This window comes from Cinclus cinclus, chromosome 5 (genome assembly GCF_963662255.1).
Source record: "Cinclus cinclus chromosome 5, bCinCin1.1, whole genome shotgun sequence".
Taxonomy (NCBI): Eukaryota; Metazoa; Chordata; class Aves; order Passeriformes; family Cinclidae; genus Cinclus; species Cinclus cinclus.
Window position 1 is genome coordinate 41,124,624 of NC_085050.1, and position 60,948 is coordinate 41,185,571.

Sequence of the window (60,948 nt, forward strand, 5' to 3'; positions counted from 1 at the left end):
TCTTGGTTGGTTTTTAGCTGGTAGAGCTCTCCTTTGCTTTTGGTTGGTTTTTAGCTGGTAGAGCTCTCCTTTCCTCTTGGTTGGTTTTTGGCTGGTAGAGCTCTCCTTTGCTTTTGGTTGGTTTTTAGCTAGCTGAGGCAGAGAAGTTCCCCACACTGTGGGTTTTCTTTTTCTTGGAACTGTTTCAGCCTGCTAGGGACCGAAAGCCCTGAAGAGCACCGGGAGCTCACACCTGTGTCCCACCGGGGCTGGGACACGGCATTTCCCAGCAAAGGAGGGACTGAGAACAGACAGAGAGCTGAGCCGCACCCCATGACAAGGACTTTCTGAATTTGCCATCTCTTCAGAACAGCGACAGGTTCTATTGCTTAATAGTATTCATTTATTTTAATGCTTTTGAATACTTAGCTTGTTAAATAAGCAGTTTTTTCCACTTTTCTCCAAGGAAATCTTTTCCTGAACCAGTTGGGGGAGGGGCCACTTGAATCTGCTTTCTAGAGGGACCCCTTGGGGACTTTCCTCCCAGACTTCCCCCAAACCAGGACACTCTCTTAGCTCGTCCTCAAGTTTTGGAATATAACAATCAGTTAACTACAAAATATGCAGACCAAAGATGACAGCTGCTCCATAGAACTAATAAAATTTATAGTCCCATAGCTGCTTTCTTGCCATGTGTCTAGGATCTGTTTAAGCCTAACACTTCAGAAACAATCTAAAAGGCAATTCCTCTATCATGTTTTTATAATCAGTTGCAATTTTTTATGTTTTCTCCTCTTATGTGACCAATAAGGCTCTATATCCCTCTCTGACTACATATTGCTAAATCAGCTCCAGTAAATTCTTTCCTTAACAGGCTCTGCTACACAATATCTTAAGGCTTCTGGATAGTCTCACTTGGTCTGTCGAGAGGACTAATAAAGTTTACTTAGCACTTTGTCAGATTATGATTATTTTTATGTGGGTTGAATGCTACTGCTCTTATATTTAATCATGTCATGTTTGAAGAGCTGCAAGTGAAAAATCCAGTTGTAATCAAGAAACAGTTTTAGCAAATCTTGAATAAACCATTTATACAATTAAAGCAAAAGTGGAAATCAACTCTGGCATTTTAGTTCCTTGCACAGTGGTTTTTATTTTTTAAGAGAAATTATGGTTTCTTAACTTCCCCTAATCCAGAGTACAGCAAGCATGCAAAATGAAATTTACTTTTTGTTTTTATTTTCAGGTTTATTCCACTGCAGACATGAACAAAAGACCAAAACACTGGCACTGGTTTTAGAGGATGGCAGTGCAGGTAGCCATGGTAACAGAGAACTCTGTGTACTCCCTCATAGGTATTTCCTGAATTTGACAGGTGATGTCAACATGCACAAAGTTACTGCTGCCATAGACACATTTTGTCAGTACCAAAGATGGTGAGATGAGTACTGACTCAGCTACAGCCTCCTAAGCAGCCCAGGTGTACCAAAATCGAAGTGCTTTCTTCTTCCAGGATTCACAGTCAGCTGTGCTGATTCTTCTGTGCACTGTCATGTTCAGGCAGAGAGTAATCTGCCCTAGCTTTATTGAAGGCAATAGTTCAACCATGAATGCCAGTATAGAGGAAATAAATTAGACATTTTCTTCCATAACGTGATACCTATGGTACCACTGCAGACCGCTCCCTCACCTCTGAAACTGAAGTGATAAATGTTAAACATTTGGAGACAGTCAAATGAAATATAGTATTTCAATTCAAGTCAAACAATATAAAAGAAATGTGGTGTTTGGATATTTCTGATGAGAAAGGAAAAAAAGACAGAAAAATTAGTCTTTCTGAGCACAATTTCAATGCTGTGTTCTCTGGGTTTCATTAAGAAATATTGCTTTTAATAGGTTAATACTATTTTAAATTATTTTAACTTGCATTGTTTGTGTACCTGACTGAATGGAAATTTATGTGAACATAAATTTGTCTTTGCTTAGACAAAGGTTTTCTTGCATTTTTCCCTCATGCAAAGACTATTTTGCATTTGTCCTTTCTATCACAGAATGGGTGAGGTTGGAAAGGACCTCTGGAGATCATCTAGTCCAACTGTCCTGCTAAAGTACATTCACCAGGTTATACCAGATTGTGTCTAGATGGTGTTTGAGTATCTCCATGGGAGAAGAGTTCACAGCCTCTCTGGGTAGCCTTTTCCAGAGCTGTCACCCTCAAAGGAAAGAATTTTTTCCTCATTTTCAGATGGAACTTCCTGTGTTTCAGTTTGTGATTATCACCCCTTATCCTGTCACTGGGCACCCCTGGAAAGAGTCTGACCCCAGTCTCTGAAACCTGCCCTTAAAGTATTTGTATGCCTTGAGAAGATCCCCTCTTCTTCAACCACCTCTTCTCAAGGCTGAACAGGCCCAGCTCCCACAGCTTTTCCTCCTAAGAGGTGTGCTCCAGTCCCCTCATCCTCTTTGTGATATGGTTAAACTCTCATGGTAAGGCTTTTTCAGTGATCAGTCTGAGGGTGACTCCTTTCCCTTTCTGAGTCCACTTAAAACAACTTTGAGAAGGGGCAGGAAAGAGAAGTGCTGCAAGATTGAACTGTTATACTTAAAAACATCCTGCACTCCAGTAGACTCTAAAACATAAATTCTAAAAATTTGACAAATAGGAATGTTGTTTACCTGATACCAGGTGGTTTCCTGGGGGCACTGTGGAGGAGTTCTCATATTATCTTTGAATGTGGATTTGAAGAAGATCTTCAGGTCAGTCATAGCTGTCAATGTAAACAAAGACCAATTCATTTCAAGGCCAGGGGTATTCTGACATGAGCCGTATACTGATAGAAAATCATATCATAGAAACAGAATACCAGGTTGGAAGATACCACAAGGATAATTTGGACCATCACTTCTTGGCAAATAAAGAATAAGACCTTAAAAACTGCCCTTGAACTTGCAACCCTAAATGAACACTAGCAGATTCAGAATTCCTTTCCCAGACATATTTTCCTGTGTTAAATTTAGTATATAAGCAAATTAAAATAATCATAAAAGTCCCATTTCTTAATGCTTGTGCATATTGTCCATTAGCAATATGAGCAAAGGATCTGCCAATATATTTTTTTCATTTTGCTCTCTGAGGCCTGCTGTGCTATTAGTCAATATAAATAAAAGGTATGAATCACAAGAAAAAATATTTACAATGTACATCATTTAATACGTCTCATTGCCACAAATTGCTATAATGTTTCCCTTGCAGATTTTTAGCAATCACCATGAAATTTTCTACAGATTCATTAAGTAGCTTGTCTCAGACAACTCAGTATGTGTATTCCAGCTAATTGGGTGATACTGTATAATTCTTCTCAAATTCTGTTATCAGTATCCACTAAAGACACAGTAATAGCCTATAATAGATATTATATAGCTATTTAGCTATTATTACCTAAATATTTATTATATTTATTAGCTAATATATATTATTGTATAGCTATTTAGCTATTATTAGCTATTTATATAGCTATAGGCACAGAAATGCACTTGGGGATATTAAAGTGTTCACAAATACATGTATATTACATGGAAGTAAGTAAGTACACTGTTTTCTTCACCCAGTGACTTAAGGTAGGTTGTTGGGGTTTTGTTTTTTTTTTTTTTTAAATCATATTATGGACAAGGTATTTATTCTAAACAATGGTAAATATATTAAGCTGTAGCAGAACTGCAAAAGTTAAAAAAAATAAAATATGAAAGTTCATTTTTATTTTTAGTTATTTGCCAAACTATATCTATGAAGGATTTCAAAAGTTTGACCCTTTGGAGCCCCTTCCATCTACACAAACTTCTAACCCAGTTTTTCAGTTCACAGAAAGCATTTTTCTCTTTTGTTTTATTTGGCTTAAATTTCAATTGGAACTTCTCTTTCCCACAGTGTACTCTCAAATGTCAGATGAGAGAGAGATCAAGCACATTCTGAATGGATGTTGGAGTCAACAGAAAGGTCGGTGACTTTGCTAACTTAGAGTAAGCACCCTCTTCTGTAGTGTATATCCTAATTTATCACCATGGTTTTCAAATTTGAAAATACACTTTTAATGTACCCCCAGGAAGCATGTCCTGGCCAATATGCTAAAGGAGGAGCGTGCACAGCAGCCCTCACCCTCACTGTAGAATGTCCAGCCAGCCCTTGTAGGATAAGATGGAAAGGCACCCTGTACTGCAGCAACTCACATAATCTATTTCTCATCAGCCAAATTGATGTCAAAAACACCAGTAAAATATTCTAAATCTTTGCACTGCCAGTTGAAAACACCTGACCAAAAAAAGCAGGCTTTGCATGGTTCTTTCAACATCATTGTATGTGAAGTTGAGGTTGGTTTATAAAAGAAACTGATGGAAAGTAATGATGTGATTCACTTTTAAAACTTGTAATAAGAGCAGCAAGTAATATGACAGAGTAAAAGACATTATGTTACTTTAGCCAAAGTAGTCTGTTTTGGTCTAATGCAAAGTCATGCATCTCCTAAATAAAAGAAAAAACAGGAAAAGCAAGTTGCAGCTCTCTAAAGGCACCAGAAATCGTGTCTTATATATACCTTCCTGGAAAGAACGATCTGACTGCCTGTTCACTGAACAGCAGTCTTCACTCTTCAGCTGTGAGAGGGTATTCAATCGCACAGTTTCTGTTTTCAAGCATTGCTCTGGATAGCATGTATTTCTAGCACTGCAGCTGCAACATTATTAAATTTGACTTACTTTATCTTTCTCACTGTAACTGTAAATGGGCTTGGACTATCAGCTAGCTGTTAACCTGCAGGAAACACTCTCTGACTTGATCAGTGCTGTATGAATCTACAATACAGAAAATTGATTATGCTTTCACATCAGTATGAACTGTGGCCATGACCTCTTTCATTTTCTTAGCACACAATAACACAAATTCTTGACACATATTGCAACTTATATTCCCCAAGCTGCTTTCAGCCATTCAGCTAAGACTAGAAACGTGGTTCAGTAGTGTAGCTGACAAATTGATGCTCAGGCATAAACACATAAGGTAGAAATCCAGTACTGCAGGGTGATGTGTGCTGTGCTCCAAGAGACATTTTAGTGTGTGTTTACCTTTGAATACAAGTACAACCTCACTATTTTTGTGAGCTGACTCAGATGTTTAATATAATTTATATGTTTACCAAGTTGGCAGAACTGATGCCAGAATACTGTGCACTTTGCAAGGTTGAACCCAAGGGGCCTTTTATCTCAAAAATACAATGATTCCTGATCATACTGCAAAGTCAGCCACTCGTTACAGTTACATGCTAAGTGCCAGTCAGCTGCTGATATAAAATGCATCAAAAAACAGGTAGAATAAAGATTTTCATTGAGACTATTTAATGATTTTTTTTAAAAAATTCTGGGCAGAAGTGCTAAAAAGTTTGAACCAAATTGTAACATTATAAGTTTATAGACTTTCAATGACTTCATACATGCTGACTCCAGTGTAGCCACATGCTTCACTCTCAAAGTAGAATTTGGCTCTATGACAACTTAAAAAAAGAAAAGGCTTTCAAACCAGTTTGTGGATAAATACTTTGTATCAAAGACCTTTGTATTTCAAAAGAAATTAATTGCCACACTTTCTGTTCAGACAATATTTTTTCAAATCTAGAAATCCTTTGGAAAACCAAAAAACCCCACATATTTATATTAAAATGTGGGAGTTTTTTTAGAATAAGAATTCTAACTATTCATGACAAACATAGCTATTTTCAGCTCTAATGATACTTACTGGGCACTTTACTAATTCATCTTTACATTCTGATGGGAGAAAGTCTGTTAATAGATTTGAGACACTATAGCAACTGTTCAAATGCTTTACATATAAAACATGTAGATGGGATGAACTCACCTACATGATTCCATCTGGTTTTAAACTATATTATTTACACTCGTTAGAATGATTATGCACAAGACAATAGCTAAAGGGGGAAATCAGACTACAGGCTTGACCAAAGGCTGATCAACTTTCATGGTTTTAAACGTTACTAACATCCCTGGTATACTTTGGACCTGTTCCAGCCTTTTCCCAAATGGTTCAGTTGACAGTATGAGCCAGGAACCATCTCAGTGTTTAGTGTGCATATGATCACTTTCTGAGGGTAAAAGAGATGTGTGGATATGAGTATGTATGTCTCAAGGCCAGGTAAAATTCCATAGTCCATTAAAAATCACAGACACACAGAATAATTTCAGTGTGAATGGGCTCGTGGTGGTTATCCAGTCCAGACCCTTGCTCAGGATAGGGCTAATTTCAGTTAGACCATTGCCAAAGCCCCCTCTCACTGGAGATTTCAAAATCAAAAAGATTGGAGACCCTGCTGCATCTCTGGACCACATGCTTCAGTGTTTGACCACAGTCACTGTGAAGAGTTTTTCCTTTCACTATCCTGTGTTTGATGACCTTGAAGAAGTTTGTGTCTGTTATCTTGACACTTTTTGCAGTCTGCACTGTGAAGATTCTGGTTCCATCTCCTGTATACACTTCCATGGAAAAATAAAGAAACCAGGACCCTCATAAGCCTCCTCTTCTCCAGACTGAGCAAATTTAGGTCTATCAGCTTTTCACATATGTGCTCCAGCCTGCCAAATGTTCTGCTGTTTTTACACTCCAGTTTTTCAATATCTTTGGAAGCACAAAAATGTGGTTTTCACACTTATTCTTTTTTTTCTTGCAAGCAGGAAAGGCTAACAGTTCCCATGAGATGGTGCTTTGGCAATTCCTCTGCAACATCCCCAGTCTGGGTTTGTGACAAGCAACAGACTTCTTCAGATTACTAGCATGTGAGTAAATGGACTCGTACATAACTGGAGTAGCACATACTCAAGATGATGATCTGTATTGATTTTGCCTACAAAATCAGGTTCAGGACATCCCAGTGCAGTCTTGCTGGCACTAGACTGGAAACTAGAACCCTATAGAAATATTTCCATTGAAGATAATCCAATTGGAATTTTAATATACAAACCCTATCAAGAAAAGAAGTATGCATTAATCCAAGCAGAAATCTTAACTGATGTGGCATTATTCCTCCCAGTATTCAAGCTCCTCCTTTTATACATAACTCTGGCAATTCTAAACTGTATTGCAAATGTGCTGTATAGACAGTCTTCAGCAGAGCAACTGCATTCACTGTGACTAGAGCCTGAAAAACTTCCTTATCCTACCAGATGGCATAGTTTTTACTCCTGACACAGAAATGAACTTATAGCTGGTCTAATACTTTCAAAGAAAAAGCATTTAGCTCCCATTTTAAAGTCTGTTTATCTGTTTTTCAGTGCAGCTATTACTTCTGACAGCCCACTTTATATTAATCCTGACATCTTTGATGGTCTGATGGTCTGTTTTTACATGAAGAAATGGTATTTTTCTGCTATGCTGGCATTTCACATCCCACTGAGTTCAGAACAAAGGTTTTGCTGTGTTGCTTGAATGTTAAGTTTAGAATAAGAGCTGAGAATTTAAGACATGATTGATATGCAGAATCTGCATCAGATTCTTAAAAAAAAAAAAAAGTCCTGTCCTATTAAAATCCACAGTGTTTCCTAGACTGGTGCATTAAAAGATAAATGTACTGCTATCAATAAAATTAACATTGCATGCTAGATAACACTGATGTTAACTGTTTTACAACAATTACAAGAATGGTTATTAGGATTCTTTCTACTTCATCCACACCTGAAGCATGTAATTTTGCGTCAAACAGACAAAATTCAATCTCAGGAGGCAGTAAATACAGGAAACTTGGAAGCTTTCTTTGTACTGTCTTCTAACTCTGCATAGTGTCTTCATGATGGCATCAGAAGATTGTAGGATATGTCTACCTGTTGTACTTATTTGGGATAGAGGACCAGGAGAGATGCAGAACCTGTTTTCTTGGTGTTACTCTAGCCAAGGACAATTCAACACTAGCTGAATTGCCAGTTTAAAGCTCATGCTTAAAAGCTTCTCTGCTCTACAGCGTAATACAAAAGGAATATTATTGTCTTTCTCACAGCATATCTCACTGAGCTATTTTTTAATCCCTTTCCCACAGCTTTGATGGAGTAGTCATAGGGATTTGGTAGGTTTAATTTTATTCCTTTGAAGCTCTGCTTACTTGTTAACTTTTTTTCACTGTAATCAGCTAAGGCAGGTGTTGTGATTCAACTGTAACTATAATTATGGTTCATTTAATTGATACTGAAGCGTGGTCTAGTATCATGTAGCTAGTAGGATCAGCTTTATTCCAGAAACTTATTGCCTTTACCAAAGACAGGAAGTCTAATGGTTTATGTAAAGTGTATAATGTTCCTAAATAGTATTAAAAATCATCCTCAATCAATTTTATGATATTAGTGCAAAATTTACACATGTAAAAATTTACACATGTAAAAAATCTGCATCTCAACAATAACAAACACTGGTGCATCAGCCTTCAAACTACAATTAATTTTTTTTGATCTATTGACTTAGTATTGTGTCACAGCTTAAACAGCAAGTTCATCTTTAAGCAAATGGGACAATGCTAAGTTCAAGCCTCTTATGAAAACTCCTGCATGTTCTGTTTCTTACTGGGCTGTCTCTTATCAATGAGACATATCCGCATACAGCACTTGTAAGCAGATCTGCTGAAAGTAACTATAAACAAACCAGATTGGGCATATTATCCCTCACTTTGTTGTGCAAATTTAATTTTTGGTAGGTTTTTTTTTTCCTTTTTTTTTTTACCCTTTTCAAGATGTTTACTCATATTGCTGGTTTACACCAAGCAGCAGACTGAAAGAGCTATATAAAGATAAAGACTCTATAAAAAGACTCAATGCCAATATTTTTGTAATCTTCTGAGTGGTACCTCTATATTGGTGGTCCAAAAATACATGGCAGGAGTACACCACCCACACTGCAGCACTTCTCATGCACCAGGGTGGGGAACACAGAATTATCCTTTAGTCATTCTGCCCATTTTGAGCAACTGACATTTATGCAGTTGTAAAAAGAGAGAGCTTTCCTCTGCTAAGCAATATTGGATCCTTTAATTAGTTGAAAACAGAGTTCATTTATAACCTGGCCTAAATGGGTGAGATAATTTTCTATACATAAACACATATACACGTATTTATAAACTCTATACATAAATATAAAAAAAAATATTAAACTTCTGTGTGTCTTCCCTGTTTTGCAAGACCAAAGAATTAATGAAGCAACTAACTTACGCAACACTGGGCCTGCAGCACTGCAAAAAGCAAGAGAAACAGTTCCTAAACTTGCAAGTTTATTTTGATTTAATGCTGAGAAATATTGATGAGAAGAATTTTGCCTCCTGTTCTGTCATAAATTACTACGCTAGTTTCCATAGAAAGTTAAATCTTATTTTGGGAGTAAGTACCTTGGCAAAACACATGCACAATCGATTTGTATACATAGATTGTCACACTGTGGATGAACAATAGCAAAACTGAATGTTGTCACTGCAACAGATCCTTCCAGCAACGTTTACTGAATAATGATTTGAATGCACTGCAGCATAAAAAAGGAATGCTGTATGTGTTCTCCTGCTGCACCCAAGAAGGGATATTAAGGCTCAGTTTAATATGGTAAAGACAGGAGGCTGTGATAGAGCAATTTTCCATTCTGATTACAAAAATCATCATTCATAGCCTGCCATTTTTCACTCCTGACAGAAACTTTGCAGAAAGAAGAGATTTTCTGCTTAAATCAAGATGTTTAGAATGCTCCACTCTATTGTTTGAGATAGAGATACTATTTCAGAGAGCCTAGCCCAAAGCTTCCCATATTCTGTAAAAGACTGCAAAAGGGTGATTTCCTTTCTATTCTATTTTGCTCAGTTAGCTTATCCTGCTTTTTTTTTATGAGCTGAAAAAACTTTCAGACAGACACATAAAAATCTAGCCATTCAAACTTAGGTCCTTAAAAATGTATGTATAAACCCTATTTATAGACATATGTATCTACTCTAATGATATACTGTTTCTGAACACTTGAAAAAAATGGAAACAGACTTATATATGTATTTATGGAGTGTGAGAGTCTAAAAACTAAATTTTATCTAGCACACATGATGAAAAAAACTTATAAGTATCATATTCACAAAGCTTTTGATCAACTTGTGCATTGACAGTAACCAAGCCTTATCTTCCAGGTAGTTTCTGAAATGAGTAAATGGAAAGATTTTCAAGAGCTGCAAAGCACTAAAGGACGGGAAGAAAAGAAAACCTCAAAAAGCTACCAAGAGAAACTAAGAGAATATAAAGAAAAACAGAAAGGGCTCAAATTCAGCTAGCAATTCATTAATTCCATATCTCAGTGGTGGGAAATACTCAAATAAGAAATTCAGGCAGTTAATAAAGGAAAGCAGCAACTAAAAGGCTTAGTCCAATGTAATACAACACAGAAATTTACCCTGATTTCTCTCTTATTTTGAAAAGTCTTTCCCCTTAAATAAATTGCAGTATGTATTTTGCAATAAATTTGTTTGTTTAAATTTTAAATGGCATGGAGAATTATTTCTAAAACAAATACATCTTGAGTGGAGATTTTATGGTATTTGTTGATACTTCATGTACTTTATTTCCCAGCTCTCTGAAGTGTGATGAAAGTCAGAAGGCCAAAAATAGGATTTTTTCATAAATTCTTCCATTTCAGTTTTTATCATAAATTTACTGTTCTGCAGTTCCTAGCCTTCCTTCCTCTATTTTATGCAGCTTTATTCAACAAGCCTTGACTTGTACATATATTATACTTAGTTATAACAATTGCTTCCTATAATCAGAGCAAATTAGTTTTGCTGTAATTTGTCTTTTGAATCCATACTTAACTGCTGAACTTTTGTGTGTTAATCCATAGAAAGAAAGCATGAACATTTCTGACAGGTTTTCAGACTGAAACAAACATTGACAAAATAAGCACAACACAATGTGTTCATGATTAATTAGTTTAACCAGGGCCCTTTAATTTCTCATAGACAGAAATCTGAATGAATACAAAGAAAAATTTAATTATAAATATACTTGCAGTTGAGCATAATGATGCCATCAATTTTTTAGCAGACTCCACATTACAGTCCATGGGGGATCTGTTAAAATATTGATAGCAGGATATGGCCTATTAGGCGGGCAGAGATTGTGTTTTATTTCAAACAGAGAATTAATAAAGATTTGTTTCAGGAGGATGTAAGAAGGATAAACAGTAAGGCTTACTTCAGTATGTCACTGGACTACAGAAGGAAATCTGACCTATTGCCTTTTACTGACAATTTAGAGAGAGATGGGGACTACTGATTCGTGATCAGAATCCAAATTTACTGTGAGCTACATATGTTTATGTATATGAGCTACATATGCTTATATACCATTCTAGGAAGGCTAGTAATTTTTTACTACATTGATTGGGTTAAACATCACACAAACAAATGTATACATTTTGCAGCATTTCTATTTGATTCAGTCTTCCCTGTTGCCAGTCTTGATCCAATCTTCTTGCAATTTTCAAAGCTCTGTTTGTTCTTGTGAAGGCATCTTGGTTATCAAACTGCTTATGCTAATTAAACCCACAGTACTCTCTGTCTTAGCTCCCATAGCCTTCTACATTTTACTTTGCCTTCTAGCATGAAGTTTATTCATAGAAAAAAAGAAAGAAAAAAAAACACAACAAAAACCCCCCAGCGTGAACTTAAATATTTATATTACCATATATATTTTCCCCCTCTATAATATAATAAAAACTAGAGCCCCCAGATGAAGCCAAGTACTCAAGGAAGTGAAATGCTTTCATTTTTTTCTTGCTTTTATATCAAACAGGTTTACCAGAATGGCAAAAGATTTTTCCATTGTTCTGAGGGAAGGAAATAAAAACCTCCATTTTTATCTCAACCTCCTTGAAGCCTCACAGAATACATAACAGACACAGACACTAACACAGTATTTCCTATCTTCTGTCCTTTTCTTTCTTCCTTAGAAATAAATACCTTTTATAAATGCTCTCTAGTTAATACTTTGCAATGCACAAAAGAGGAGGAGAATATAACACTGGTGGCAACTTACTCTTTTGAATTTTTATATGATACTCTGTTCTTATTTTTCACTATGTTCCCACATAAAACATTCACTATTCCCCCTAATTCATTTCCTCTACCTGGGAAAGGGAGAGAAACACAAATGTAATGAGGAAGCAGAGGAAAACAGACTGTCGAGCTGGCATAGCTCTTAGGACCCAACAATTCAGACTGACAGTCTCCTATTCATTGTACATCTGCCATCTTGGGGCAGCCAAAACAATCTTCTTGGGAGAAAAAGAAAATTTATTGCCTTCTAGACTTGGATCTTAAAAACTTATGAACAAACCCTTCATCTTCAGGTTTCATAGTTTTAGTAAAGTGGAAGCTTACTTAACTTACTTATTTCAGCAAGCACAGCAATACAGGAAGATACAGAGACAGCCAGCTGACAATGATGACATTTTGGCCAAAGGAAGATTTTGGCTTTTCCTGTTGGCAGGGCAGGGATATCTGTCAGAGCACTGATTAGGGGACTTATAGCTCCCCTTACCCCCCAGAAGGGATAGAAATTTGGAGTGTATGTCCCAGCTGTCAAGCCTGATTTGAAGCTGGAAACAGTTTATGTCAGACACCCTTTGCAAAGGCAATTAGAATTGATAGGTCTTGGAAACACGTGTGGCACCTGTACAAACGGAAAACCAGTTCAAAAATGGTGAAATTATGCTAAATAATTATTAAAATAATTGGATTTGACTGAGCCATCAGAAAAAGGGAAAAGAAGTTTCTTGTTTTCCTTTTCGCCACCTGTTCTGTCCAAGTCTATACTAATACAGAGGTATGATCCTGTTCTCACTGACATTTGTTTCAGCAGGGCGGGAGTTACAACTTTGACTTGTTCAAGCATGGCAAATGAAGAAGCTCCAGCTGACTGCAGCTTTGTACAGAACTGAAACCAGCAGTCTCAGGGTCATCAAGTGCCTGATAGAGCTGTATTAACACTTGGTGCAAGCAGGATGTCCCCTCCTGTTACTAAATAGGTCAAGAAGTCAAGTTTTTTGGGTTTTATTTTCAATATAAGGCTTGACATAATACTTAACCTTTGTTTACACAGAAAGATGTTTATATGGAAAGTTCTTTATATGAAGCTCTAGAGCTTTGCATCAGGGAATATGATGGGGATACTCCTCCAATGTCAGATCATGTTTTGTGGACATGTGGATAGCATGAAAAGGGGATTTTAAGAGTTCCAGCACTGAGACAGGGAATAAGAGATAAGACTACCTGAAGGAGAAAGGGTTAATCTCAGAAATCCTCAACTTCAACTCCTAATAAGATCTATGGAAGTTGGAGATTAATATTTTTTTCTATACTCATCAACATTTTTACAAGCATAAGAATGCATGTTAACCAACATAACAATAAATTAGTAACCAAAAAAAAAAAAAAGATTTGGATGGCACAAATTTGTTTTCACAAATTTGCATATGGAGAATATATCAAATAGCCAAAATAATTAATTTTCAATTTTGCTTTGTAACAAAGCTAATTTCTCTAGCATTTGTAAACTTTTTTCCTTAATATTTAAGGTTAAAAGTAAAAAAAGAGGTATTGAATAAATACAAAGTTATTATCTAAGAGACAATCTTAGACCACCCATCTATCCCAGGAGTAGTGCTATTGAAGTGAATGAAGAATTGGCATCCAGTAGAAATCAAATAGTGAGAGTCGACATTGAATTGTTGCCTTACATCTGCCTTATCTGTGCATTTCATGATTGCCCTTGAAGCTGGCATGTCAGTAGTGTGAAGAAAGTTTTGCACCTCAGCTTTCTACAGTTCTTGCTTTTGGATACAGTGATAATGGTAGCTGAGTATGAAACTAGGCTACTAACATGAGCTTAGTCCATAAGCAGCAGCCTTTTTCATGTATCAGAAATTTCTTTTTTTCCCCAAAAAAGTCAGATGGAAGTAACAAGTGATATGTTATATACACGGTATTTCATGTGCCTGCAATGCCCAGAACAGCTGCCTGAGAGAGATCAATGCAAATGAATGGTCAGTCTTTATTATTTTCAGTATGTAAAGTCATTGCCTGAGCTAAGGCCAGAAAAATGGATGTAAAATTTCTAAGTAAGGACCTAAAGCTGCAGAAATGAAAAAACAGCCAAGGTGAGTGTTTAGAGCATTTAGTTGTGACATGGTTCATCCTGTGCTATAGCTCTCAATACCGACTCCTACACATCACATCAGGAATATTAAAACATTTTGTGTTTACAATTCATTTAATAAAATACTGAGCAGTATCAGCATATACTTCAAATGTGTTTCAAGTAATTCCACTTCATATCGTAAAAACAAGGGTTAATCTACATTAAGGACTGCAGAAATAAAAATATTTCCTTTGAAGTAACAAACAAATTAAGTTTTCTGATATCATCTAGAGACAGGAAAGTTAAATTGCTTTAGACAATGCCTGTCAACCCACTGCATAAAATAAGCTACATTCAATCCTGTGACATATTCCTTTACATAGCAAAAAGCACATTGCAATGTGCCTATTTATTCTCATGCATAAAAGAAATGTAAACATTGCTTTGAGTCTGTGCATATAAGAATAAGACACAGTGAATCACCTTTTGGAAAACAGAATTCATATGGAAAAATTGTTTTACTTGGAACCTGAGACACAATGTGCTGCATGATATTGCAATACATGATACTGTTGTCATGTTGTACCCTACTTCTTTAGCGGAATCAAGGGAGAAGAACATCAGTCCTTCACCCCGATGAGAAGAGAGATGACTGTGAAGATGTGGACTGGAGAAGGAGAAAGTTCCTCTGGTGGGTAGAAGCCTTGAGAGGTCTAAGGCAAGGGAGGGCAGGAGGGAAACAAGGCAGCCAGGGATGAGGCAGTCACAATCAGATGATCAATCCACTGCATTGTAAAAAAAGCAGGATTTGTCCCAAATACACAGCTTATTTTCCTAAACTTCCATGACACAATTGAATGTATTGCCCTAATCATGTTTAAAAAGTAGTTGCCTATGTGCCATTCCCTCAGGAGGTTAGTGATGTAGCTTTTCTAATATGTAAGAAGTTCAGTGACCATAAAACTGTATTAAGCAGACAATTCAAAATATGTCTATCTATGTGTTAAACTACAGCAGGAAGCAAAAAAAATACAATAAATTCCCTTTAACATTGTATCTATATTTAACATATATTTGCTTTCTTGTCTCTGTGAAATTTTATACATAATTTTTCTGCTGGTGATATTTGACAGAGTCAATAGAGGAGATCAAAGAGTAGAACTAAAAATAATCAGAATTATTTCTTCTCCTCTTTCCTTTTCAAACTTCCCATTTTCTGTCAGTTCTTTTTAATGTCTACTTTTTCTGCTTCTAGTAAATCTGTGTCCTTTTAAATTTAGCCAAAACTCTGACAGTTACTCTTTTTTTTTGTTCTGGTATACCAGTGATAATAAAGATTCTACTGGATAAAAATTGCTGTTACTTAACAGAAACCTAAGCTATGACTCACACATTAGGTAATCAGTATTTTCCATAAAACCTAGTATCCTCTATAGGTAAGACACAAAGTTTCTAAATCTCAGAGATCAGCAGGCACATGCCCTATAAACAACACTTACTGCTAAACTTTCAGTGTTTTGTGATTTGATTGTTTTTCTTTCAGCCTGCAATATCGTCAAGATGAATTGCCTGCAAAAAGGCAATATGAATAATTCCAGAAAATTTATCATGCTCTTTAAAATAAATTTCTTGTTGATTTAATACAATAACTATTTGGAATTCAGAGTTCTTATATTAATGCATGGCATACGAAGAGATAATGTATTTGATGGGTACAACAATTGGCTCTTCTCATCCTACAGAAGCTTCAATGAAGAGCTTTGCAGCAGTCTCATTTGGTGAAAGACACTGGGATTGATTTCCTTCACAAACAAACTCTTGAAATGCCACATAAAATTTCATGTTTGTGAATAGACCTGGGAGGAATCCTTGGTATTACTGAGAATTAATAAGTCAGTGCCATGCTTGGACCCAGGGCAGGAAGGTCCATTTGGATGCTTTGAGATTCCTCCAGAAACCAATGAGTAATTTCAGCTGTTGCTTTACAGACCCTCAAAGAGAGGCTGGTACACAACTGCACACCACAGCCTACTCTAGTAACCTGTTTCAGAACTCTCCCATGTATTTCTACAATAGGACACCAACACCTATTTTTCTGATATTAAGAAGAGGCTCTTTTGTATGATAAATAACAAAAACACCTGTGGGACAGCAGCAGTTTATGCATGAAGGTGATTAATAAAACTGAAATAGAATTAAAGCAGATGGAGGAAGACCCCTGCTTAGAATTCCTATGCATATGAGTTGTCTAACCTTGAGATCTTTTTGTTATATTCAGCTCTCTGACAACATTAAGATTAAAAGAAAGGAAGAAGTGCAACAACATTTCATTTTTGGCAACTCTAAAGCTGTGGCTGCTAGGAAAAAAGGATGATTATGGTAAATGTCCACATTTTCAGCTCATTCATGAATGCAGCAAGTAGGTACATGAACATTTATAAGCTGTTATAAATAATCCAGCCAAATGTTATAAATAATCCAAATGGACTTGACCAGAAACTGTATTGTCTATCTGTACATGTGAGTAAAAGAACAAGGACTTGGTGTATGCTATAAAAACAGAAAGAGCAGATTTTGTCAGGCTTTCTCCTGAGTGTAGGTAAGTATTTGGAATATACTATTTAAATGATAATCTGACATGTTTTCATCACACACAAGTTGGAGGCTTGTAGGGTTGCCTAATTCAATCAGATGCAAACTAGGAAAATTCAGAGTAGTAACAAAGAACCAAAAAATGCCACAAGGGAGTACAAATAAAGCATAGACTACCTGGGTAAAAAAGAAGTGGATAAAAATTCTCAAACTGCTTTAGAACATCTTTGGTTTCATCTATTTCAGTATACAATCTGAACCTATCAACACAAAAATCGCTTTTGCAACACAACCAGGTCCAAACATTTCAGACCTGAGCATAAGGTGTGGCCATTCTGTATACCAAAATAAGCAATTTTCTTTAAACAGAACTATCCCTTTTAGAAAGTCCAGAATTTTTCTTTTTATTATTTCGACTAATAGCATTCAATACACAGGCATTTTTAGATTTCAGTACAATGAAACATTTATGGCTTAATTCAATTTGCAATTCAATTCCGTATTAAAAACAGAAAAATTAAAAATTAAATCACTAACAAGGTCATGTTGCTGCAGCTATTCAAACAGATGTAGCATGGCCTCCAGGAGCTGTTATGTTTCGTTCTAAAGCTTACTAAATTAAGCAATTTTTTAGAGAGAAGGGCAGGTAAGCAATTTTTTGAGTCTTTTCTCCCTGATCGTGAAAATTCTTCCTTATTTGGTTGCATGTTGGAAAGGCTTATTAACAAAGTCTATTTTAGTCTTTTCACTGAAAAATCAAACTGAAGGAGACCAGAATAGACAGACCAGGACCATAAAACAATCTTTATCCTTTTTGTATTGTTTTGTTTTATTTTTTCTCTTGGCTTTTGATTGTTTGCTTTGTGGGGTATATTTGTGCTTTTCTTAATCAGGAAAAATAATGAAATACACCTCTTAGATTAAAAAAGTTTTTATAAAGAGAAAATCTTTAACATACAACCTACAAATGATACTAGTTAAGCCACCATACATCTTATTTCAAGGCAAACCCATGTACATGCTTTGTGAGTTTTTGGTTGTTAAGTGTTAAGTACATAATTTGAAAATATTACAAACATATTAAAATGTAATTTAGACTCCACTTTCTTAATATCTTTCCTCCAAAGGAGCTACCTCAAGAAAATCATGTTAAACCTAGTGATAATTAATACATCCTAGGGGAAGTGATGAGACTAACAGGTGCATATGATCTTAAGTGTTTGAGAAGAATGAATGCCTTTTACTCTGCTGGCTGAAGTATATTTTTACTTCAGTTTCAAGGATGCATGATCCAGCTGTGCAAAACTCCTCTATCACAGTGCTCTAACTTTCAAGACCTTTTAAATAAACTGGTTATTATACAAATAGCAAAATCAAAAACCACTTTAGAAGCTTTTTAATTTCTCCACATCAACTTTATGAATATTAGTTTGGACAGAACAAGCCTAGGCAGTGCAGGTACATATTTACTAATGCCTATCTTGCAGCAAGAGGAATGGCAGTTTGGTGTAATCTAGCAGTGGAAATTTTCACAGAACAGCTAATATGTAGGGACTTGGAAATTTGGGGGCAATAGAATAAAATCACTCAATGGTGCTGCTCTTTTATTAAATTCACAATTTTCTTTATTCTTACATATATTCTTATCTTTTGCCAGGTTGCTTTTTTGCTGGCTTTTCAGAAATTGGCTTATTTTCTCTTTTTCTTATTCTGTTTCTAGTCATTGTATTAAGTTGATTTCAGATTTCATTCTTTTGTTGTCTTATTATCATATTTAGTTATTCTAAACTAAGAGCATGCTAATTTTTACTGACTTATTACAAAGGATCTACTCATAGAGTTATTCCAGGGAAAGGTCTACAGAACAAAAGGAGTGTCAGGCTCATTATAGGACAATACATTCTGCAAGGAACTAATTCTTTGTTATGAATACAAGCGAGAGGTGAAGGGATAATGACAAATGTTCACATTTAACATAAAATAGGAGATTTCTGCCAAGATGTGGAAAAAATTACTTCAGGAAGTTTTAGAATGAGGAAAAGTTGGGGGGGGGAGGCAGTGAGAAATCAACATTTTATTTTTTAGGAAATCAGTGTGAAGTATCCTTAATATGTCAAATTCAGGTGATAATACACTTTCATCTACAGTCAATTTTGAGCTAGTTAATATGTGATTGTTCTTACACCACCTATGCTCAGCTGACACAATGCACTAGGCTTCACAAAGATTATTGGTCCTCTTTCCTGGTCTTATTTCATAAGAAGTGCTCTACTTCTGCCATGGAGAGAGGCAGGAGGGGTACTTCCTTTGTTAGTTCTCTGTAAGCCAGTCTATTTCTATCACCACTCAATAAACGTTTTATTCCTTACCAGGGAAGGCAGAAGAGGAAAGAAGAGGAAAGCTACCTGACAGTAGCCTTCACTATTGCCGAGAAGTACAAGGGAAAAAAAAAAAGAAGGAAAAAGGAGGGTGAGGAGAGGGAAAGTACGAAGGAAAAACAAGAAACATCTGTCAGGCAGGAGGAATAAAATATGGGAACTTCCTCCTTGAGTGTAGTTTCCATTTGTTTGAGTGCTCCCAGAGAAGAAAACAAAACTGTCTGCATGTGTATAGTCCTGTAAGAATGGGGTTCCTTCTTTGGTATTTTCCTATTTTTTTTCCTAAAAAGCCCACAAACAAACAAAACCAAAACCAAACAAATTAAAAAAAAATCAAACCAAAAAAACAAAACAAAATCCCAACATGAAAATGACTGATTTTTTTTTCTCCCTATGAATTTTCCCTGTGAACCTGTGAGCTAGGTTTTCATTATCCAGTCATGATTTGTCTGACTAGGTAACTTGAGATTAATGAGGTCACTGTGGCTTAGTACTTATTTGTGTTTATAAATATCAAACAACGCAGTTTAATAGGGTGGTGGGAGGGGAGGGGTAGCAGGCTTTTTTTATGATGAATTAGAAAGCCAACTCCAATCAGTTATTAACAGTATGATAAGCCTATTCAAGATTTCCAGAATTCAGTAGCAACTGCTGAGATCCAGATTCTGATATTGACAATACCTTTGTTCTGTAAGTAGCCCATTTTATTTTAACACTGTGCAAACCATGCTAAGAAGTTGCAAACCAAAATGATCCAGGAATAGAAACTGAAATGAAGGAACCCATGCCTATGGTTAAGTCAGTAAGCATTTGCCATGGTAAGTAATTAGAATAAAAGAGAAATATTTATCTATGCAAACCAACATTTGCAAACAGAGGTCAAACCTATTTTAGTTGCAAATGATGTTCTTGCTTTCCCAGTGATGACAATTCAGTACTGTATTCCATTTTCTTTTGACACAATAGGATTGCCAGAATAGTGTGCCTTTAACTAGTTACAACAGTTCCCCACAAAATCAAGGGTAGATCCAGATGTTTGCATAACAGTATCTAAAAGAGAAACTTCATGAACTTGTTCAAGAATATTTTCATGAGCAATTATTTCTATAGAAAATGGAGAGACTATATGTATAGAAACTAGGATATTAGCATATATTTGTCTTCTCACAGCATCCAAACAAGTAAAAAATGTCTGAAATCCATCATAGTTAACACAACGCACAAACAGAACCTTCAAAACAAAAAGCAAATGAGCAATTTTTATAATTACATAGCTACAAAACTTTATCTAATTTAGAATATCAGAGATGGAAATATTGAATGAGAACTACTTGTATGCACAAAAATTATACTTGATCTTATTTTCAATATTGCTAAAACAGCATATAATTTGAATGCCTCAAATGTGATTTCCAATTTGTGCACAGGTTTTTTTCTTCTCACATAATTTTAATGACTGAATTAAACTCATATTCAGAGACTGTGAAGAAGGTAGCAGAGAAAGTCCACAGCAGTGGACTAGAGTATATAAATCAAACATTTCCCAAAACTGAGCTTATTTATGAAGAAATACCAAAACTTTTGCTAGATTTGAATTCTTAAGCCTACAGGAATCAATTTACTAAAGTGATGAAAAAATGTGCAAAAGGCTAAAATGTGTTGCAGCATACATGCACTCCTAATTCCCTGAGCTTCATGCTCCCTTTTGAAGCACCGTGCAGCTACTTTCCTGCTGCCAACCCGCCTGCCTGCCTGCCTAGGCTTCCTTTAATGGAAATCAAGCCACAGTGGGAAAGAATCCATTTGCAGAGCTCATCCACAACTAAGTCGGGGTGTTGCCAGGCCATGCACCTGCAGCAAGGAACTGAGAAATTAATCAGGATCACATATCATAAGCCAATGTTTAGTACAACACAGGACAAATATTTCATAACAACTCACTCAGGACAGGAAGGATGCCATAACAATTTAAATTAGAGGAGGATGCAAAGATTTTTTTCAACTACCCAAGATGGAACTTGTATTTCATGTTGATAGTTTCCTAAATATGACTTCACAAGTTAAATAATTTTTATCATCTGGCCAAATATCACTGCTTCCTTGCCTAAAAACAGGTATTAATACTTGATCAGTACAAACAAGCATTACACCCATCTTTCAACTATAAATAAAAATGTTGGGAAAGAAAGCAAATCCAGCTGGAAAATGGTTCCACAGAAAGTCTGACTGTCTCTATCTTCCAATGAAAACGAAAATCAAGAATCCTATTTATCTGTCACTGCTGTTACAACTTTTGTAACATCCCTGTTAATCTCCATGGTAATTTACTGTGAGAACTTCACAAAATTGTATTTCTGTACACAAGATACAGACATAATGTTAGAGCACACATAGTAAATCTAACCTGCCCTCCAGGAAACAGCAGTTTACCAAGAAAACTTGCAACAAAAATCGTTTTGATTCTCAGAAAGCTTGTATTCCAAACAGCTTGCTTGCAGGTGTATGAAGTCCATGAAACAAGAAGGAACCTGTGCTGTTATTGATTCGTTGACAAAACTCTTCTTCAAGGCAGACTTGAAACTGTGCAAATCTTTCTTTGTTGAAAATATAGACATTAATTCTGATAAATACTCATATCTAACTGATTATGGCTGAATAAATGTGAGAAAATGGCAGATACTAAAGGGGAGACTTTCAGTAAAAAAGACTGAAGGTAAAACATCTAACATTGGTAGCCTTTTGATATATTTTCAAACAGCATGAGACATGTTCTTAAAGAAGCAATTTATGAGCCTTACGTAAGAGTGATTTTTAACTGAGAGAATTTAACATTGTCCAGAAAGGGACATATTGAGTTAGATGTGAATAAATCACTGAAACCTCTTCTGAATTCGATGTAATTTGGTAAGATGCCTTTAGACACATCAGTGGCAGTATGTCTTTCACAGTGTATATATATATATGTATATATATATATATATATACACATATATATATATACACACACATATACACACATATATATACTATAGATCTAAAGCAAGAACAAGTGAATCAGTAAAGGAATACTAACCAGGTTGCAGAGGTATCAAAACCCCACAATTAATCTCTGGTCAGATGTTTTTTAAACAGTACAAAACTTAATTAACTCTTCAGCTGGCATCACACCTTTTGGTACCTAGATTGATCTTGGAAGGCTCTTAAAAAGGCACAGTGAATGATACAGAGCTTTTCAAGTTTTTCAAATTTTCATCCATCTTCAAACCGAATTCTCATTTCCTATTGTGTAAATCCCAATTTGATTACTAGTTCCATAGATTAGGTGATTGTCACCTTTCTGTGTTGTGCACACCTCCTCTGCACTGGAGTAGAAATGTAATGTGTTTCTCATGGGAGACTCCAAAAAATGCCATTTCAGGGCAATTCTGAAAATGTATCATTACGCAGTGGGGTAGAACTTAGAATTACAAACAAGAAGCATAATGCAAAAAGATAAAAGAAAAGAAAAAAACAAAGCTACAAAGCCAAGCATTATAGCTAAGGCAAGAATGAAGTTTGTCCATGCCTTGTAAGAAGATGCACAGCACAGCCAAATCACCTCTGGGTTCAATAATAAACATAAATGAGCACTACAGCCAAGCAGACTTCTACCTGGAGCACTGCACATTTGCAGGAGTGCTATTTCTGGTGTTAGTCATACATGCAAATAGGATCATTTTAGGCTGCCATAAACACTATATGGTCTGCATTAGGGAGAGCAGCCAGCAGGTGGAGGGAAGTAATGTTTCCCCTCTACTCAGTACCAGTGAAGCACATCTGAATTTCTGGGTCTAAGCCTGGGCTCCCCAGTATGAGGGAGAGATATGGACTTACTGCAGCAATTGCAGCAAAGGGCTGCTAAAATGGTTGAGGGACAGCAGCATCTGATGTACAATGAGAGGAGGAGACAGCTGTGATTGTTCAGACTGAAGAAGGGGAGGCTCCTGGAGATCTTATCCACATGTATAAATATCTAATGGAGGAGAAAAGAAGAGGGAGCAGGACTCTTCGCAGTGGCATCCTGTGTAAAGACAGGAGGATGTGTATTTTGCAAACTGAAATACAGGAAATTCCTTTTAAATCTAGGAAAATAATTTTTTTTTTTTTTTTGCTCTGAGGGTTGTCAAACACTGCAATGTGATGATTAAAGACGTCGTGGAGTCTTCACCCTTGAAGACACTAGAAATTTGGCTGAACACCATGCTGAACAATGTGTTCTAGTTGACTCTGCTGTGAGCAGTGGGGTTAGATTAGCTCAAGCCCAGAGGTTAACTTCCAACCTCATTCTTTCTGCCATTCTGTTATCTGCCAGTATCTCCAGCCCCATAGTGCTGGTGCCAGAAGCCATCCAAGCTGAGCCATCAGCTGCTCAGCACCAGAGCTCTGGGCTGGAACTTTTTGTATTTTCAGAAATTTCAGTTGCCATGGGGGAGATGATACATTTGAGAGGTGCTTCTTTGAAGACATCTGATTTGAGAACTTGAATGCAGCAGATGCCAGTAAATTCCAATTTAGGAGTGCTAATTATGCTCTGAATTATGATGCCCTTATATTTGATTATACATATATCTTAGCACCATTACATATAATGCAATCTTTCCATCTTATTGGTCAAAAAAAGGAACTTTATTTTATAGAATAAAATTAAGAAAATGTTGCCATTTTTAAGTGTGACATAAGTGTTCCTTAATATCACTTAAAAAAAGTGACATCTTTTTGGTATTTGTAGGATCTTGTAGATTTTATGGAACGAATTTATCTAATCTAATTTTGTTTGGAGAACTAACTTTCCAATGACTAAAACGAATAGTGCCTTGTATTAACACTTCAATTAATATAACTTGAAATACTATTTTCTTCTTTCAAATATTCACTCAAAGATCCTATTCATAAGCATGTTCTTCATTTTTATTTGGTGCAAGTTTGCAAGTCATTACTAGTACACACATAGCAATTGTTGTGACAGGGATAAATAGTGGCTTTCCAAAACTATGGGAGACATTTGTGTGCTGATGATTCAGTTCCTCACCAAATGTCCAAATTCACCATTCTTGTCCAGTGTTCGTTTGTCACCCTGGTCACAGCAGGTTTTCACTGCAGTGATCATCATCTCTAAATCTCCATGGCACATCCTGGAATAGGAATTCTCTGTGCAACAGAAGCTCTTACTCCTTTTGGTACAGAAACCTGATAATGGAATTCACTTATATCAGTTGCTCAGAAGCCGTTTCTATTTTTTTTTTCCAGAAACGTCTGGTTGCCTGAGGCAAGAAAAGTGAGACTGAAAAGTAAGAGTTAGGGTAATTTGCAAATGAGGGCAAACATTAGCAGGGCCACACCTTGCCTTAAGACTAATTATTGTTTTTGAAGGCAAGATACTGCAGAAATGCATTATCTATTAATACAGTAATTTTATGAAGTACACAATTCCTATGCTATTTATCACTCAATTAAGTTTCATATTGCTTGTCAATAACTTCAGAAATGGCAACAAATGGGGCTTTGGCAAATTATTTTCAGTTGACTAACCGGAGGCTGAAAGAATTAATCACTTCTTCAACTGACAAATTTCTCTTTTAACATGGCAGGCAGGGACGCATGGTGCAAAGCAGACATATATTCATTAAACCTTCTTTCAGTTCTGACAGGGAGGCAACAAAACATTCACACCTTAAGTTTGATACCCTCTCTTGCATAAAGTTGGTCTGTTTAAAACCACTTGGAGATGTGCTACTTTTGTTTTGGTTGATTTTGGCACTTGCTTCCACACAAGCTTATTAAGATACAACGGTCAGTGGACCACAAGAAATAATAGCCCTCTTCTCTTGCTGTGTAGGTATGACGCTCCTCCAAACTCATCATTCAGCTTACAACAGCTGTTTTTCCTGGTGAAATTTTCTATTTGCTTCCATGTGATTTGATAAGGTAACTGTTCCTACTGTGAGCTAAGTCACTGTTAATTGTCCAATCCCGACAAAATTATTTATTATTCTGGGCTTCCAAAAACTATCACTTGGTTCCATCCAGTGAAAATACCATGAAAATGCTTTGGTAATGATTTAAAATTTGTTGACTTATCATTCTGGTGTTGCGCAAGGATGAAGAGCGTGATTACAGAGCTGGGCAACTCTATAAGGAGTGGTTGATGAATTTGTATTCTAAATTGAAGTTGGCCATCTGATATGATGATGTTGTGTAAACGATTCTTTTTTCCGTGCTTATCTAGAAAGGCGTTTCCCTTCTTTCATTGCTTAGGTATTAGCTTAAATAATAGCACTCCAAGGCTACAGTAAAAAAAAAAAATATATATATATATCACACATTGCACGGAATATCACTAGCAACGAGTAAAATATAAGCCGTGGTAGAGAAAATGAGGAATAAAACAAATATGGCAGCACACGTTTTCACACAGAAGAGTATGTGGAAGGATACTGGTGTGGAAAAGACGTCAGTAACCACAGCGCCTTGCCTCTCCATGACACAGGTTCCTACTCGCGCGGAAGCCGCAGACGGAACCTCCCGGCTGCGCAGACTGACATTTCGTGAAATCTAAACCCGTGGGGGCCACAAGGCAAGGGGGCACTGGCGGGGCGGGGGGTAGCGGGGAGCCCGTGCCCCGCTCGGAGACCCCGACGGTCGGCGCCTCCGGCGATCCCCGCACAGGGCCCGCTCCGCAGCGGCGGCGCTCGGCGGGACGGACAGGACCCGACCCTACCCGGCCCGGCTCCGCTCGGCCCGGCCGGGCCATCGCACCGCCCCCGGCCGCCGCCCCCGCCCCGTCGCCGCCCTGATTGGGCCCGCGGGGAGGCCCCTCCCGCCGGGCCCCGCCGCGCCGCGCCGCGCCCGCTCCCCAAATACACCTTGGCGGCGCCGGGGAGCGGCGGCGGCGCTCGGCCGGGGTTCTTCGGCGGCGCTGCGGCCGCGAGCGCCCCGCGCCATGGTGAGTGACGGAGGAAGGGAGGGAGCGAGCGAGCAGGCGAGCTAAGCGGCGCCCGGGGCGTGGAGAGGGGCACCCTGGACAGCGCTGGGACGGGGCGTCCGGCCGCGATCTCGGGGCGCGGCCGGGGCTGGGGCTCTCTCCGGCCGTGAGGTGATCGGTGCTGAGCCCCGGGAGCGAGCGGGGGGGCGCGGGAAGCCCTCTCCCCTCAGCGCCCCGAGCCCCGTGTGCGCCGTGCCCCCAGCCTGATTGGGGCGTGAGCGAAGCAGGCATCGATTCGGGGCTGGGAGCGCCTGGGGAGCCCGCTGAGGGCTCCAGCCACGAGGTGTACTCCGGCGGCCTTTGTGCATTGCAAGGCTTTCTAAGAATTCGCGAGCTGCTGATGCTCGTCAAGCTAATTAAACCCATTCAGGCTGATGTTAGTGCGTTATGCTTAGGTAAGGTTTCTTATCCAGTTTTCTGAGCAATTTAGATCGTTCCACCTCATGAATTAGGCACAAACCTGGTGTTTCATGGCATACTTGATTCTCAGACAATAACTTCATCTCTACATCTGCTATTGCAATTATTTATTTTTCCTAGAAAGAATAAATGAATCCCCAAATTGTGTTGGATTCATGATGAGTAGCAGTTTTTCAGTTATTTTTTTCCCTCTTCTTTCCCTTTTTTCGAAGACTTTAGGCTCGTAATCCCTTTTCTGAGTGAATAGGTTTTTTTCTGTGCTAAAGATCAGTGACCATTACTAGCCTACGTTTAGTGTTCCTTTTATAAAATCATTGCTCTTTATAGTCATGAGACACTTGGGAAGCTTTTCTCTCATATATAAAGGAGTACTTTTATATGTCTTTTATGCATCTTATATCCTGTCTCAAGCTTGATCTAATGCTGCTTCTAAAATGGCTCTATTTTTAAAGTTGGTCACTTACTCTTTGGCTGTGCTAAGATGGCTTTCTAAGTTCGAAGGATGATTTAACCGGGAAAAAGTCATAAGCAAGGATGCAGTGTGTCTGTAGTGCTGTATTTGGGCTTTTCACTTCCAGTGGACTAACTACAGGTTACACTGTGCTGTGCTGCTGTAGATTGTTCTAAAGAGAGATGGGCAGACATTTGCAATTTGGTATACTAGTAGGAAAACCAGAAGTTTTAATCACTCAGATTTTCCAGTATTAAGTCTGAAGGTTCCGAAAAATTTAACAAAAAGAGTTTTTCATAACAAGTGTAAGAGTTTAAGAGAACAAAGTGTTTTACTGATTGGTAAGTAGTCTAATATTAAAATTTTTCCTAAGATAAAAGTCCCTATGGAGCCACTTCTTTTTCTTGTAGTTAGAATTAAGATGATTTGTTTCCAAACTACAAAAAGTAGTCATAAGGAAACACACTTTAAATCATATAAATGGGTCCTGTAACAGACTATTTTACATAATTAATCAGAGAAGATAAGCAATTCAGGCATCCTGAGAATATGTGCAAATGTGTTATAAATGTTATTTTTGTAGGGAATAGAATTGTAGAGAAGTTTCTTGCTTTGATTGTGTTGCTCTGGGGTGCTACATATGGCCATACATTCTGATGACTATTCTCTTTGCTTTGCCAGTAGCAAGAACCTTAAATGAACCAGGTGATTTTAAGGAAGTATGGGGAGTACTGTAGCAGTCATTTAGAAACTTTGTGCTCCCATTCTCAAAAATGCTGAAATTGTGATGATCCAAAGCAGGCAGGAAAAGTACAGAAGGAGAGTGAAGGAAAGCACATACTGAGCTTTCTTGGTTGTAGTTCTTTTTTCTGTGGAAATATGTAGCTTGCAACTATATTGAGTCATGATAATGCAAGATCATGAGGCAAACATTGGAGGAGAAGGTAAGTTAGTTCTACAGTGCTTTTTTTTTTACTATTTTTGACATCACTGAAGTGTCTCACTGAAGTCTCACTGTCCTTTCTTCAACTGCTACACTTGCTGAGTACTCACTTAAATGAATCAAATTTTTGATGAAACAGTAAAAATGAGAAGTGAGGGTCCATAAAAGTAAGCACTTGAGTATATTTGTCTTTTTGAGATTAGTGCTTTCTTTAAAAAAAAATCTGTCCTTAACCTTCTATGACAGTCTGTTTCAAAACAGATACCATAGTGAAATCAAAACATAAATAAGAATTTATAAAAAAAAAATGTATTATGCCATGTATCAGTAGCAGTCAAAACCTGGTTGTGTCATACCATAAAAGATAAAATATCAGTGCTATTATGAATATAAATACCATCTGTTTAAAATTCTAAAAAAAAACCCTGAAAAAACCAAGACTCAAGTAATCCAAGAAGCCAAGATAGAGTTTGTAGGAAACACAGCTATTTTCCTTTTAACTGGAAAGAGTTGTTAACAAAAAACATTGTCAATCCTATTGTACTTTAAAAAAATCTCCAAATTGTAAAACTCGAGCACCTCAGAAATCTAAGCAAGCATATGCTACGTTCTAAATTATTGGCGAGGAAATATTTGTAAGGAGGTATTGGCTGTATTTTCTGTCTACTTTGTAGACCTGCAACAGGTTTTATTTTTTCTTCATAAAGGCTTAATAATTTCAGAAAAGTTCTGTACAAGCAAAAAGAAAGCTTATTTTTAAAAATATATTGGAAACTACAGGACATGATTTAAAGTATTTTATTGTAATATTATTTGAAATTACTACATTTCAGATTGTACATTTTATTACCAAATGAAATTTGTGCTATTGGAGAGCCAATAGAGTTTCTTTGCTGGTATTCCTTGCACATTTTGTACTATTTACTTTTTAAACACCTTTATTGTCTATGTGTCTTTTAAAACGTACCGCGTTTATGTAGACGTTTGCCACTTCAATTAAGATTTTTAGCATTTGAAATTAAATTAGGGCCAAATCTCATATTTGACATTACTTTGAATATTCTTTCTAGCATGTATTCACCATTTGAGATATGGTTGTATGATGTTTATTTATTGTATGGCTTATGTGTGATGTATATTCAGTGTGTCTTGCTTGAATAGTTGTATGAGAAGTAGAGATTCAAGTTTATCATTAAACATATTATTTTTCTAAGTCAGTTCAAGGGCATCAGTTTTTGTTCAACAAAGCAAAACTGTTCAGGGCAGAATGTTAGTATCTATTTAATTTTAAAATTACAGTAGGATTTAAGCACGTGCTTAAATTGACTGGGGCTTCTAGCTATGGTGTAAAAAAAAAAATTATTTTTTTTCTAATGAAGGCAGCAAAATTTGCTAGAAACAGCAGATTTTTGGTAAGGTTTTTGTTTATAGATTCACATGCTTTGAGACAATTGAAAAAAAACACGTTAAAATCTATAATTAAGTGTCTTACTTGTGCCATAGGTATACTGTTCTTCCATTTTTCTTTTTTTTTTTTTTTTTTTTCGGTTGTCCTACTCAGGACAGGATGGCAGTTGTAGATCAGTGTTGGGAAGTGGCTCACCACACAGGATATTTGTTTTTGTAGATGTGGTGTTTAAAGCAAGCTGACATCTACTCCCTTTCTGTAGGAGTGCATGTTTCACTGCTCTCAGTTTTTCTGCTGCTTCATGACCTAAGCCAGAGCAAATATGATGCCTATGGATTAATTTTACTTCACCACAGAGTGGCCTCACCACATCCTGTTTATTGATTCAGACCCCAAGCATCTTTATGTGCTTCAGGGCCTCCACAGGCCTTCAGTCTCAAGGAGAATCCCACCCTATCAGAGCACAGTATTTTGTGATACTCACTTCCACTTGTTTTTCATTCATGTTTCCTATTTTATGATTGTTTTGTTAAGTGGAATAGATGCCCTTGCTAAGAATATTACTGCTTTCAGATTTAATTGAGATTTAATTGTATTTTAACTGACATCCTCATTTGATTCAAATGCCCCCTCCACAGTTCAGACCTTCAGTGCTACTTTTAAGCACTCTCCTAGCTACTTGAATTTTGCAGTATTGTGGTACACGTTACTTTTGATTTTACTGCTCTGACTCTTTGAATTAGTTCCTTTGTATTACTTAAAGTCAGTTTATGAATTGATTTTCTTCTTGCCTATTCACACTCAAAGTAGCTGTTCCAAGAGACTGGTGCGCTGCTAGCAGAAGCATTCAAACAAACCCCCTTGTGCAAGTCAGCCCCAGGAGGGTAATCCCTTACAGGGGAACACACTGAGCCCAGATGTTAACCAAGCTGTGACCTTACGTGTCACTTCTGAGAAGCTGTTTCTTTCCAGAGAGCCCCTGTCTGTACTTCGTGTGCATATGTATCTGCCTGTGAACAGAATGCTGTGCTGTCCCTGGCTTGTGTGACAAGGCCACTTTTTCTCTGCCCTAAGGGAAGGGCAGAAACACCTGGAGACCACTCCTGTGGGGGGCTGTGGAGCACGGAGCTGTCTGGAACCCTCCCTTGGGATGGTTTGGCTGTGCCTTGCACTTCACACATGGCTATGCCCATTGATTGTTTCAGCTAAGTCCATCTAGAAAATAGGTCAGCCATGCAGTGGCTCAGGAAGAGAGCTTTAATTGTGTGGTTGTAATCTAGAAACAAGACATGCTATCATCTTGGTGGAGACTGGAACCACTTCCAAAGATGTTATCAAGCATTGTGGAATCTAGCCCTTTGACAGTTATTTGTATTAGAGAGCTGCAGGGAATATCCCATGTAAGTCATCCAATTGACTCCCTGTGAATGAAGTTTAAATTTCTTGTTAGAAGACAGCATGCTAAAATTCTTCTATTATTTTCCCATCCACAAATGAAAATGGAAAGAAACATACATTTATGAAGTGAATCTGTTCCTCAGCCCAGTTCTGAGTTATTCAGAACAAAAATATATCATGCTTTTGGGGAAAGTGTGTTTTGTGGGAATCTTCCTGGTGCATTTGTGGAATGTCACTCTTTCCAGAGAGTGCAGTAAAACTTAGGATTTCCGTGATGCCACATACAGTAGTTGCTGCTAAACTCTCTACTTTTAATGAATAATAGCACAGAAACAAGTTTCTCAATAGTATATTAGACAGACATGTGTTGTACAGTGATGACTGCATTTCTAATGCTGACTAAGGTAAATGTGTGTTTAATTTCATTTTAACCTTGCATTTCACTTGGTACTTGATACAGATGCATACTGACAAAAATTGTTCAGGAAAAGATGGTTGCCCTCCTCGGCAAATACAGAAACTCTTCACACACGAAAGAGCATTAGTAAAAGCCTGAATGCAACAAAGGAATGTCTCATCAATATTTCTAGTTTTTTAGTGGGAAAAATTGGGATTTTGTTTGCTCATAATGATTTCTATTATTTGAAAACAGAAGACAATATACTCAGGTGCTGCCTTCTGGTTAGTAGGGAGGGGTACCTGCTTACACAAATAGCTGTGTTTTTCCCTAGCCCTGACTGCAGGTATCCAGGAGCCTAAAATACTCATTGCAGTTCCTGTTTTAAATAGAACTGCTAAAAATGGCAAAATTCCATGTCTTCGGAGAAAGCGTGTAGCAATCTAACTTTAAATTTCCTTTTTTTGTTGTTTTTGCCAAAATTGTCTTCATAGCTGTCTCTTATCTCTTTGCACTGGCAAGCGAAAAATCCAAAACTATTTGCCTTCATTATGAGAAAAATGTTTGGTGGACTGGAAATTTTTTTAAATTTCAGTGAAAATAGAGCCATTAGCCCATAGAGCTCACAAGGCATATTTAGAGGTAGGATTTTAGAATTTCCCTATGGGAAGAATGATATGAAGGGAGAGAGTCTTGTGGCTTAAGTAACTTAAGCAAGGCTTTTGGTCAATGGGGAACTGATTTTTTTTTTTTCTCAAAAACTTCAGGAAATCATGACAGAAATAATTATTTAATAACAATTAATTATAGATTGAATTAAATGCTTATTTTATACAGTTAAAGGTTCCCAAACAAGTTGCATAATATTAAAAACTAGCCAGTGGGAAATGCATTTCCTTCAAAGAATTATGAAGCCCTCAGAATAACAGAATGACATTAAGCCTGCTGTGCATTAGCCATGAAGATTTAGTGTGAGGATACCTTCCTTGTTCTGCTTGTATATTTAGCACCTGCACCTTTTTATGAATCCTATCTGCAAAATCTATTCAAATTTTACTGTTTAAAGTGTTTTCATCCTATTGTTGCTTTTAAAATCTGGCTACCAATTTTTATAAGGTCAAACATTACTTTTCTAGAGCACTTAGATCTGCTAAACTGCCCAACAAACTTGTGCAATCTCTTAACTTGTGCTAAGACATCTGGATTCACTTCTTAGCTTCCCTGCAGTCTTTCTTTTGGGATCTCCAGCATACCTTATTTCCCCACTGACAAAGGAGGCATTGCTATGCTCCTTTCATATCCCTTTTTTCTATCTTAGCTGTTCAAAGGGCAAACCCTTCAGGTCAGATACCATCTTTTGTTGTATATTTTTGTATGGCCCTGCTCTTAATTGGAGCCTTCTGGGTTAAAATAAGCATATAATAGGCCTACCAACAGCAATAGAGAGAGAGCAGAGTGCAGGGTATCAGTGGTGCTATTTCTCTGCTAAGCAGCCTGCCCAAGAATGAACTCACAGAAGGATGAATACCAGTATTTAAATGTACACAAAACATCTGTAAGAGTTTTCACATGTTATGGCCTTGCTGACTAAATAGTGAGACCTTCATGAATATTAGTAGGTAATGAAGTATTTCCCTTTGCTGACAAAAACATTTGGTCGTGTTATGGCAGTGAAATAAGAGGAGACCAATCTTCATCTCAAGTTAGGCACAGCTTGCAAAACCTTTTGATGTGCTCGCAAGGCAGAGACTGCATTTGTAGTGTGACTGAAAATCTGTTGTTGATCTGAAAATTCATATCACCTTCAGGTTCACACTTAGCCCTGTATGTCACGTGGGATCTGTGGGAGAGGCAGCATGATTGTCAACTATATGTGGAAAAAGTCATTGACCATAACAGTAATAAATTTTAGAACCAATGCAGGCATGGCTAGTCACAGTTTAGATTGTGCAGCTATAACATGCATGAGATAGAGGTGAGCATCATGTCACTGACTGTTCTTGTAGCAGAATAGAGACTGGCATTCAGAAATGCCAGTAAAAACTGGCTTTAATAGTTGCTTAATATATGAAATGTGGTTTCATGATACCTTCCTCTGAGTTTCTCTTTGAAAAATATTTGCAGTTCTAAGTAATAATAAGTCCTAAGCAAAAATGACATGAAATGATAGAGGGGAATTAAAAGGAAAAAGTATCTTTTCAAATAGGCTTTGAAGCAGTGAAGATCAAGGACTACTGATAGGATACAGGGTTATGATTTACCCATAGCAAAAACTAAAGCAGAACGTCTATCCCTGGACAGAATTTTGTTAGCAGTAAATTGGTATATGGAAAAATAAGGTGATAAACTGAAATAAGAGAGTGGTAGTGGCAGAAGAGCAGCTGATGGGGCTATTGTATTTAAAAAAATAGATTTTATTGCTGTTGTTGTAAGTTACTTTATTGTATATGGCTGATCTATTTAATACTGGAATAAATATGCCAAAAAAGGCAGTTATATGGGTTTAATCTAACAAATACTCAGTGTTTTCTTTCCCAATTGTTACACTACAGTAATGGAAAACATTTGTATTCTTTAGTAAAATATCAATAAATGTATTCTGATCTTTAAACTTAGGTTTGGCAGTCTGTCTTTTAGCAAAGAAGCTGCATTACTTAGGAATGCAATCCTAATGTCAATTTGCCATAGTATGGGCATTGTGAGATTTAGATGCCTGTTATAAAGAGAGTTGAAAACCCAAAGCAAAGGTTTACAACATTAATATGCTGCAAAGATACTTGTGATACTGTGAGAACTTCTCCATTGTCACAATATACTTATAAAGTTAGTGCTTATGTCTTGTTAAAGCTTGTCAGGAACAAGTATTTAAAATAAATGTTTTGTATTTTCCACATCACCTAAAGTATAAGCAGAAATGTAAATTATTTCTGACCCCATATAAGGGAAGATTATACACAGTGCAGCAGACTTTCTTTCCTCCCTGTGTTATTTTTACCTGTTGATAGTGCACTCTGCAAGATTCGTGGAGCTTCAAAATGCTGTGGAAAGCCAAAATGCTTAAAAAATGTTGTCTTCATCTTGGCAAGAAATTCCTTGTGAAGGAGATACTACCTTTCTTTATCCTTGAACTCAAGTCTCTGGTTTACATCCTTCAGGAACTCATGCATCTCATTTCCTCCCTCTGCCCCAGCTGTTCACATGGCTTCTTAGCCTTTACTCCCTCAGAAAATGGGCAACTTGCTGTGTAGCATCCTCTTTCTGTGCATGTAAACAAATACAGAGGTGGAACTTATTATTTGTTACGTGACTTCTTTTTTCAAGGGTTCAGTGAACAATAATTTTAACTGTCCAGTCCGAGAAGCGTATCTCTTCAAGATAATATTCACATAACATTCAAAACTATTTGAAGTACCCCTCTGAGTACATAAACACTCGCTATGGCCAGAATTCGGTTTTGGTTCATATTTAGGTTTATGCCACAGTTCACTGACCAGTTGCTCTGCTCTTTGGCCTCCGAAACAGCTGAACTGTGTTCTTTGCTGCCTGAAGCTGCACAGCCAGTTGGAGATATGCTCATATATGGCTCCATTTTTTGAAATGAAGGTAGTTTCTTAATATAATGGAAGAAAACAGGTGTTCAGTCATGGATTTTAAAAACAGCACATACAGAAAGGTTATTTGTTAACATTTTAGTGGGAAATTGTACTTGAAGGACCTTTGGTGTGGTACAGCCCCTACACTTAAAGAGAGCCTTAGGTCTCTGGGTAGCTGATGTGTTGAGACAAAGATGTTTATCAATAACATTTGATTTTAGTTTGGATTCTCAACAAAGTAAATCTGAGATAACTCTGTTGCTACTTTTCTTTGGCTGTTGCTCCTGTTTGGGAGCTCATTCAGACCAAGATGATCAGCTATGTTCTGTGCTCTTTTTGCCTGAGGACTGAAGCCCAAAACCTCCCAGCACTGAATCATAAATTGCCACACCATGAATTAAGAACTGTATGCCTGTACAGTTCCTTACCTTCTGTGGTGGCAGTGGGAGGAAGGTCTGCTTGTGGTTATTGGTAATTGCTGACACCAGTTCATTTCCATGCTGCCTCAATGGAATTCAGGTCAGGGCCTTGAAGGAATCCAGGTAAGTAATATTTCTGTCCTTGGATCTCAGATATGTGTATAGCACTAACTGGTATTTCAGAAGGTCTGATGGAAAGAGAAAAGAGGTTCCTTATAGACAATATAAAACACAAGTTGAATATCTTAAAAAAAAAAAAAAAGTAAAATTATGAAATGAAACCTTAAATCAGTAACAATGGACTTTGTTACAAATCAATGCAATTTGAAACAAAATACTTGAAAATAACATAGGAAGTTTTTACTTCTTTTACTTCTTTTACTTCTTTATTATTTACTTCTTTTATTAACACAGGGCAGCCTCATTAAAAAATGCTGGAAAATAAGATATATCATTCTCAGCCCCTCAATAAATACTACTGCAGCAACCCAGTGAACTAGAAATTGAATCTTGATGGCCAAATCAAGGTAATAAACACATATCCTTAATTGTGCAACAGAGAGTAGGAGAGTTGGTTGAAACACAGAAACAACAAACAAAAAATTTCTCCTAAAATCTAAACTACTGCTGGAAAGCTCCATGAAATGAGCATGTCAACATGTTCTATAGGCTATACTGACAGATTACAGACAAATTACTTGCATACGAGCCTACCAAACTTCAGTGGAAAGCTGAATCTCCCATAAATATTTTCACCTTACTTTTCCACAGGGCCACATTTTCCCCTCACTCTTTACTTCAAACTGCCACCAGGGCCAAGGGGAAGTTATTACAGAATATGTGGTAAATGTGGCAGTTATCTCCAAATTAATTTTGCATTCCTTCTCCCTGCTGCTCTCATTTGCATGTGCTGACTTTTCCTGTGCAAAAGTAATCTGAAAAACACTATGTGCAATTTGATTTCTTTCACATGCGTAAAAGAAGAGTTGAATAAATGAAACGGAAGGATTTGAAAGATCAGTAGCTGTGATAACTTCAGCAATTGCACTGGAGACAATAACAAGCATCATAGATTGAACATTTGACAGGAAGCCAAATTCTGCTTCTGAATTTATTTAATCTTTAGTTTTGTTACACACATGGTATGCACTAACAACAGGCAAATGTTAGTCATTAAGTGCTTACTTGTTGTGATTAACAAGACTAATTTCTCTTAATACCACATGTGCAAGCTCAATATTTCACAAAAACTCTCTTCTTTACGTAGCTTCATCATTTTAGTGAAAAAAAAAAAACCTTTTTAAAAAGACACTATAAATTCACATATTTACCTAGCTTTCTCTGCTTTAAATGCATATCTGCTGTAATTTACAGAAGAGTATTAGAAAGCACCTAAACAAGATATTCAAAGTGGTATTGTAATGTATTCCTGGAGCGTTCAGTCTCTCTGGATGTGCTGATGGTCTTTTCAAAGGCAAGATGCACTGCTTTTGTGTACTCAAATATTTTTTTAGAAGAGCAGATTTTGAAAGAGGTGGGCTATGAATAACTATATGTGCCTGTACCATTGTGTGCAAAATGACAGGCTAATCAGCGAAATAAAAAAGGAAGGTGCTAATTTACAGTGCACATGTGCTAAATCAGCAATTCCAATTATTTTTAAACATATTTTGTAGCAGAAACCATCTGTAGGCATTTAATCAAAAAGGAAGGTGTCTATTGGTCCTGTTCTGCAACTACCATGGAAGAGAACAATTGGGAAAGTTGCTGATATCTCTGCTTCTTCAGAGCTGCTTTTTCTTGCAGGGACCTACGCAAAGCATAATCAGTATGATGGTTATGAAAACACCCCTTCTTCATGTATTTGGGTTGATTACACATTTTCAATCAGTATGTTTTTTTTGTGAAAAAGTACAAGGACATGACCTCAGTGCTGCAGGACAAACCATTTTCTGCTAATTAGGAGTTCCTGTTATCACCTTCCCATGCAGTTTTTAACCTTTCTGTAATCTCAAATGACCTCAGTTCTGTGATTACTGCATCTGCACACTTAGGTGCAAAAACCCAATATTAAAAAGACAAGGTCATATTTTGGTTTGAAAACATGCAAATCAGTATTTCAGTGACAGCAGTGACAGACCTTTTAGCTTTAATCCTATTCCTACTATATCCAGAAACCTGCTATTGACTTCAACAGGAGTTGGCATGAGTGCATAGCTATGAATAAATATGAAAGGTAGTTGCCAGTGATTTTCAGTGTGAAAATTATTTTGTAGACATTGTAAATAGAAGTGACAGGTGGCAAATATCCAGCCAGAAAACTCTGCAACTGAAATCTGCTAATGAAACACTTCCCTTTCTATAGACCTAGTTTTCAGACACTTTTCCAAGATCTGTGGAATTCATGGAAACTTCTAGTACTTTTATTTATAATACTTCTAATACTTTTATTTATAAAACCTGCTGGCCATTATAATTTAAAATTGTGAACACAATGTGGATATTTAACTACATGCACAGTCATTAGACACTACAATTAATGTTTTATATTGCTCTACCCTGCTCCAGTATAATTGTGAAAATAATATTTATGCAAACCTGTGTGTCAATTGTGTAAACAGTTGCATCAACTTCAGCAAGAATATGTGCAGGTACAAATCTCAGCAAGGTAAGTGTCTTTCAAGAAGTAGGGGAAATTTTTTATCATCTCTGAAAGATGCTTCACAGTTAACCCAGACCATGGTGCTCAGATGGGAAGTTACTTCATGCTTCAGGAATTTTGAGTTGTTATACAGTTTGTTTCATTTATTATAAAAGAGATGCAGCAATTCTAGCTAAGTCATGAATACTAGCTAAAGATTTCAGTAATTGTATGGGATAAAAGGTTGCTAGATTTCACTTTTATCACAAAATAACTACTATTATTTTTAGTTTATTTGCTCCTTAGAAGCATTTTTGATCTATTAAATAAATAAGAAACAGATTTTAAAGGTTGAGTTAAATGAGGGAAGTGCTATGCATTGCTAAATTTGAGAGGTTGAGCTCTAAGTAGGTATTTGGAAGGAAACAGTAAGCACAACAGTTAACAATGACTTCATGTTCCTTTTGTGGACTCTTAATTAAATCCCATTGGCTATGAGCTATTGGTTATGGCTGTGATCTTTACATTTAACTCCCGCTGACTGTCACAACCACTGCATGTCCTCAGGATGAGTTTTAATTCTTGAAAAGAAGATGTAAGTTTATTTTTTGTAGCTTTTCTCTTGCAAGTTTTATGAAAGTATTGAGCTTTTAGGGACTGCTGTATTTAAAAATATATTCCTTTAAAGTGTGAGAATAATTTCCAGATGCTTTAGATGGCTTGCCTTCACTACAGCAGCTCCTTTCCTTTAAGTGCTTTCTCATCTGGGCACTTGGACCACTCGAGGTCTCATCAGTCAGTTCAATATCAGGATTTCTCAAAAAAGCAAAACGCAAGCCCAAAACTGGAATAATTTGTCATGGTTACATAAAGCAGGTTTCCAGTTTTTGTTGAGGTATCTTTCTCTCTGCCTCAGTAAAAATGGCTGTGAGCAGTGCAGCTCCAGTGTTCCTGCAGTGTAAGGAGGCCGTGGCTCTTGGGGGTTACCTCCATCAGGACTTGCTCAGCTGGGAGTCCAGCCATGCTGTGGGCCAGGGGTGAAGGGGTGCAGATGTGCTGCAGTCGAGGGCTGCCATTTCATCCTGAGCATGTGACAGAGGGAGCAGAGGATCAGGTGCTGTGAGCCTGCCTGCTGGGCTTGCTGGGGATGGTTTTCACAGAGGTTTTGACTCACAGGAAGAGAGTATTTTTCCCACGCTGTCTTCTCAGCATGTCTCCCTGTTATTTGGTGCTAGCATAGGAAAATATTTACCCTACAAAAATACTTAATGTGATACTTAAAATGGCAAATACGTATTTTATCAACTGCATTTGGGAATCGGTCTTTGTTTTAGCTACATGCCAAAACATGGCTGTAGTAATTAAGGTTCCCCCTGTGCTTTTACTTGAAACCAGGGATGTGGTTGCAATATAGCTTTCACATCTGGAGTCTGGGCTTCTCCCAGGGGTGTTTTTCGATCCAGGGACTTGCTTCAGACCATTACAGAGAAATGAGTCAGTCACAAAACCAGTATAAGAAATTCAGTGATATTTTAAAATGAGGGTTTGCCCTGTGTTCAAGAGCATTAGTTTCAATATTAAGATATACAGTGTTTGGTGTTATTATACAAATGCTAATATTTTAAAGCAGCAGAAATGTCTGTCTTGTTACCATAAAATAAGACATACTGGTATTTTTGAGGTTGACAAGTATTTTTGAGACTTGTTTTCAGAATAGATGACAAGATAGAAAAGTAGATAATTTGGTTCGTTTTCCTCAGAACAAAGGTAATTATTTTCTTCATCTCCTGGCTTGCTAGCTGTCTAATATTGCAAATCATAATCTATTCAGTTTGGAGCACAGATGAAACACTTGATTGTGTTTCTCTGCTTCTTAAAACAATCTATACAGAAAAAAAAATGGTAGAAGGGTGAGGAAATTTGACATTATGTGGGGAGAAAGATTTCTTGTAAGCAAGGTCTAGATTTTTAGCTTGCCCTAAGCAATCATATAGTCAGAGAGTGAGAACACTGGAACTGGGCTTGCACAGCACACAATGGCAATTGTAGTGCTTTGGAGAAAAATGGTAAAAGACTACTCTTAAAGGGCTCTGGGGTAAAGACAGATGAGAACCAGGATTGATTTGAAAGAAAGGAGGGTGGAAATTTTGGGTAAAGCAGAAAAGTTAATGCCTGGCAACGCCTGTTTCTTTTGGGAGCTGGAATAGAATTTGAGTAATTTCTTGGGCACCAGTAAATTATTGTGAAGTTCACTGTTCCATATCCTAATCTGTAGAGAGGGTAACAACCTTTTCATCAGTTATTGCCTTTCCTCAGATAGCAGAAATATCTACTGTGAAAAAGCCTAGAATCTTTCAGGAAAGAAAAGTACTACTTGGTAAATTAAGAAAAAGCCCAGGTCTACACAAGATGGTAATGATTTAGCATTGAATGGTCATGTATATTAAAGGGGTTTCTAGACCTCAACTCCTTGGGTTGGCAATATCCAAACAAATAAATGCTTTGAAGGTGTATTTACCCAGGACATGTTTAAACTAACAATGAAGCAAACAATGAAAGGTTAACTTATTTGTATGGGCTTTAATAAGACTAATAAGTACTTGTTTTGACTTCTTAACATATGAGCTTACATATTGATGTGGACTTGAGGTGTGTTCTTTTAGTATTTTAGAAACATCCTAAAGATCTTTGGAAATGGACCAATCACCAGGGCTTTGATTTTGTTGCTACCCACATCACGTGAAGTAGAAAAAATAATATGCAGATATTGTACTTCATATTACTAAGACAAAATTATAAAATTTAAGTTATTTCAGCTGTGTTTGTCAGCTGATATGCACAGTAGCTGAAACAGAAAAGAGTTGCTACTGATAGGGGGGTGCTGGGTTCTAACCTGTCTTACTAGAAGCTGGTTGTGTTTTGCCTGTGCGTAAAAAGAACAAAATACAAATTACATACCATTATACCACATTCCATCTTACTGTGAGTGAAGGACTCTGCTTGTTGTAAGAGAAATTAATTTAATGTTGCTTTTAGCTTTTGTGCCATGTCCACAAATTGAGATTATAAACCACCTTTAGCTACTGCTGACAAGTCGTATTGTTTAATTCTTATAAATGGCTGTGTTAGTATTAGGGGTTTTATTGTATGATTGATTCAGTGGTCTGTATTGCATGACAATGTCAATAATGTTGTACTGAAGGAAGTATTTAGAAGCAGATAGTAAAAATAAACATACAGGAATGCATTTTGACTGTGAGACAAGTATAGACGTAAACTTAGAATGAAATGTTTGTACGGAGCATTTTGAGCACTCTTAAGTTATTCTGCAGTTATGACTGTACTATGTAAAGTAATCTTCATTTTTCTGAGTGGCACAGTGCCATGTTGTACTCAGTCAGACACTAAATAAATTGGTTGCTTGTAGTTTGATCTCACATCAGATTATTTAATTTTAATTTTCAGTTGTTTCCCAAGGTAACTACAACATCAATTAATATGGCAAAGATGGAGAATTCACATTAGACACTGCTGCTCCCCTGGGATGAGCTCTCTCAAACCATATTTGGAGAGGAATCAAAGCCAGATACTTTCTTCATTTTTTTTTTTTTTTTTCTTTTTTTTTTTTTTTTTTTTTTTTGTGGTCAGAAAATGTCTAATAATATGGTGAACAGTGGGAAGGCTGGTGTTCCTCATTCCTGAAAGACATCTGCAGGTGTTTGACTTAATCTGTATTGTGTGATATCTTTCTTGTACCTTTTTAAGGTCTGTTATACTGCTGAAATTCCTTCTGTATTCTCTACACTAAGGATTAATATTTTTTCTCCTATCAGACCTTTAACACCACTGTCTAATTACCATATGAGTGAGACAGATTTTCATGTAATAATATAGACTTTTTTCTGAACATTGCTTAAATTAAGTGCAAGATGCACTTAGGATACCAGATGAGAACATGATATTTTATTAAAAGATATTTTATTTAGTCTATGCATGGAGGGTTTTTTCAGTATTTGAATCCTCTAAAGTGTCATTCAATTAGGTTTTCCACTTTGTTTACTTAAAGATGTGATTTAGGAGGTTTTGTCATTGCAGAAGTCAGGGAGAGTTTTGAACTGACCACAGCTTGAAAATTGTTATACCTGTTAAATTGATAATGATGTTGAAATGGGATCTCTTGTTATCAAAGAACCATACAGTCTGTTTCTGGAAAAACAAAAACTTCAGGATGCTTAGAAGATGGTTCTTCAGAAAACTTTCTTTAGAAAATGTGTCTTCGTTATTTGAACTTCTAAGATCTGATACTGGTTTTGTACAACAGTATTATTGCTAGAAACATCATGGATATCCACTTTCTTGCAAGTCAATGATGATGTGTTCATAAATAGCAACAGATCAGAGCCCAACATTTGATCTGTTCAGATCAAGGACAAAGATTCCAGTCCCCACCAGGGCAGGAAGACGCTGAATGTAGGTGTCCTGCAGCACAAAGGATAGCATCACAAAAAGAAGCTGCAGCCATAGTAGCTGCCTGTCCAGGAGTTTTGTCAGCTTCACATTAGTGCCCATTTTGCCCCTGAAAAGGCCTTGTCCCATGACCCTCTTCTGGGACCTCTTCTTCACACTTGGCAGCTTCTGGAGACTTTTCAGGTGTGAAACAATGGCATCACTCCCTTTACAGAACTGATTCTACCTGTCTGGATATTTTTCATATCACAATAAATGTGATTTAGTTAGAATGCAATATACTAGCATGGAAATGACCCCCAAATACTTCCAGATTATTGTTTTCTAAAAACGGAGAAATAATTTAATCAGCAGGACAAAAGCAACCAAAGAAACTGAAACCATTGGTAATTGGTGGAGATCCTTCACTTGCTTTGTTTTTAGGTTAGTGCAAATGCAGTAAATATTTGTTGCTATCTAATTTAGCCATTACTTCTCTCTTATGTTCTTCACTGGGAAACTTTTTCTTAGGTCTGTTTAAATAGCAGCATATATATTTGCAGTGTTGCATCCCCTGGGAGATGTTTAAAATGTTTAATTCTACATTTTTTTTACAAAAATACATTTCAGAGGCTTTTTTTCCTTTCAAAGTGCTGATATACTTGACTTAAAAATTTTTAGTAGTTATTTTATACATTCAAAATTTATCTTGAAACTTAAGATCCAAATTCAGCAAAGCATGTGAGTATAAATATAAGATCCATCAGAGCCATATTTTTTTTTAGCTTTGACTATTGTGTATATATATATATGTGTGTGTGTGTTTAACTTCAGTCCAACTACATAAAATATGGTTCTTTTCTGCTTTTCTTTCTTAGTGTAGTAGTATCAGGTATGTAATAGCTTCTGGATAAAAATATCTATCTATCTATAACAATGCTTTCAGTATAAAATATTATGTATATTATGTATTTGGAGTATGGTTCTTGCTTTAAATTTTTCACTGACTTATTTGCTACCCACTGTTATTCAGCAATAAAAAATGAAGCATTGCTGATGTCCATGCAGCAGAAACAAGTGAGTTTCTGTTTAAAAACTGAAATCAGAAATATAAAACGTTATGTAAACATTCTTCAGCCTTTTGTTCTTAGTATTGTGTTTATTGATTCTTAAAGTAAGACATTAATTTTGATAGATGTCCCCTAGAACCTGTCCAGACACCATCACTATTACAGCATACTTTAAAAGGGGCTTTACTGCCAAATACTTTTTTCAGCAGCAGATCCAATCAAAGTAGCTCCTGCCTCTTTTTCCTTTTACCCATGCCATTTTTGCTGTGTCTGCAGCACTCCTCTGTTATGCCATTCATTACAGCTGTTTCAAAAGCAGCAGCTGATAACGTGTATCAGGGAATTAGTTATTTTTAACCTTGCTACAGTTGCTGTGTGACCCCAAAAGCCCTTAGGGTATCTCAGGCAGAAATAAATGGTGTAGTGTGCAGGCTTATTAAAGCTGTAGTGCCTTTGAGAGAAGCAGTTGTAGCTCCAGAGAGAAAAATGTAATACTTAGCTCCTTCCAGAGTCCTCAGAAGCTCTCGAGGGTTTTTTTAAAGAGTATTAGATGAGGATGAGAGGATCTGATTCAATGAGATACAGTCAATAGAAAATGAAAGAGCCTTTTTCAGTCTAACTGAAATAAATCATCTTCACTAAACCATGTCCATAAGTGCCACATCTGCACGTCTTCTAAATACCTCCAAGGATGATGATTCTACCGCTTCCCTGGGCAGCCTGTTCCAATTTTTGAGCACCCTTTATTTGAAGAAATGTTTCTTAATATCCAGTTGAAACCTCCCTTTTTAAAACTGGAGGCTGGTTCTTCTCATTTTGATACTTGTTACCTGAGAGAAGACCCTCACCTTGCTACAGCCTCCATTTAGAAGCAGTAAGGTCTTTGCTGAGCCTCCTTTTCTTTAGGATAAACACATCTAGCTTCCCTAGCCACTCCTCATAAAACTTCTACCCCAGACCCTTCACCAGTTCTGTTGCCCTTCTCTGGATATGTTCCAGCGCCTCAATGTCCTTCTTGTAGTGAGGGGCCCAGAACTGGACACAGGGTTCAAGGTGTGATCTCACTAGTGCTCAGTACCGAGGGACAATCACTGCCCTGGTCCTACTGGCCACACTATTGCTGATCTAGGTTAGGATGCCATCGGTCTTCTTGGCCACCTGGGCGTATGCTGGCTGATGTTCAGCTGCTGTTGACCATCACCCCCAGCATCTGGTCCTTTTCTGCTGGACAATTTTCCAGTAACTCTCCCTCTGCCTGTAGCGCTGCATGGGGCTGTTGTGCCCCAAGGGCAGGAACAATCACTTGGTCTCATTGAACCTCATATGATGTGCCTTAATGCATGGATTCATCCTGTCCAGGTCCTTCTGCAGCAAAAAAGGGTATGCTTGTGAAAGCCATGAGCAGCCAGTTTCTTCAGAATGTTGTGGGAAATGGTGTCAAAGGCTTTATTTGAGTCTGGGTAAACTTTGTATTTTTCTTTCATCCACTAAGCAGGTCACTTTGTGATAGAAGACCAAACTTGTCAGGCAGGACCTGCCTTTCCTAAACCCATGCTGGCTATGCCTGATCCCCTGGTTGTCCCGCATGTGTTGTGTGATGGTACTCAGGATGATCTACTCCATGGCCTTCCCTGGCTGACTGAGCCTGACTGAAGTCAGGCTCTCAGGTTGTATCCTCCCTCTGACTTCTTGTGAATGGACTTTATCTTAACTAACATCCTGTCAACTGTCAACACTCCAGTTAGCCAAGACTGCTGGTAAATAATGGAAAATGATTTGATGAGCCCTTCTGCTAGTTCCCTTTAGACACTTGGGTGGATCCCATCTGGCCCCACAAACTTGTGTATCTTAAGTTGTGTAGCTGATCACTGACTGTTTTCTCCTGGTTTATAGGGGCATCATTCTGATCTCTATCTCTGTATTCCAGCACAGGGTCTTGGTATCCTGAGAGCAACTGCTCTCACTCTTAAAGACTGAGGCAAAGAAGGCACCAAGTACCTCAGCCTTTTCCTCATCCTTGATGTTTCCTTCTGCATCCAGTAAATGATGGAGATTCTCCTTAGCCCTCCTTTTGTTGCTGATGTAGTTGTAAAAACATTTTTTTGTTGTTGTTTTACAGCAGTAGTTAGATTAAGTTCTAGTTGGACTTTGGCCCTGTAACAAATGGAACCATTATTAAAATTAAAAGTGCAGCCTTTTTTAAGTGTGTTGTTTGAAAAATACCATCTTCAAAAGCATAAAAATCCCTTAGTGTTTACAAGCAACTGCAGTTGTGTGGTCAAATTCCCAAGATGTGAGTTGTCACCAGTCAGTTGTTTTTACAGGACACTCTTACTGGTCTTGGGTGGTTTACTGTTTAAGAAGTATACACACTAACGTAAGTCAAATGTTTCTCTATTACGTAAAGGATACCTTGGATGTCAAGTAAATTTAGATATAAGTATTCATAACTAATCTGTTTAATTGTCCCATATGAGATAGGTTTTAATAGCTACTTACAAAGAATCAAAAAGGTTTCCTTATTGGAATTCCACTCTTTCAGAAACCTCATCTATCACTGTGACCAAATATGTGTCAGGTAAGACAAATCCTCTGCCTTAATCACTTGAGTCCCAACTCATATGAAATTTAACCATGCACACAACTTGAGGGACCTGAAGCACTGAAGCCAGTGGGTATTGCAGGCTTAAAATGGGACGGGAGTAAGTGCTTTCCTGAGCTAAGTCCTCAAAAAGCCATTATTTTAATGTACTTAAGATAAAACCAGCATATAATGGGAATTTAAAAGATAAAATAAATGTTTGTAATTCTTTTTTTCTTCATTGTTTTGTAGGGGCACAGGTTTTTTTCCTGTGGTGATTTATAGCTACCAATAACCTTCCACAGTGGTTGCTTTATCAACTTATTATACGGGCATCTTTTGCTCTTGTTAGTAAACAGAAGAGAACTATTAAACACAGAGTCAACTACTCCTAATCTCAAGAGAGAGACTTTGTACAGTATGTTCTGTACAAAACTGAAAGACTTGAAGATCACAGGAGAATGTCCTTTCTCCTTACTGACTCAAGGTCACGTTACTGAAGAACATGACAAGGACTGCACGGAAAACAGCTCTAGAGCAGCTTTGCCCATTTGCAAAGAAGTCCATGAAAAAGATGGTCAAGGAAACCTTCCACGAAGGAAAACAAGCAGAAGTAGAGTGTACCTGCACACACTAACTGAAAGCATCTGCAAACTAATTTTTCCTGAGGTAAACAGATATTAAATAATAATTCAACTTTAATAGCATTTAACTATAAATGTTAAAAAAGCATTCTATGCCTGTGTTTAGATGTAAGCCTTTAGAAAGTTGCTTTGACTTAAAAGTTTGTATTGTTATGTAGTTCTCCATAGTTTAAATCCACTTCCATTCCTTCTGGATATAATTTTGCCACAATTTGTGTTGTACACACCATTCCTTCCACTGTATTTCCTTTATTTTTGGCTTGTATGTGCAACCTTCTACTGATCTTTTTACTTGTTCTATTTAAATCCATCTATTTTTGTACCATTTTTTTACATAGAGATATAGTAATAGAAATTTTGCCTTGTTACCTAATTATGTAAATTATGTGGTCATCTCATCAATTCACCTAATTGAATCCAAACTGCTAAGTGCATTAGTCATTATCACAAAAGATTTAAAATAGGTGTTTCCATTTGCTGTGATACTAACCTCCTGTCACACTATTTTAAAAATGATTACTATTTGTGTTTACCAAAGATATTCTAATGTCTCTGCTCAACTTAACTGAAAACAGACTCAGTGCAGGCTTGCTTGAGTGAAGATGAATACTTGGTTTATCTCTGTAAAAAGAACATGAAAAATGCTGCTCCATACCATCCAACTCTTGGCCTTGTCTCAAATTCAGTGGGAAATTTGAAGGAACTGACTGATATCGGGACTACAAATAGCAGATGGACAGTTTTGTACACTCATTCAATTACTATTCTATTGCTTGGACATTCAGTGAACCTTACTTAAAGTGCTGAAGTTTTGTTAAATCTATTTGCAGATCTGGTTATGTAGCTCTTCATCTATTACCCATTCACTAAACCTCTAGATAATTAAGTTTTGAAAAACTCCTTTTTACCTCTGCTGAATTTATACAGATGGAATGCATCCCTTTAAACTGATCTCTACATTTATAAAGAAAAAGACTTGTAACCCAAAAATAAACTGGCAAAGTACCCTTTCCAGGGTGTCATGATTGCTGTATTGGTTTTCCAGTATATAGTTGTTGCCAGGATTTTTAATAACTAGTTTTTTTTTGTTCTCTTTAAAGAGTGGTATAAATGTATGCAGTTGCCTATTACATAATTATGATAGGCTAGTTCATCAGCTGGGACAAAGCTTGGCAAAGTGAAGATATGACCATATACCCTAAGAACCAAGGTTATCATTGTTACTATTTACAATTATTCAAGTTGTATTCATTAGAGCTGTGTCTAAGTCTGTTGTCATGCTGATTTAGGGTCAAGCCCTAAGCATCTTCCTAATCCTATTTTTCCATAAAAGGGCTTTTCTTGTTAGGAGACATGCTTTTCATTGCATAGATAATTTACCTAACTTAAATATTGTTGAGTAACATCATCTTCCTTCCAACTGAAAGCTCCAAAACAGGGCTGCATCATGGCCCCTATTGATTTGTGAACTTCTCATGGAAGGAGTGACTTAATGCATGGAAGTCCGGGACAACTTTTTAATTAAATTTGAGATAATAATGTAGTGCATGTTGTTTAATTTGCTTCTTTCTTTACAGAAATATGGAGAACATTGCTCATTTATAAGTAATGGATTGGATGGCATTCCACTTACTGTATCAGTTTCTACACAGATGTAATTTATGTTGTGTTCATTTACATGGCATGTGGTATATACATAGATATGTATATATGTATGTAACTCAACTTCAGATTTTTCCTTGGAAAGCATTTCCAGAAGATAATGCCTTTCTTTCATGTGATATTTTCTTTGGTTGTGCAAACTTTCCTTGTGGTATTACAGAAAGCAAAAGATGCAGTAAAAGCTGCTAGTTTCTTCAGGGAGTGAGAACAATTTGAAATATGCATATTTGGAAGATGTTCCATATGCGCCAATTAGGAACTGCAGAAGGGATATAGATTCATGGGATTGAAGTATTTTAAGGCAAATATTCATTATGCTCTAAAGTGTCTTTTTTTAGAGAATCCTTTTATAAAGGCTGTCTATAGTGACTAGATTTTCATCTGTATGACATTTGGGGTCGTGGCATACATAGTGAAAATTATTCTTTTTCTTTAATTTTGTGTTCATGGTACTTAGTGTTTTTCTGGGGGTGGGATTTCTAATAATAGAAAGCTGTGTTAGTTATAATTATTTCTCAGCAGTGCTGTTTTTATTGCCATCTGAAAACTTAGAAGTAAAGAATATCACTGTATTTAAAATACACAAGCGCTGGTACACATGAACTGAGGGGCTTAATTGTAGTGGTACTGGAGCTGAAGAGATGAACATAAAGTAAACCCCATAACCACAGAAGTGACCTGCAGTTTCTAACAATACTGTCTTGAAAAAAATTTGTTAGTCCCAAGGGTGGCAGTGTAATTTGGTGTATAGAAATGTTACCTTATGATTAAATTTTCAGCAATGACATAAATACATATGACGTACGTATTTTTTTCCCCAGTTTGAAAGGCTGAATCTTGCACTGCAGAGAACACTTGCAAAGCACAGAATAAAGGAAACCAGGTATGGAAGTGTAATGTGTTTATAACTAACTTCACTGCAAAAGTGTTTTTCAGACAGGAATCGGGCAGTGACCGCAAATCAAGACTTCTGGAATTTATATTCAAATATCTTGTCAAATTGGTGTGTAACATTTCATGTAATGTAAGCTACTAACAGTTTAGTTTTTATTAAAATATTCATAAATATTTACATCACTCACAAAGTTGACTTAATGTGCAATTTGTACAGGGAAACATGCAAGGATTTTGGAAGAGCTCAGAGACTGCTTGGCATAGATGGAACAATAGATAAGGCTGTATATGGATATTGCCCAGTGTTTCTAGGCAAGATCCTAGGGAAAGAGTTTTAAATACAATTAGTATTATACAAAAGAATTTGGTTTCTGATACAGTGAACACTCATACACTACAGATACTGACTTGGATGTTTTCCTGAGCTCACTTGGCTTCTGGTTTCTGTTTCTGAGGAGCTCAGCTCAATTCTCAGCACTTAGTACTAATCCAATATTAATCATTTGAGCCTTGTAGGGAGTAAGAATTTCTTAGCATCTCATGATACACTGAGGATTCAGTTCATTGAATGCGTCTGAAAAAATAAGCCCATCAGTTTAAATCTGCTTTCTGAAGTGAAGAAAAATAATCAAGTTGGAAACTACACTGTTGCTCACTATGATAATAATAGATGATTGCAGTGTATCTTTTAAGTTATACTTGTTATTTTTAAAGCACTTCACATACATTGACTGAACCAAAGATAGCAGATCAGATGTGCTTTGCAATTGCTGTCTGGCTTATTACCATGAATGTTTTCCCATTCTTTAATTATGTGTTGCTTCCCTGGAGTATTAGTTGAAAAGAGAAAATTACTGTGATATTCTGAAGGAGGCAATAATGCAAATGTAAAACAAATCCAAATGTCAGTATTGCTTTTGCATATAAATATACCTATGATGTTCCAAGTGAACAAATTCAGAAGGCATGTATCAAGAATTTATTGTTTATATTTAGGTTAATCTAAGATATATGTTGTTCTCATAACTTTGAGTCTAACATTGACATTTACTGTCCTCAGAGAACTCAGAGGGCTGCAGTTTTGTGTCAAATATATGCATTACTATGAATGAAAAAGTAATTTTGAAGTTAATAGTTATTTGTATTTCTTCTCAAAGCAGAAATACATTCTCACCTCCTTTGAATTAAGTGCAGTGTAATTCCAAAGAATGCTTGAATATAAATTCCAATTACATTATATAATATGTTAGGAAATGTAGTTTTGGCTTCAAGAAAAAAAACACAAACCAAACAAAAAGCCAGGACTGTTAACAATGGCAGGCCATAACATTTGACCGAAATCCATAATTTGAGCTCAGACCACCAAAACTTCAATTTACCAGACATGCATGGGATAATCTAAGACCCTACCAAGACCCTCTTTTGAATTAACTAAAAACTTCCGATTTGATCAGCAGAACTGGATCTATACACTTTAAAGACAAGGTAGGCAACTTCAGTACTTACTATTTTTACCATGGTTATCTTGGTAATTTAGGGGGCTTATTTATATTTTTATGATCTTTGCAGAAAAACTGGTGATAGAGAAGATTTTGAAAAAATCATCAGTGATCATGCTAATGCAGCAGGTAATGTAAGCTTGTTGAACAATATATATATATATATATATATATTTATATATATATATATATAACTAAATAGAGTATTCTATATATATAATACTTTATATAAATTAGTTTTGTTACTAATATGTTACTTCATATTCTGAAGACTGTTGTGTGTCAGAAGAGAACTCTATAATTTGTAATATGTTACTCTGGCTACATCTGTAATAGTAAATTAACATTTCCTGGAACTGCAATGTGGTCTTTTGTACACTTAAACTGTTAAACTTGTCCAGACCAACACGGTTGGTCTCTGAGAGACAATACTTTTTCAAAGGATTCCCAGTTAAGAGCTGGGGAAATGGAAAATTCCCAACAGGTACTTTGCATGTAGCTATCCAGGGGAAAAAAATTTACTAGCAAAGATGTGAGCCATTCAGTGCCAGTTTGGCTCAGTGTTCCAGAATATTCCCAAGGTCATTTAATGTAATGGATTATACATAGCACTTATATCTAAAGATCCTATTTTATTTTTGTGTTAGTTTTTAAACTTCTTATTTGACTCCTTTTTATCAATCTGAGGGAGTAGAGTTAAATCTTGTGCCAAAACATGTATCCATTTTGTCTACATCTCTACAGAGAACACTGGATCTTGGATCTTTCTAAACTACAACCAATTGCCTCCCCATTTCTAGGCCTTGTTTCCAGGACTCCTAAATGAGAGTGCCCTCAGCTGTAAATGCTGCATCAGGGAAAGATATTGATAGCTTGTTTTGGCCTAGGTTGAAAAACATGTGAAGGTTAGCCTGTGATTCAGGATGATGAGTGCAGTTCTGACTAAAATATGGTTCTGTGCAGGTGTTCCGATGGAGTCTCTACAGGAATCTCTCGGTGAAGAGCTATTCAAAATATGCTATGAAGAGGATGAACACATATTGGGGGTTATTGGAGGCACCCTTAAGGATTTCTTGAATAGTTTCACTACTCTGCTGAAGCAGAGTGGCCACAGCCAAGAAGCAGGAAAAAAGGACAGACTTGAAGATGCCTCCATATTATGCCTGGAGAAAGATCAGGACTTCTTAAATGTTTATTATTTCTTTCCTAAGAAAATCACAAGTCTTATTCTACCTGGTATCATTAAAGCAGCAGCTCATATTTTGTATGAATCTGAGGTGGAAGTGATGCTCATGCCTCCTTGTTTCCATAATGACTGCACCGAGTTTGCTAATCAGCCTTATTTACTGTATTCTATACAAGTCAAAAGTGCAAAACCTTCATTATCTCCATGTAAACCACAGTCTTCACTTGTGATTCCTGCTTCTGTGTTCTGTAAGACTTTCCCATTTCATTTTATGTTTGACAAGGATATGTCAGTTCTTCAAATTGGAAATGGGATAAGAAGACTTTTGACCAGGAGAGAATTTCAGGCTAAGCCCAATTTTGAAGAGTATTTCGAAATTCTTACCCCCAAAGTAAGCTGCACTTTTAGTGGAATAATGACAATGCTAAATATGCAGTTTACTGTACGAGTTAGAAGGTGGGATAATACTGATATGAAACCGTCCATGGTAAGAGACTTTCTATCACCATTACTTCTACGAGGAATTTATTTTCTTCAGATGGAGTTAAATAGTCACAAAACATGGTGCATTTGGCATTTTCTATGTCTGAATATCTGATATAACTGTATAATAATTTAATTCGGGTAGTCAAATGTAATTCAGATTCTGAAGCTGATGTTCAGTCAAAACTCTGTTTTAGAACTTCTACACAAGTTAAATCTGACTGCTGATTTTAAAAATTTGAAATACTGAGATAAAGCCAGTGATATGCCATGCTGCTGAGGATAAGGGTGTCTTCAGCACAAAGAGAGAGGCAGGAAAAGCTTTAACAAAGTGCCCCTGAGTCATTTGGGAACAGCTCTAGGTTTGGGGAAAATAAACAGATGTTTTCTGTGATCAGTCTTTGGTGTTTTGGTATCTTTGATACTCTGATGTTTTCATCAGATGCAATCACCAAAGGTTCCACTTAGTTGTAATCCCATCAGTTGAAACTATCTTTGCTGAAAGTGGGTCTGTGACAAATGACCTGGGACAGTAAAAACATTGAATATTCAATGACTGTTTTCATTTGTTCCTGGTCCCAGCTGAATTCCAGCTAATATATACCTTAGGCACTCCAGGATGAATTACCAGTTCAGACTCAACACTCCAAAAACTTAAATAAAGAACAGTAAAAACATTTTACTCAGTTACTAATGTAGCTACTATTAAAAGCTGTAGCTACTTCATCTCAGATCCATTTCTGCACTAGAATGATTACAAGGGGTAGTAGTTGGCTTGGATTTTGCATGTTGTTACATATGCAAATGTCTGTTAGTAAGAAACAGACTTTATTTAAAAAGTAGTCTTTCAAAGCTGTGTTAAGCTAAGGTCTGCAGCACCTTTCATGTTACACAACTGACTACAGAAGGGACATAAAAACACTTTGCAGAAAATATTTTTCTTTTTTAGACTATTAAAATTGAATGTTCCTGCCATTTCTGCCTTTAATTTTAAATTGCAGTGAGTACTGAGCATCCTATGATAAAACTGAAGCAGATTTTCTTACTTTATTTTATGGAGAAAGTGGTGCATGATCTGGTTATTAATAGAAATTCAGAGGTCACTATAGTAACACATTTTATCAAATGCTGAAAATGCAAAAATTTATTCCTTTTGGGGATTTTTTTCTCCCGAGGATAAACTGATACTCAGACATAATTAGGTGTTTAAGTTGGGGAGTACAAGTCCTCTTGTACCAGAGGACTGAAGAAAAATTAACTTAATGGCTCTGTGATTCAGAACCCCATGTTTTCTCTAAGCAACTAAATGAAAACTTAAAACTTCTTGCTTCTAGACCATTGCCGTGCATGTTTTGCATGAATTTCTGTTTCTTTAACTGTTTCAGGTAATGGATCTTAAAGGCCAAATGATCTATATTTTTGAATCCAGTGCCATTCTATTCTTGGGATCTCCCTGTGTGGACAGACTAGAAGATTTTACAGGACGTGGATTATACCTCTCTGATATTCCCATTCACAATGCTTTAAGAGATGTTGTTCTGATAGGAGAGCAGGCCAGAGCCCAGGATGGACTGAAGAAGAGGTTAGGAAAGCTAAAAGCAACCCTTGAGCAGGCCCATCAAGCACTTGAAGAAGAGAAGAAGAAGACTGTAGATCTTCTGTTTTCAATTTTTCCTGGAGAGGTTGCTCAGCAGCTGTGGCAGGGACAAGTTGTACAAGCCAAGAAATTTAATAATGTCACAATGCTTTTTTCTGACATTGTTGGATTCACTGCCATCTGTTCCCAGTGCTCACCTATGCAGGTTATCACCATGCTTAATGAGCTTTATACTCGCTTTGATTACCAATGTGGAGAGCTAGATGTCTACAAGGTACACAATTCATTGCTTTTCTGTGGGATTCTGGGGCAGGAAAGGAAATTAAGACTAAGTGGGACAGAAGATAATAGAGGTCCAAAAATAATTTTGCCATAAGCCATTTTCAAATGAAAGACAAAATAATCACAAAACAAAGAAAAGTCAACATAAACAGTTGTTCATTCAGCCAAGAAAGAAACCCATCAAAACTTAAGAGTTAATTTTAAAAATTAATTTCAATTACAGTGCTGTGACTCTGGAGTAAACAGGTGTTTAATGTAGCCAGGGGTGCCTGACAGTAGATGAAAAAGGAAAAATATTCTAGAATTATGCCTAGCAATAAATAAAAGTTGGGCAGTTTTTTCTTTTGCATGATACTACAGGATTTGTCCAGTACTTAAATAATTTTGCAGCAAAACTAAGACTTGGTCAAGAATTGTATGTAGCTACAATTCTTGCTGAAGTTGGGCTGTTCTTTTATATTTATCAAACAGTCTTAAGAGTAAGAAACAAATATGCCTGTTTTAGGTTGAGACTATTGGAGATGCCTACTGTGTTGCTGGAGGCTTACACAAAGAAAGTGAAACACATGCTGTACAAATAGCACTGATGGCCCTGAAGATGATGGAACTGTCAGACGAGGTGGTGACTCCCCATGGAGAGCCTATCAAGGTCATAAATTTTATTGTATATTACATTTTATTTGGTTCAAGTGAGCTTTTTTGTTTGTTAAGTTGCTTTCGGGGATTTTGTCTCAAGCAAATTTCACATCATTGCATTAACTTAGAGAATCTGCGGAGTCAAGTGACTGGCTGGAGAAGCTGACCTCTTTAGATCTACGGATTAGAGTTTTGTGGAGCAGTAAAGGTGAAAGAGTTCTGAAAATCAACCCAAAAGACAAATGCAGTGAAGCCAATAGGTACAATCTGGCATGCTGCAGTTCTTGTCTCAATAGCAATAAAACTGTCAGTGGCATGGAATATTCTCTTTTCTAAGGAAATGACTAATCCTCTTCCTAAATTAGCCTTCCAAGTCTTTTGATGTAGAAGCTATGAATATGAATGCCCCAAGACGTTCTGATTGTAGTAATCCACACATCTTTAAAGATTCCATTGCTGTTCTTGTTTCACAGCCAGATACTGAACCACTGTAAGATAATGGTGTTAACGCTGTCAAAGCAACTGTTAAATTCATTGGTTTTTTTATAGCTTCCTTTCAGTGAGAATTTACACGTGTACTGAAATTTTCATATAGGATTTTCCTATATATATTTCCTATATAATTTCATATAGGATCTCTTGCTAAGAAAGAAAAAGAAAGGCCTGTGTGCATGAAAAATTATGTGGACCTTCAACGCAGTTCAAATGGCCTGGAATGGCATCCTGGTATTTTTAATAGAGGTGCCTCAGTTCATTATGTCTTTTATTTGCTAATTTGTAACGTTTTTATGTTCATTTGTTCCTCCAGAAAGCTTAATGGTTTTTTTCCTTTTTTAATTTTAGATTAAGGAATACTTCTATTCCAAGAAAAAGAAAATGGTTATTAAGAGGATTATATGCTTCACATTTATCAGAGAACAGCAGTATTATATTATTTTTGTATTTTGCAGGATCAAATTAAATTGCACTTAAAAATCTGGAAACATCCTGGCAATATTATAACAAGTTTATAATTTGCATGCAAACACTACTACTACATTTTAAAAAATATTTTAAAATAAGAAGAAATAAGTTGTATTGTGTAAGTGCCTAACAAGCTTCTTAGAAGGAAACTATTTTTCATGAAACCATGCATCTATTTTAATTAAATTCTTCATGAAAACATTGGCTGTGGTTCAAAGCAATAAATTTGTCACACAGTCTACTCTCATTTTACATGTCAATTACCAAGAAAAAAAGGTGTAACCACAAATGGCATACTTTGAATCACATTTTGATGAACATATTTCAGCCATCTTTATTATGTAGGTGGATTTTGGTTTTGTTGCAGGTTTTCCTGCTTTTACATTCAAAGTTAGAATCTGCAACTTCTTCATAGTGGTATGATACTGTCTTGATATGTAAAAAGTAGTATGCAGAGTAGACATACAAGCTTTCTGACATCATGCCATTATTTATTCAGAATGCTGTTCTGAAGAAAACTCCTCTACACATGAATAATGAAAGAAATAACATAGCTAAAAAAAAAACAAACAAAAAAACAAACAAAAAAACAAGAACCGCCAAAAAGAACCATAGGAAGCAGCAGCAGTTAAGAGTCAAAAATCTGAGTATGAGCTAAGTTTACAGCAGTTCACAGTCATATTTTGATATGGTAGCATTACTGACTAAAAATGCAATGCAAGATAAACTTTAGCTAGTCCCCTCTCCATGAACAGTAATGACCAGAGTACAGGTATTTTAAGGATACTCTGCTAATTCTGTTTATTTTAGTAGTTCAGTCTTCTCTTTTTTTTAATTAAGAATAATTTATAAAATTGACTTCACCAAGTCTGTTTTACCTAATAATGCTGTTTTCTTTCTTTTGTTTAAAGATGCGCATTGGCCTTCATTCTGGATCTGTCTTTGCTGGAGTTGTTGGGGTTAAAATGCCTCGTTATTGCCTTTTTGGAAATAATGTAACCCTTGCCAATAAGTTTGAATCATGCAGTATACCTAGAAAAATAAATGTCAGCCCAACAACCTACAGGTACAGTGCATTACAGAAATTGTCCACCTGCCATAGTTACTGTAGTAGTCTGTTGTCTTCATATTGGTATTTTTGTCTGGTTAAAATAAGCAAAGTTATAAACGATTTTTTACCTTTTAAAGAAGCTCTGCTACCCTCACTATAGCCTAGACTGTAGTCTGTTGTTCCTACTCAGCTTGTAACCACTGCCACATATCTGGTAATGCCTTGTGGCAAGGTTCTGCATCCAACATCAGACAGAGAATTTGACACAGGATGCTTCCTGACATTCCCTGCAGCACGTGTTATATAGAGGGTGCCAAGCTTTAGATGATCTTGGATAGGTGGTTTAGAAAAAGTAGCACAGGTATTAAAGCACAGAGAAAGGGATCCTTTTGATCATGCCCTCTGAAAACACAGAGCATTAGCATCACCAGTGCTTATGTTTGTCAACATAAGCAGTGCTGGCCAACAGTGATTGTTTTTCCATTCCACTCATACGGAAAATCATTTTGAATCATACCCCTAGAAAATAGGCAGTTTGGTTAATGGGTAAACTGTTGTTATTTTAGAGTTTTGGGTTTTTTCTGAGTGAACAAGGTGTTAACCGCCTTTTTGTTTGGTGTTTTTAAAATTTTGATTCATTCACCAATTCTAAAGACACATTGATAACATTATGGCAGCTTGCACAACTCCTGTATATTGTAGTAATTGCTTGAAACCTTTGGTATGAGTTATCAACATTTATCCCTACAGATTAGCAATCTGTTTCAATCTGTGAAAGAGCAAGTAATATTAGAATTGATAATAGGGTCTGAATAGTTTAATTAATAAGGTTCACAGTATCCCATTCTTTGAATGTGTGGATGTGAGCTAGCTTTCAGCACTAAATAATTTTTGAAAATATTTACAACAAACATATACAAAAATACTTACAATAAACATTGACAAGACAAAAAAAGTGATACTGCTACTTGCACTGATGCACAAGTTAATAGGTTATCAAGGTTACCAAGTAAACTTTATTTTTTATATTTCCAGTAAATAACTATAAAAATTAAATTTGATTCTTCTTGCCATGTATGAAGAATTATTTAATATCTGCACTTACTAGTGACTGATTTTTAATCAAGATGATTAATTTTTGTTCTAGGTTGTTAAAGGAATACCCAGGTTTTGTGTTCACACCACGTTCAAGAGAGGAGCTTCCCCCAAATTTTCCGAGTGATATCCCTGGTATTTGCTATTTTCTGGATGCTTATATTCAAGGAACAAACTCACAGACTTGGTTTCAAAAGAGAGACTTGGGAGATGGCAATGCCAATTTTTTTGGTGAGGAAACAGGAATAGATTAAATTGTACATTCACAAATGTGCAGAATAAATTTATAAATATTTGGATTTTTTTTAATATAAAGTGAAAATTTTTAAAACTGTATGAAACCTGAAAGCACTTTAGATTGTTAACACCTGAAAGCCAGTATTAAAATTTCAGGAAGTATGTCACTGACTACTTTTTATTTTTCCTTTGCATAAGGAACATAGTCACAAAAGTAATGTCGCAACATCACTGTTGGAAATGCTACTATAAACTGTATTTTCCCTGTGGTAATTTGTAAGTGCTACAGTTCTCTCTATACTGAGAATTCTAGATGTATTGTATATGCAGTTTGTCAGGAAATGTAATGTGCAAGTGATGCAGCCACATGCAGTGTTGTGAGCTGGTGCTTATCAATGACTATGAAAATGTTTTTTCTTAGAGATTCCATAAGAAAATGTCCATTAAAATATTGACATTGCCATCACATACCCCTTCCAGTCCATCGTTTGGGCCCCATCCTAGAAGGCTGCTGACCATCTTCTCACACTGGCTGGTCGAAGTACGAGAGTACTCAGCATTTTCTGGATCAGGCTGCTAGTTGTAGCTAATACACATGCATAGCAGTGTTGCTGCTTACTGTTTCATTAACTTTATTTTGTATATAAAATTAATATAGATTAAAAAACTGTATAATCATATACTAACATCTCTGTAATTATCAAACAATTTTAGTTCATAGGGTTTTAAAAGTACTTAAAATAATATCCACTTGTTATTATGTATTACAGCAATAAATGTTTTCTTTTTGTTGTCATTTAAATTTGAAATGTTTTAACAGAAGTGTAATAAAATATGCTTTGAAATATTTGCTTAGAAATGAACTTCCAGTCAGATTGTATGAGATGGAAGCACACCAGTTTAAAGCTCTGATCCTTATTCAAGGATGCAATGTGGATGTGTTGTGCTGTGGAAATGCCCATTGCATGCTCGCTCTAAGGTTGCCAGGGGAATTTTCACATGAACAGAGATGGTTTTAAACATATTAACATATTTACAATTTTTACAACATACTTACAGCACAAGCTTTTCTGTTGTGGCTGATGGAATATGAGTGGAGAACTTAAAGGCTTTGTGTCTGGAACTGGCAGAATATAGTTAATTAAGAGTTCCGAGTTCAGGATTCTGCCTCTCAAACAAGCAGATCCCTCTGCCCAGAAATTCCTCTGTGCTGTACAGTTTGATCCCAACTGCAGGCTGGATAACTGCACAGCTTATACACTTACTAGTACTCCCAGTAGTACCAGATATTATTAGTTATTATTCTAGCCTCTTCACATCCTGGGGTTTGGCATAGCAAGCCATAAAAGTCTTTTCAAACCACTTGCTACGAAATCACATTTTGCTCTCTTAATAGTCACAGGGAGTATTTACATTAGACTAAAGTGCTGTTTTGTTCATTTTCTGATCTTACATTCTGAAGCTCAGTGGTACATTCTGAAGCTCAATAAACCATTTTATCCTACTAGTTTTTGGTAGAAACTCATACATGTACTATCAGAATCTTGAGAAAATATCTTAGAAGATACTGGAACTACAAACATCTTAAAGCCATATTTCAATTTAGATTTCCGTAAAGAGCAAAACTTGAACCATTGAATCCTTCTTGAGGTCTACTATGTCTATCAGAGATGCTTAGAAATAGTTCTTTGGCACAAAAATGGAACCAGAAAGTCTGTGTTTTATGAAAATACACATCTGTCTTGCACATACCATATATATATATATATATACACACACACACACCTATATACAAGCACACGTATTTGTAACACTTTAGACTGCAGTGTTTCAAGGAAACAAGAACTATCCAAATCTTGGAGACTGATCTTTCCAATATTGTATTGGTCAGACAATTCTATTGAGGAGAAGTACCCAGAGGTTAGTAGCAGTCCCATGTGGGTACCCCTGGATATAAAAAGGGGGGAATATTTGACTCCTCACTGTTCAGTAGGCTTATGTTATTAAACCAGGAATGACTGAGGTGAGTATGAATGCATCCATTCCTGTTAAGAAATAAATAGGCTTTTAAATTAAAAGGATTTCTTTCCTCAGATCTACCAAATGGACAAATCTACTGAATGGGAAGTACATTTAGGAAGGAATTTCCTTTTGTCCCTAGAAGACAACTATTGCTGGACTGGATGATGGCCATTCTCAAAAGCCAAATTCCATATAAATCTGTCATTAGATAGGATGTTACTCATGGCAGTTCTGGATACCTTCCCTACTGGTGACAACCTTCCAGGAGGAATTCTGATAAGGTGCTTTAGTGTACACAGAAAACAATAAGCTTGAGTCTTAGTGAAGTAAATAGGATTTAGGCACATATTTATGACAATGATTCATGAAATTGCTTTAATATGTACTTGTGTTCAGACCTGTTCTACAAAAAAACCCTGTAAGTCCATTTAGCTTTAAGCATAATTTAAGAATTTAGTTCTCACTGAAGCTGTTTCTCTGTTTAAATTATTTTGCTGAATAAATATATATTTAATAAGGGACAAATATTTTAATTGATCTTTTCACTTAGATCTAAAATATTCCTTTCACTTTTAACTAATCTTTTCACTTAAATTGAAAAAAATTAATCAGAAAGCTAGTAAGCAAATTGTTGACATAAACAGAAGGCAATTTAACTGACACAATACTGGGACATTTTGGAAGAAAATAAAAGAATTGTTTTTAAGTTGATCTATAGTATATAGTGTATGATATTCTGGAAATTTTCAGAGACCATGCAATGC

The 60,948-nt window shown here is 36.5% G+C and overlaps 1 protein-coding gene across 5 annotated transcripts; it reads left to right on the top strand.

Annotated features, from left to right (window-relative positions):
- Positions 1-26,067: 26,067 nt before the first annotated feature.
- On the top strand, positions 26,068-60,593 carry GUCY1A1 (guanylate cyclase 1 soluble subunit alpha 1). 5 transcript variants are annotated; one of them, XM_062492872.1, is made up of 9 exons: positions 26,068-26,127; positions 46,186-46,602; positions 49,061-49,122; positions 50,703-50,761; positions 51,596-52,305; positions 53,687-54,172; positions 54,686-54,829; positions 56,691-56,845; positions 57,978-60,593. In XM_062492872.1, the coding sequence occupies exons 2-9, from the start codon at positions 46,354-46,356 to the stop codon at positions 58,177-58,179; spliced, it is 2,067 nt and encodes a 688-aa protein (XP_062348856.1). In that variant the 5' UTR covers positions 26,068-26,127; positions 46,186-46,353; the 3' UTR covers positions 58,180-60,593. The 5 variants fall into 5 exon arrangements, with proteins under 5 accessions (XP_062348856.1, XP_062348857.1, XP_062348858.1 ...); XM_062492873.1 differs by lacking the exon at positions 26,068-26,127 and adding an exon at positions 43,337-45,930; XM_062492874.1 differs by lacking the exon at positions 26,068-26,127 and having other exon boundaries at positions 45,959-46,602; positions 57,978-58,156; positions 58,584-60,593.
- Positions 60,594-60,948: the final 355 nt, after the last annotated feature.

Bases quoted from the DNA above. Each gene is read 5' to 3' on its own strand.
- GUCY1A1 (XM_062492872.1), top strand. From the start codon at position 46,354: ATGTTCTGTACAAAACTGAAAGACTTGAAGATCACAGGAGAATGTCCT. The intron at 49,123-50,702 runs GTATGGAAGTGT...TGATCTTTGCAG, and splicing joins CACAGAATAAAGGAAACCAG to AAAAACTGGTGATAGAGAAG. The intron at 52,306-53,686 runs GTAAGAGACTTT...TAACTGTTTCAG, and splicing joins CTGATATGAAACCGTCCATG to GTAATGGATCTTAAAGGCCA.